Source organism: Rattus norvegicus, chromosome 7, assembly GCF_036323735.1.
Source record: "Rattus norvegicus strain BN/NHsdMcwi chromosome 7, GRCr8, whole genome shotgun sequence".
Lineage (NCBI taxonomy): Eukaryota > Metazoa > Chordata > Mammalia > Rodentia > Muridae > Rattus > Rattus norvegicus.
This window is the reverse complement of record NC_086025.1, coordinates 134,915,595-134,984,601: the sequence shown is the minus strand read 5'-3', so window position 1 is coordinate 134,984,601 and position 69,007 is coordinate 134,915,595. Positions and strand designations below refer to the sequence as shown.

General features: G+C 51.2%; 3 protein-coding genes across 7 annotated transcripts; all 3 read left to right on the top strand.

Annotated features, from left to right (window-relative positions):
• Positions 1 to 23,874: 23,874 nt before the first annotated feature.
• On the top strand, positions 23,875 to 31,725 carry Krt78 (keratin 78). Its single transcript, XM_017595335.3, has 9 exons — positions 23,875 to 24,747; positions 25,137 to 25,351; positions 26,237 to 26,297; positions 26,599 to 26,694; positions 27,410 to 27,574; positions 27,926 to 28,051; positions 29,260 to 29,480; positions 29,686 to 29,720; positions 29,803 to 31,725. Exons 1-9 carry the CDS (start codon positions 24,382 to 24,384, stop codon positions 31,557 to 31,559), a joined length of 3,042 nt encoding a protein of 1,013 aa, XP_017450824.1. The 5' UTR covers positions 23,875 to 24,381; the 3' UTR covers positions 31,560 to 31,725.
• A 6,429-nt stretch (positions 31,726 to 38,154) lies between these two features.
• Krt79 (keratin 79) lies at positions 38,155 to 49,207 on the top strand. Of its 3 annotated transcripts, XM_039080393.2 has the most exons (10): positions 38,155 to 38,274; positions 38,585 to 39,035; positions 40,893 to 41,110; positions 42,271 to 42,331; positions 42,433 to 42,528; positions 46,502 to 46,666; positions 46,869 to 46,994; positions 47,686 to 47,906; positions 48,381 to 48,415; positions 48,609 to 49,207. In XM_039080393.2, exons 2-10 carry the CDS (start codon positions 38,649 to 38,651, stop codon positions 48,800 to 48,802), a joined length of 1,503 nt encoding a protein of 500 aa, XP_038936321.1. In that variant the 5' UTR covers positions 38,155 to 38,274; positions 38,585 to 38,648; the 3' UTR covers positions 48,803 to 49,207. The 3 variants fall into 3 exon arrangements, with proteins under 3 accessions (XP_038936321.1, XP_003750458.1, XP_038936322.1); XM_003750410.5 differs by lacking the exon at positions 38,155 to 38,274 and having other exon boundaries at positions 38,505 to 39,035; XM_039080394.2 differs by lacking the exons at positions 38,155 to 38,274; positions 38,585 to 39,035; positions 40,893 to 41,110; positions 42,271 to 42,331 and adding an exon at positions 41,996 to 42,270.
• Positions 49,208 to 53,551: 4,344 nt separating this feature from the next.
• On the top strand, positions 53,552 to 59,849 carry Krt4 (keratin 4). Of its 3 annotated transcripts, none has more exons than XM_006242395.5 (9): positions 53,552 to 54,442; positions 55,633 to 55,847; positions 56,760 to 56,820; positions 57,217 to 57,312; positions 57,716 to 57,880; positions 58,020 to 58,145; positions 58,622 to 58,842; positions 59,057 to 59,091; positions 59,190 to 59,849. In XM_006242395.5, exons 1-9 carry the CDS (start codon positions 53,954 to 53,956, stop codon positions 59,366 to 59,368), a joined length of 1,587 nt encoding a protein of 528 aa, XP_006242457.1. In that variant the 5' UTR covers positions 53,552 to 53,953; the 3' UTR covers positions 59,369 to 59,849. The 3 variants fall into 3 exon arrangements, with proteins under 3 accessions (XP_006242457.1, NP_001008806.2, XP_038935273.1); NM_001008806.2 differs by having other exon boundaries at positions 53,889 to 54,442; positions 58,628 to 58,842; XM_039079345.2 differs by lacking the exons at positions 53,552 to 54,442; positions 55,633 to 55,847; positions 56,760 to 56,820 and adding an exon at positions 56,971 to 57,096.
• Positions 59,850 to 69,007: the final 9,158 nt, after the last annotated feature.

Here is a 69,007-nt window from a genome sequence, read left to right as displayed (position 1 = left end):
TGTGGTGTGTATGTGTTGGTGTGTGTGTATGTGTGTGTGAGGTGTGTGTATGTGAGGTGTGTGTGCATGTGAGGTGTATATGTGTGGTGTGTATGTGTGGTGTGTATGTGTTGGTATGTGTATGTGTGTGTGAGGTGTGTATGTGTTGGTGTGTGTGTATGTGTGTGTGGTGTGTATGTGTGTATGTTGGTGTGTGTTTGTGTGTGTGAGGTATGTGTGGTGTGTATGTGTGTGTGTGTTGGTCTGTGTGTGTGAGGTGTGTGTGTATGTGTGTGTGTATGAGGTGTGTGTGTGTCTGCACTCACATGCATGTGTAGTCAGAAGTTGACAACACGAATCATCCTTGATTTCTCTCCACTTTGTTGACCAAGGCGGGGTCTCTTGCTGAGCATGGAGCTTCAGTCAGGCCAGCCAGGCCCTTTGCCTCACGGATCCCCGATCTCCGCTTCCCACAGCCTGGAGGGATCCTTCCTGGGGACTGATGGAGCTGGGCTTAACATAGTCCACCAAGACTGTCCTCTTTTCTTTTTTAATGTAGGTTCTGAGGATCTAAACTCTGGACCTTAAACCTTGCAGGGGGCATTTTACTGGCTTTCCACCTCTTTTTTTTTTTTTTTTTTTTGAGGCTTCTCAGTGAACATGGTCTTGCTAATCATGCTAGGTGGGCTGTCAGGGGGCTCCAGGGAGCTGTTTGTCTCCACTTCCCCTACATACTCTTGCTACAGCCAGTTTTTATTTGTGCTCTGGGGATCTGAACTCAGGTTCTTTGCTCGGCAAGCGCTTTTCCCACCGACCTCCCCCTTCTGCTTGGTCCCTGCCTCCCATCAGGGTTTCCCTTTGTATCTTAGTCCAGAACCTAACAGCTCTTAAAACCTTTGTGTGTCATGTGGAACATGCATGTGCATATGTACTTCCACACGGCCTCTAGACACTGATGTGTGTGTGTGTGTGTGTGTGTGTGTGTGTGTGTGTGTGTGTGTGTGTATAGGCTGAGCTGAGTTGATATGTCCTCCCTAGCTGGAGATTGGGCACATCCTGTCATCTCCTCCAAAGACCGCATAAGCTGGAGGGGGCTTCTTTCTGTCCCCTACTCCATTCCCTCCATCCTCCCTGGGCATGGAAAACCAGGGTAAGGCTGAGAGTGGTGTCCCCAAGCTTGCTGTAGTGTGATGGGCTGGCTTCAGATGACCACTAGCTAGGAACCTGTGCAGCCAAGGCAGTGAAGGAGTTGTGCTATAGAGCTTTGTGGTCCTGGGTTAAAACTAGACTTCTCCTTCTCTTGTTTCGTGTGGCCTGGGACGGCCACCTTCTCCAGCTGAGTTTGTGAAGTGGGCCTGGTTCTCATTCCAGTGGGAAGATAGGATGTTTGAAATGTACCACGGGGTTTGGTGCCGAGTACCCAGGGCAGTTGTGAGTCCTTTTCCTTCTTAAGTGATCCCCTGTTGTTGTGCTTTGAGATTACATCAAGATGTTTTGGAGTCTTGCAGGACTGGCTGGCCATGAGACTGGAACGGACACCTTGACTCTAGGTTATGGTATACAATCTGGCGTGACCTACAAGCGCCCTGGCAACCCGGAGGGAGGTAGAGTCAAAGCAGAATTCCTCAGAGAATTCCTCCGAAGTAGGCAGAAAGTCGGTGTTATGGTAGAGAGTGCAAAGTGAATCTGAAAACTGAGGCCATGGAGCGGCCACAAAGGAACCATCTGTAGACTCCAGAAAGCCAGCCCGGGCCTGCAAACCTCAAGGGGGCAGACCGAATACCTACGGTACAAGCCCACCCATTTCAAAGTAACTGAAGCCCCTTTCCCCACTCCCCAGAGCCACTGAAACCCTTTACCCCTCTCAAGGGTAGGTTAAACTCTCCCCTTCCCCCAGAGGTTCGGACTCGCCACCCCCACCACCCTTGGGCGGCTCCCTGCTGACTCAGGCTGGCTCGGCTTAGCGGGCGGGCCGGAGTGGGAATATGCCGGGCATAGGGCCAGAGCGGGGTGCGGCGGCGGGTGAGTCATCCGGATCGGCGCAGTGGCGCCGCCCGGCCCCGGCGGCCGTGGGAGCGCTCGGGCACAGCCAATGGGTGACTGCCACCCGGCCCGCTCCGCCACGCCCCTCCGCGGCATGCGGTCTCTGGTTCCCAGCTCCTGAGCCCCTCGACAGACCCCCGACCCTGGGGACCTGCAGATCTTGCAGGACTCTGCCTTCCTGGGGCGGCTGCAGGGAGCAGCGTGGGGCTAGGGAGTTGAGCGGAGAGCTGCTTCTGTAGTCCTTTCTGCTACAAACCCCGCTGGTGAGGGCTACTCCAAGTCTCCAGGAGGCCCTGCACCACATGGGGGCTCTGGGTTCTTAGGTGTCCACAACATCACTGATTAGTGCAACCTCACGTCCCCAGGAGGCCCTGTCCCACTTGGGGGCTCTGAGTCCTTACTGTGCTCGAGACACCCTCTGGTTAAGGCCTGCTTCCCCAGGAGATCCTGACCTGAATGGGGGGGGGGGTGTCAGAGTCCTCACAGCACCCCTCTGGATCCTTTCCGGGTAGTGACATTGGGGTACTCATTACCTTCTCAAAGGGGACAGACTCCCTTGTTTCCCAGACTGTGCTGGTTGAACCCTGGCATAGTCTCCTTGGCTAAAGTTTTCTGTCCCCAGACAGCCACACCACCGACTACTTTCTGCTTCAGAAAATAGACACTGTACCAAGAAGTTTATGTTCCTAGAACTCTAGTGACCCCAGATGTTGGCCAGCCTTCTCTGGCCTACACTGATACACACACACAGGCTCATCAGCACAGAGTCCCAGGCAAGTGCAGACGGCAGGCCCCTATTGTCATATGCTCTATACAAGTACAGGAGGCCCATAACACAGGGAGAGACAGAAGACCTTTCTCTTTTTCCTGTAGATTCCTATGAAGGTAAAGAAAGTGTCTGGTAATTGGCAAATCTTCAAGAAATGTTAGGTATGACTCTCTCTCACACAGATACAGCCCCACAAACACAAACACCCCCCCCCACTGAGAACCTCAGACACGCACACACGCTCAGATACACATCGTTACAGACACATCTGCACAGATCTGCAGACACAACTAACCCCCCACCCCCACCCCCAAACCAGGAAAGCAGCAACCCCCACAGCAATCATAAAATCAAGTTTTACTGCCCAGGGTGTGATGGGAACCAGCAGCCAGCTGGGCGGGGGCAGGAGGCCTCAGCGTCTGGGCGGTGCCTGATCTGCCCCAGCTCCCACTCAGCCCCAGGGTCAGGACGCCTTCAGTTTTTTTTCTGACACGCCCTCCTCTGTCCCCAGAGCAAGTCACCCCATCCTTTCTCCACTGTTGCCTAAAAGCACTCCACACCCTCTTGCGACAACTGAGCCCTAGGCTATCTCCCCCCTTCCACCCTTCCCCCTGTGTGTACCTGCTAGCAGGGCTTGACAGCTTTCTGGGTAGGTTTGGGGTCTGCAGAAGTATTCTTTCCCTGACAGTCCTCTGGGCTGAGGGTTCAGCTCTGAGGACTTGGCTGCTTAGCCCTCTTCAGCTGGAAGGGAACAGAAAGGACTTCAGTCCCTGCACAGTTCCCAGGTAGCCTCTCTCCATTTTGCCTTGTAGTCCCTGCCTGTGGGGCTGCAGAAACTTGAGAGTCAGAGAGAGCTAGGAGGAAGCCCCGAGTCTGGGCCTGGATTAGCGCCTCTCTCCTGATGAACTTAGGCCACATTGGCCTAGTCTTCCATTTAGTATTTCCCCATTGCTCTCATACCCACCCCCGCCCTGCAATGGGCACCAGAGTCTGGCAGAATGGCCCCCACCTCACTGCTGGCCCCTACCTCACAGCCTGGCCTTGTGAGGAAGAGACTCACGGGTGTGTGTGTGTGTGTGTGTGTATGTGTGTGTGTGTGTGTGTCACACAGAGACTCTTTGGGAATCGGCTGGGATTAAGAGCAGGGCTCTGGTCCTTGTGATTAGTAAAGTCCTGAACGCTAGCATGTGTCTGTTCCTTCCCAGTCCCCGGCCATTTTCCCGTGAACAGATCTGTGTCCCCTGTGGTCTGACTTTGCTCGGGTCTGGCACGGGAGATGAGATCCAGAAGGACTCTGGCCTTGACTTCTGCACCTACTAAGAAATGAATGTCAGATACAGTGATAATATCAAGTGTCAGGGGACACAGGTCCTAAGAGGTTTGCTAAGAGTCACCTAGAAAAGGGTTCTGAGGGAGAGGGGACAGAGCAAAGGAATGCCTAGTCTGCATGGCCAGGGGCCTTGAAGAAGGGGACAGTAATCATTCTGCCCCCTTTATGGAGCACTCTGTGGCTTCTAGCCCTATGGGCTGGTTCTGAAGGTTGACCACAAAAGGGGCCAGGTGAACTTTTGATTAGAAAGCTGAATAAAGGTGAAAGGGCCAGGTGGAGTGCAGACGCCATTCTCACGCCTGGTCCTTGATGTTTTATCTATAGAGCAACCTCCAGGGCTGGCTGGACACTGGTCAGGGTCTGGACTCCCAGAGGTTCTGGGACTTGGAGAACATTCGACTTTGCTCTTTTGCTTCTCAGCCAAGCTCTGCCAGCCTGTGGACCCCTGTCCTGTCCTACCAAAGGGCCCCTGGGGAGCTAAGAAGGCCCCCTCCAGTATTTGGACCCTAAGCAAGCCCCCTTCTTTTTTGCCTTTAGATTTTCTGTCCCCCCCACTTTGCCCCAAAGGCTTGGATGAGCCAGAAGGGTGGGGCTCCCCTGTTGGCAAGACTCAATTTTGCTGGCTGGGAGATTTTCAGAGTGCTAATTAAAAGGAACCACCCAGAGAGAATGACTTCACTTGTTCACACACACACCCTTCTGCCCTGCCCTCTCCAGTGGCCCCATTCACACACGGGAGCTCACTGAGGTGGAGGAGCCCACGGCAAAGGCAAGATCCTTTGTGTCTGTCCATGAGCCAAGTGCAGGCTCAGAGCATTTTTAGCGTTTCCCCTCCTAGTCCAATGTTGCTGTGGCTGCATTTCCCTAGCTCGTCCCCTCCCAGGTGAACTAGACAGGCAGAAACTGACTTTAGGTGGGAAAGAAGATGGTGTCTTCCTAGGTCACACGCACCCCCCTCCCGCCCCGAACTCTCCCAAGAGATGTGCGCCTATGAGGAAATCTTCCCCTGGTTGGGATTCTGTCCAGCTCTCGGGCTTCATCCCCATGTGGAGTGGGCCTCACTGGAGAGAACTTAGTAGGGCTACCGTGTACTGTGGTGTGAGGATCTCTCTCCGAATCACCTACTCTCTTCTCTGCTCTCTAAACTCTTCCCAAAGTGTGGCCACAATTCCTTCCGCTCTGGACTGCCGGGTGGCCACAGGAGCCTAAGGTGGGCTCTAACACCCATGTTAGAATATTTAATAAAGGTTCTTAGAGCCCAATGCTCCCAAATACTCTTGCATTGCCTTTTGGGAAGACCACACTGACTCACTTGGTCTTGGTTATTTAGTGGAGGGGTGAAATGTAACTTTCTGGGCTGACTCCGGATCCGGGAGATCCTCGGTGCTAGGCAGCGTTAGAGCCACTGGGAGGCGAATAGCCGCCACGAGCAACCCTTGAGTGGGGAGAGAGGAGGAGCCAGGTTCTTTATTTCTCAGTCTTCCTGCATTCTGGGATTGCCCTGTAGGGGTCGCCCTAAGCCAGGTTTCCACAGATAGCGGACGCTCATTGCTTCTTCAGACTCTGGGTCGCATCTGCGACCCTCTGTCCCCCAATTTGAACTCTTTCTTTCCTCCGGGGTCCTCCAGCAATCAGGAGCTCAGGACAGGGCATGAAGCAGGGACGGAGAGAGCTTGTGACTTAGAGACTCTGAAGTGACAAGAGTGACAAATCGGTGGCTAGAAAGAGTACATGCAAATGACATGCAAACGAGCATCGCTGGACCGCCCTGGGTAGCACCCGCCAGTCTGGGCCCAGGCAGGCAGCCTTTTCCTAGCCCTAGGTGAGGATAGAAGCGCCTGATTCTTTCCTGACTGTGTAGACATGTGCTAAATGCTTCGTTACCCTCCTTAATTGCCACTATAACCCAGGCAGGGGCTATCGTCCTCATTTTACAGATGGCTCCTGTGAATGTTTTTGTTTTCTCCCCTTTCTCTCTCTACAAATCTGATGGCAAGTGAGTTTGGGACTAATCCAGCAAGCAACCCTTCTCTTCCAGTAGGGTCTTCCCGAGAGAGTAGGAATGAGGCTTTGCTCTCCGGGGCAGAAATACCGAGCACCCCCAAAATGCCGCAGGAAGGGGAGAACGATGTTGCAAGGGGTGCCAGCTTTAGTCTACTTGGGTCCTCTGCCCCACTGCTTGCTGACTTAGTCTCTCACAACGGTGGTCACCTGTTCAACTTCTATCCCTTTGCTGGGTCAGTTGTACCTTATTCTTTGTGTTTGTGGTGGGGTGTGGGGTTTGGAATTGTCCTATCTAACTTATCAGACTTGTCTTCAGGAGTCCCAGGGGCTGTAGGTGGCATTCCAGGGAGGGAGAAGGACCTGGTGGATTTTGGCATTGCTTTTTCCTTACACTCGGATGGGCGGGGATCTCAGCCCCCATCATAATGAACTCTGTTCTACCTTGGCCTCAGTGAGGAGTCCATCTTTGGTCCTTAACACCATTAAGGTCTCCAGCATCCTCCATTTTCTGGGCCCTGTTCTTTCTTCCCCAACAACCTACTCAGCCAGGTCCCCCTTCTCAATGCCACTCCTTTGGTTGCTGAATTCCCCTGAGTGTTTTTTCTCTCCCTAGGATTTACTGTTCCTGGGGACAGGAAACCTGAGGTGCATGACGTCTGAATGTTACCAGAGCTTGGGCCTCTATAGGCCCTAGACTCCTGCTCGAGCGCAGCTGTGAGGATGTAGGCTCAGGACTATTTGGGGGCAGAGATGTTGCAAGCTGGCTTGAACAGCTGCATGTGTGTGCACGCACATGTGTGTGTGTGTGTGTGTGTGTCTGCGCGTACGTGTGTGTTAGGCACACACCCGCTTTCCATTTCTACCCTGTCTGCACCCTACACAAGCCCCCATAGCCACTGTTCCCACAGACCTTGCCTCCTCAACCGTCTCCTTCATTCACACACCTCCGTCCCTCCTGAGGTCATTCCGTACACCTTTGTCTCTGCGTCACCTAATTCTCCCCCAGGTATTCCATCTGGTCTGAGCATGGCTCTTTCTTTGGGCTTCCCCCAGCTCCCCAGAGAGGGGAGCATCAGTGCCAGTCAGAGGGCAGACAGACGTAGGATTTGGAGAGGAATTACAGGCAACTGCAAACTCCAGCTCAGCCCCCTTTGGTTGTGGGGATCTAGGACAAGACCTTTAGGTTTGCAGAGCCTTAGTTTTCTCAGTTACCATACCAGGCTAGCCAGAGGTGTCCTATGCAAAGCGCCTGGCAGAAGCTAGCTTCACATCCAATGGTGATCTTCATGCATGGTATCAATCCCAAAAGTGACTTCCTGGAAGAGAGGCCATGAAGACTGCCCCCCCACCCATGTCCTCTTAGTGCCCTTTCCTCCTTGATGGTGCCTCCCTTAGCTCTTTTCTTACTTTGCTTCTGGAGATGTGGGTGGAGCAGAACCTGCCCCTGGAAGGGGATGGTGGTGGGCTCTGAAGGTCCCTGCCAGTTGCCCGTAGCAGGAAGTGGTCCTGCCTGAGTAGATGGTCTGAGAGGTTTTCACAGCCTGGAGGGGGCCTGAAACTCTCAGCCAGTCCTTCACAGAAGCAAGGGTGGAGAAAGGGCACCAGCCTACGGGGCTTACCCACAGAGAGCATCCCATGCAGGCTGGCTCTGGTCTCCTTCCAGTTTCGATCAGAGGGCGGTGTGAGGCTGGGAGGGGTGGAGTTGGAGGCTTTTCTTTGGAAACCCTCAAAGCTTAGGAGGAGAACAAAGTCAGGTCAGAGATTGTCTTACAGCATGGGACCTTGCTGTCAATGACAAAGCCCTCATGCCAAGTGCTATGTGTCTAGGATGTGTGTGGGGAGCCTGGACCTCCACACACAACCTAAGATACCAGCCCTCGCACAGTCATAACGTCTGACCCTGACATGACCCTCCCACATGCCCTCCATCCCGCATGCCCCTCTCACACTCTTTACACTCCCAATATGCAACTGAATGCTGCATACACTCAGGCCACGCCTTTATATATTTTCTCTATTTTATTTTATTTTATTTTTTTTCTGGAGGCAGCTGGGTGTGTAGCCCAGGTTGGCCTCAAACACCTCATCTTCCTGTTTTAGCCTCCTGGGTGTTGGGATCTCAGGTGTGATCCCACCATGCCTGGCTACCCATTCACTTACACTCTCATGAGTGCACACACACACACAGTTCCACACACACACAACCGATATCTTGGCATGTTCCCGTTCATGCTTCTCACAAGCTCCCTCAGAGCCAGAGGAGTCCCGGGATGGCTGGTATCAGATAGGGCAGGCCTGGTAGGTGAGTGAGGGGTAAGGACTTGAAGTTAATGACCAAAGCAAACAGCTCAGTGTCATTCTGAGGGCTCTGCAGGTGTCATATACACTGTGTTCACAGGAGAATTGTTATTCCCCTGGTCACAGACGGGGAAGAACAGGGAGGCCAAGCCTTTGGCCGCAGGCCCCACTGTCATTGCTCTGTGGAGACAGTACCTGACCCTCATCCTCGGACCACGGAAACCCGTTCTGTTGACACTCAGCCTTACTTAGCTCCTTGCTTGAAACGCTACTAGAATCCCTGGCTTCAGCTTCCTGAGAATCTAAGTCTTGTGTCTTTACCCAGGATCAGCTGTGACAGTTACGTCCTGAGGAGAGTTACCTCTCTCTTAGGCTCCTTTGTATCAGTGATTGGTTCTGGTATCAGGCATTCAGGAGCCGGTGGGGAAAAGGGTTCTCTGGAAGACCTTGCTTCATTCAGGCTCCCAGGATCGGTTGGGTTGCAGGAGCCTAGGCTACCTGCAGGGGGAGTCGAGTGTGGGAGAACCCTGCCCTAGCTTGGAATTCTGGGAATGAGTGCGGCCTGGATAAGCCTGCTAGGACCAGGATGGGACTGGGACTGTGCTGCACCGCCCCCACAGGCTCCCGTCTGCGTGCATGTCTGCGTGCGTGTCTGTGTGCGTGTCTGTGTGTGCGTGTCTGCGTGCGTGTCTCTGTGTGTGAGAGAACACTCAGCCATGCGCTGCGATTTACACGACACAGCTAGGGAAGCCTGCGGAAGTCTTCATGTGTGATCTCACTATTCATGATGGTCCCACTGCATGAGAGGTGGTACCACTCTAGACATATATGCACATACTTAAGCACAGGTCATAGGCGTGGTTATAACACGTAAGACCCGTGCCAGCTCTCTTTCCTTCTCTCTACTTTTTCTTATTTATATCCAAGGTCTGGTGCATGCTGGGAAAACACTACTCCCTGAGCTGTGGCCTCAGACCAGGCCTGGCTTTACAGCTGTACCTCCAGCTCAGGTAACATCCGGCTCGGAGTAAGTTTATAAAATAAACGTGTGTCAATGGTAGGACGTCGACAGTTTGCCTTTGTGAGTTCCTGCAAGGCTACCTTCAGGGGAATCTAATCTTTGGAAGAGTTTTGTTTTATTTTTTCTAATTTTACTCTTAATTATTAAAAGTGTATGACAGTTATTTATGTTGTTTTTATGCATGACTTGTTGAGTGTATGTGTGTGGGCATCCACAGATGGAGGTCAGAAGACAGTTTATTATCTTTCCTTCTACCTCGGAGTTCCTGGGATTGAACGCAGGTTCTCAGGATTGGCAACAAGCTCTCTTTTGCCCACTGAGTCACCTCTCCTGCACCCCCATTTTTTCAAATGTTATTTTATTGTCTGTTTTTTTTTTTTTAGAATGTGAACAATGGGCTTGTGTTATTTGTATCCAGGACAGGAAACACAGGCTTAGTCCCGGGTCCCCTATCCACATTTAAAACGATACGACTATACTTAAGGAGTCAGGCATTGGGGTTGGGGATTTAGCTCAGTGGTAGAGCGCTTGCCTAGCAAGTGCAAGGCCCTGGGTTCGGTCCCCAGCTCCGAAAAAAAGAAAAAAAAAGAAGTCAGGCATTTCGGGGGAACTGTTTGTCCCTTCAGCCCCTCCACCAACTTCATCCTTTGCCAGTTCCTTCCAGGCTCCTGCCCACAAGCTGAAGCTGGTTCACCTCCTGGAACCCTAGCAGGCCATACAACAATGGGTTAGCTGAGTCAGGAGTTGGGAGAGGGCCCGGGGTAGCATAGGCTGGGCCAGCAAGAAAGCAACTAGTTCTTGGACTGAGAGGAATCAGGCTGATGTTGCAGCAGGAAGGATTAAGGTTAGATAGGAGAACTTCCTGACTGGAGAGGAGGCTGTGCAAGCTAGTGAGGTCACAGAGCTGTCCCCACTGCTGGAGGCAGCAGGTCCATTCTACCTCAGTCACTGGAACTGAAGGACCCACAGTGCTTAGCTTCCAGATGGTGATGACAGTGAATTTGTCCGAAATAGCGGCGCTGAGGTCCCCCTCTGTGGACCCCACCTCAGGTTCCTCCAAACGGCAGGATGAAGCAGACCTGGTCTATCAAGTGCTTGTTTGATTCTTGCTATGGGACCTTAGCAGGCAGCTGATTCCCTCTCGGGGCCTCATTTTCTTCTGCAGTGAAACAAGGGCACTGCCCAAAGTCATTTGTTGGGTCTCTCTGCTCTGTTGCTTGGCCACTGGCACACGTCAGGTTCTCTGGGACAGATTTGCTGCCAGGTGGGCTCCAGTTATATGATGTGTTAGACCGGATTTCCTAAGGTTAGACATCGTGCCTGCCAAGATTTTAGGTAGCCACAATAGACCCTTGGTTTAGGGTGCCGCTGTCTGCTGCCCCAGTGCAGAGTCTTCCCTGGTCGTGCCAGTGACCTGACTACAGGCGTGATTCAGCTGGGGAAGGAGGGTGACTGGATGAAGAGCTCATGTTTGCCCTTTGAGGGAGTGAGTGGGTTAGGGGTTACTTAAGAAATTCGGCGGGTTATTTCCTAACGTCAGAGCAGTTTGGAAGCAGTGCCTCAGCAAACTGTTCCTTCAAGCCTGTTTCTCTCTGTCTCTGTCTCTCTATCTCTCTGTCTCTCTGTCTCTCTGTCTCTCTCTCTCCCCCTCTCTGTGTCTCTCTTTCTCTGTTTCTCTCTCATATTAATAAATAACAATAACAATATAATCATAATAATCATAATAAATTTGAGACTGAGTCTCAATATGTAGTCCTAACTGACTTAGAACTCTCCTTATAGACCATCAGGCTGGTTTTTAATTCCCAGAGATCTGCCTGCCTCTGTCTCCTAAGTTCTGGGATCAAAGGCATGAACTACCACACCAGGCCTTCTTATCTCTCTATGAAGCCTGCTTTTAAACTTTTTCTTTTCTTTTTTTTCCTTCCTTCCTTCCTTCCTTCCTTCCTTCCTTCCTTCCTTCCTTTTTCTTTTTCTTTTTCTTTTTGAGATAGGTTCTTGTAGCCCAGGCTGCCCTCAAAATATGTAGCTGAGGATGACCTTGAACACCTGATCTTCCTGCGCCTGCTTCCACCTGGGATTCCCGTGTGTAGTGCTAGGGACTGAACCCCAGACATGCGTTGTACCAATTTTACTATCCCTTAGGCCTTTGCCCCAGGCCTGTCACCGAATACTGCTTTTATGTAGCCCAAGCTAGACCCAGGGTCTATCTATACCTGTTTGCTGAGTGTTAGGGTCACACTTGGTCCAGTTCTTATTTTCTAGGGTTTATGTGTGTCAGGGGTACGTCCCTTCACCTCTATCAGAGTTTCCCAAGCTTTTATGGGACAGTGACACCAGTAATAAAGTTATTTACATCACAATTGTAGGCTTACTTTTACAGACGCACCCCAGTGTGCCGTAGTGTGGCGTCATCCTTCGCTGGCTTCATCCTTTGGACACTTGACTGTGTCCGTTAGTGAGCTGTGGGTTGCTCTTGTAGTTTGAGTTTCATGCCATGACAAGACGGGGCCCTTTGTGTGGCTTAGGGGGATGTTTGGAGAGCTGTTGGGGGGGTCTATCCCGTGGTGCCTCAGCTCTCTCCTAACCATTTTGGTCATTCCTATGTACAGGAAGATTAGGGACATTTCCCCAGACGCAGCCAGGCTGCCTCTGGGTAATTGGAGGCTGTCCTTGGTAACTTGCCTCACAATATTTACTGGGCCAGGGCTGTTGCTAGCAGTAGGGCACTCAACCGGCAGAACCTGATTGGGTCACCGGGGCAGCACTGGGGGCTGGGCCCACATGGGCAAGTCTGGGCCCTCAACTTAAGTCTTGTGGTCTGTGGTCTGAACATGCTTCCCTCTTCCCTCTCAGGGGCCTCCAAGTTTTTTCTAAGAACATATGTGATGTCCCAGCCTCCCAGTCTGTCTGGGACAGCCATCCCGCCCTTCTTTCTCTCTCTGAGTGTGTGTGTGTATGTGTGTGTGTGTGTGTATGTGTGTGTGTGTGTATGTGTGTGTGTATGTGTGTGTGTGTATGTGTGTGTGTATGTGTGTGTGTATGTGTGTGTGTATGTGTGTGTGTGTATGTGTGTGTGTGTATGTGTGTGTGTGTATGTGTGTGTGTATGTGTGTGTGTGTATGTGTGTGTATGTGTGTGTGTATGTGTATGTGTGTATGTGTGTATGTGTGTGTGTGTGTATGTGTGTGTGTATGTGTGTGTATGTGTGTGTGTATGTGTGTGTGTGTGTATGTGTGTGTGTGTATGTGTGTGTGTGTGTGTGTGTGTGTATGAGTGTGTCTGTGTTTGGTGTAAGGAACAAGCAGAAGAGGGAACTGTGGCCTTACTTCCCACCTCTGCCTTCAGTGGCATCAAAATATTCCACAGTCAGCCACAGTGGACACATTCACGGCAAACGGACGTTGTGCTTCCCGCTGTCTGGCAGGCTGAGCCAGGAGGATTGGGAAGTTAATGCTAGCCTGGGTTTCAGAGTGAGCTCAAAAGCAAGTCTGGGCAATTTGGGTAGACCTTGACCCAAAATAGAAAGAGGAAAGAGGGCTGAGGGCACAGCTCAGTGATACAGCATATCACAGCACTCGAGTGGCTTTAGCTTGGAACTCCAGCACTGCAAAAATCAAAAAGGAAAGGAAGAGAGAAAATGGCAAGTTCTGGGAATGCCTCAGGATGCCTCACAGACCAAGAATGAGGAGAGCTAGCTGTTGGACTGGAGTCTGCCCCTGCCATGCTGCTGGGCACTATAGGGCAGAGGACAACACTGTATTCTCCCTGGGCCTTCTTTCCCAGAAAGCACAGGGGCAGCCAACTGCCTCAGGAGGCACTGGGGCTCTGGGGAGGCTTCCCAGACTGAGTTTGGAAGACCCTTATCTTAGGTCTCTTGGGCAATTGTTCTGATTTCTGTGTAGAGTGGCTCGTCCTGCTTCCTCGGGAGAGGGATGAGGATGTGGAGGAGCATTGCTGTGAGGCAGCCTGTAAATGTGTGATTATCACCCCAAAGTTGGGTATCAGCCCTCAATCCCACTGTCCCTCAGGACGCAAGTCACGGGCTTACTCTCAGTTTTGCAAATCTCTTCTTGAAGCGTCCATCTTGGGAATGCTCTCCTTGGTTTGGGGCCTTGCTCTGGTGAGGGATGGCACAGACCTCAGAGGGGCTCCCTGAAGTACACCTGTTCCTAGTTGCAATGAATCCATCCCCTAGGGATTGCTGCCATTTTCCTGAGGTGAGGACAACATGGCTTCCTGTCCCTGGTGAGGCAGGAGAGGAACCAGGGCAGCCAATGGGAGCTTTGCTGTCCTGCCTAGGTGGGTGAGCTGTACCAAGAGGACATCAGTACCAGGCTAGAAATGGGGAAGTAGTGTCAAGGGTCAGAGCCTGGATGGCATCCACCATAAGCCAGCTTTAGTCACCCGTCCTAAGGCAATTTAACAAACCAGTCTTTTCCTGCTCGTTGACTGTGGGCCATGCTGGGAATGTGGGCAATGATCCCCTGGGAATGTGGACAACCATCCCCTAACTTCGTCTTTGGGTCCTGGCATAGGTTTAAGTTTAAGCAGGGTCTATGCATCACTAGTCCGTCCTGGCTAGTGTGTGGTCCCATCCCTGAACCAACATTGTCTAGAAGCCATAGCTCTTAGGGAAAAAGACTCCTCCCTTCCACTCCACACCTTGTGGCTGGCCCAGGTTTTAACCCTTTCTTCTCCCAGCATGAGACTCCTGGGAATTCTAATTTCTTGGAATTCAAGAGTCTGATAGCCAGATAGGCTGGTTATAGGTAATAACATCTTGCCTGGGCGGGCCTTACCGCCTTGGGGAGTCTTGGAGCCTTCTGGTACCTGTGTAGCTATATTAACAACATAAGTGTGTGTTTCCCCACAGGAGACCAAGGTGGCCATAGACAGACCTGTTACATATTAACAATCAAACTCTGTTGGCATATTCATTAAATATTAGAATGAACTCCTTGATGTGCAGCTTGTGGGGTATAATTGTTTATAGTCTGGCCAGGAGAGCAAACTGGCTTGAATTCCATTCAGTACTTGGGAAGCAGGAGAACTGGGGAGGGAGGTCTCTCGGGGTAGCTTGGCTGTCCTAGGACTTGACATGTAGACTATGCTGGCTTCAAACTCACAGAGATCTGCAGGCCTCTGCCCCAGAAGGAGTGTCTTGAGTTGAAGACTGGGCTACATAGGATACCCTGCCTCAAGACAATGATGATGTTGTTGTTGTCGTTGTTGTTGATGATGGTGGTGGTGGTGGTGGTGATGGTGGTGATGGTGGTGGTATTGGTGTTGGTGGTGATGATGATGGTGGTGGTGGTGATGGTGGTGTTGGTATTGGTGATGGTGTTGTTGGTGGTAGTGATGATGATGGTGATGAAGAGTGCCTGTAAGAACTCCTGGGAAGTCCTCAATGACTGATCAAACCTGGGGCATTCTGGTACCGGGCAGATGCAAATGATGGATGTTCGGGAGAGTCAGGATAGCAAAGATTAGAGTCTGGCTCGTTTCTCAGCTGCAAAAGTCAAAGTCCAGACCATGGTGAGCAGCGAGCAGAAGTCACAGCACCGTCCATGGTGGATGGGAGGAGATGGCCAGGGAGAGGCAGGATGGGGGTGGGTCCCTCAAACAATAACCAGCCAGGGAGGGGAAGGGAGCCTAAGTGAGTGGTCTAGCCTCTAACCAGGCCCAGCTCCATTTTCACTGTCTCTGCTCACAGGATCTGAGGCTCTACCCTTGAGAAGACCTGGGTCTCCTGGATGTGGCCAGGAGCAGCACCCTCTGCTGGTGTTGCTTTAGGAAGACCCTGGCTCCTGCCTGCTGGCCTGCTCTTGCTCCAGTGACACTCCTGTAACTTATTTAAGCACTTGTTCTATGTTGGGTCTCCACTCCCTCTTCTTTTTCATCAGAGACTGTCACTAATCTGCCCTTGACCTGGTCTGGCATGGTGTCTTGAATGTGCTATGTGCTTCATAAATGTTGCCAGAATGAATATATGTTGAGATGGGATTTCAGTTTTGGATCTGCTGTGTGGTCTTAGGTTAAGTTGACCTGCCTCTCTGGGCCTTTCCTGGCTAAAGTATCCTCCTTCAACACTGATATTCCTGGGTTCCTGGGAGCAGCACTGTGTGGTGTTAGGAGCAAAGACTTGGGGACCCAGCGACACAGAAGAAATTCTGTCTGTGATTTATAAGCTGTGCAGTCTTCTGCAAACCAATTGTTCCCATAGTGTGCCTCTATTCTGTAGGTTTCTCTTCTGTGAGATGGTGCTAGGAATAGAAGCTTCTTCCAGGGAGCAGGGACCAAAGAGTTGTTGGCATGTTAGCCCACATGTGAATGCTTAATATATGTGAAGTGCTATGTAGGCTCATTAAGTTTTAGTTGTTGGAGTCAATAGCTCATTGATATTCTCCTTCTCCCCCTTCTCCTTCTTTGCAAGTAGTCAGTGGAGGTTTCCTTCCTACAGTTTGGGAGGCTGGAAGTCTGAGAACGGGTTGCTAAGGTGCAACTCCCCCATGTTGCAGAGCATGGCCTTCTCATGCAGAGAGCAGTCTTCTCATGTAGAACACAGTCTTCTTATGAAGAATGTGACCTTCTCATACAGAGCCCGGCCTTCTCAGTGAAGCTGCACATGGTGGAGGGAAAGCAAGGTTGCTCCTTTACTGGCCCTGAAGAGCCAGGACAAACAGATGGGCTAAACAGCACAGGAAGCAAGTGTGGGCCAGCAGGCAGGAGCTGGGATCTTCCTGAAGCAACACCAGCAGAGGGTGCTTCTTCTGGCCCCATCCAGGAGACCTAGGTCCTCTCAAGGAGGTAGAGCCTCAGAGCCGGTGAGCAGAGACAGTGAAGATGGAGCTGGCCCGGGTTGGAGGTTGGACCACACTCACTCAGACTCCCTTTATGCCTTTAATTCTTCTATTTTAAAATCCTGATACCAAATGTTTTATGCATACACCTGTAATTCTGATACATGGGTACAGGAGGCAGGAGGATGATGAATTTGACTCCAGACTGGTTGACTTTAATTTTTCCTTTCTGCAGCATTGGCTTTTCTCTGTCTGTAAGATCAGCCCTCTTCTACTCAGCACATTGGAAGACTCATTTGCTTTTATATAATGAATGCTTGTCTACTTAGTCCAGGGGATACAGTCCAGCATGGGTGAGGAGGAAGGGCATGGTGGCCTACTGTGAGGCACCTAGTCAGGAAGTAGAGTGACAGAGGTAGCTCAGACAAGGGTTCCCTAGGATCCAAGAAGCCAGTGACTAGATGTTGTCTTCTAGGCGAGTTAGGACAGCATGGCTGAGTAAGACCATAGCTGGGTGAATCCCGGGGGGGGGGTACCTAGTGATGTGGTGCCACAGGGCCCTGTTCCCATGTTCAAGATTGTGTTAGTAGACTAACCCCTCCCCCTCTCCCTTCTTCCTCCCCATGCCCCTTCCCCCTCCTCTCTCTTCTTCCTCCCTCTCCCCCTCCCCATCTCACCTTACAAACAAAGCAGTTCCACCCATGCCCTTTCCACTTTTGATATTTTATGCTCATGAGTGTATCTTCTGTGGGGTCAGATATTCTCTGGTTGCAAAGAGGCCCTATCTATCATGCACCCATGCACAAACGCACACACATGCACACACATGCAGATGCACATTTGTCCACACACATACACAGGCACATACATGTATATATATGTACATATGCACATACACTCATGCATGGGCACACATATGCACACATGTATGAATGCAAGTGCAGGCGCCCACGAATGCACACACACAGACATGTATGCAAGGGCTCATGCTCAATCACATGTCTCATGTTGGGGTTGCTTCTCTGCTCAAGAGGGTCGGTGGGGTCTGGGAACAAAGTTAGGCCCTCAGAGAAGAACGCTGAGACCCTACAGGTTGGCAGAGGCTAAAAGATACATGGAAGTCACAAAACGAGACTGGGTTGGGATTTCTTCAGTCATCAAATTTTTACTGAGCCCTTGCTAAACATCAGCTGCTGCTCTAGGTGCAGCTACAGAAGGGAGCTACAGGCAAATCCCTGCCCCTGTGGAGCTCAGGGCCTCACATCAGGATGTTGAGAAACAGATGGAGTCAGTTTGACACAGGATGTGGTAGGGAGCAGGGAGGACACAGGAAGTGGGCGAGGGTGGATGGGCACAATGCTACCATTTTGCTTCAGGCTGTGCAGCCAAGTAGGGAATTCCTTGAACACAGGACTGAAGGCAGCAAGGGAGCAACCGGTGTGGCCATCTTGGGAGGGGCCATCCAGGAAGGGGAATAGAAGGTTCTGAGACACAGTGATCCTGGCATATTCCAGAGTAAACGAGGGGACGACCTGGCTCAGAGCTTTTATATGTTCTGTTCTTTCCTATTCATATCATAACTGTACTCGAAGACTTGTTTAATTACCTATTTAATGTCTGTTTCTTCATTTTGGGGTTTCAGTCTCAGCTAAATTCTCAGCACAGGGCTTGGCGCACAGTAGGTGCCCAGCCATGTTTGCTGAATGAATCCAACTGGGAAAAATAAAACAACGACGACGACGACGACAACAACAACAACAACAACAGCAACATCCCTACAATTGCATCAAACCAACGCCACCCCAGTGTCTGGCCTGGAGCAAGGGAGGCAGAGGACAGATGTCACACCACCTACGTGTGGCTGCACTGCTGGGCTGAGCTGAGCACCAAGGTTCAGTTTGGTGATTCCAGCCAGCTTCTATTTTGCTGCTGGTGACCCAGGAGCTTCTGCTGCATCTTGCCCCTCCTCCAAACTTTGTGATTTTATTTTCTCCTTCCGACCCAATACCCTCTCTTGTTCCCTTCTCACACCGACGGATCTCTTTTCTCTTTCAACTGGTCTCCTTCCTTTCATGTCTGTTTGGTGGTGTTTCTACCCACCCCCTAACTTGTCCTACCACCGTGTACCATGGACAGTGCCTGGTCTTTAAACAAAAGTTAATTATGTGTGTATGTGCGCATGTGTGTATGTGTTATGTGTGTGTACATGTGTGTATATGTGTATATGTGTGTGCATCTGTGTATGTATTATATGATGCACATGTGTATATATGTATGTATGTGTTCATATGTGTATATGTGTACATGCGCATACATGGGCATGTGTGTGGGCACATGTGTATATGTTTATATGATGTATCTGTATCTATATCTGTATCTGATGCATGCATGTGTGTATATGTGCATGTGTGTATGTGTGCACTGGTGGAGGTGGGAAATTAGCTTGTGGGAGTCAGTTCTCTCCTATCCAAATGGGTTTCAAGAACAGATCTCAAATTTTCAGACTTTTGGGCAAACCTGTATATAAAGATCTGTCTAATAACTTATTTAATGTCTGCTTCTCTGCCAGATTCTGCCTGCTGAGCCATCTTGGTGGGCTTGTATTATCTTATAAATGCCTTCCCATTTGTCACCGGGGGATTCTAGAAGGTCCCCAGTGTGATTGTCAAAGATCAACATTTTCTAGGCCTGGCAGTGTAGGCTGGTAATCCAGGCTACTCCAGACACGGAGGGAGGATGATTGCCAAGTTCAAAGCCTGCATCTGGGCTACAGAATTCGTTCAAGGTAACTTAGGCAACTGAAGGAGACTCTGTCTCGAGATAAAATAAAAAAAGAGGGATCAGGCTGTAACCCAGAGGTTGAATGCTTGCCTCACATTTAAAAAAGTCATGTGTTCTTGGTATGAAACACACACACACACACACACACACACACACACACACACACACACACACACACACACTTCAACTCTTCAAACTAATACTGTCGGATGCCTAGTGAATGCTACCCCTCATCTGGCTGGAGGGCAGGCTGGCAAACATGGTGGAGTGGTAGGGCCTTTGAGGGTTTGGTTTGCTTCATGAGGCAAAGGCAGAGGCTCACTTGAGCAGTTTGGAGGCTCCTGGAATGAGGTGAGGAGGTGCGCTGGCTTCGTTCCCTGTTCTCGCAGTGTGGGTGTTGTTGGTTAAATCCCTTAGATCCTAGAGTGAGTCCTAGAGCAGACATCATATGAGTTCAGCTGGTGCAATCTCTCTGGTTACTAAGGAAGCATGGCCTATGCCTGCCCCACACCCTCAGGAATGTGGGCTCAAGCGCAAAACAAAGGTATTAGATTCTGTGACCTCAAAGCTTCTCGAGGACTTCATGTTGCATAGCATAACAGGCACGGGAAATATCACAGACATGGATTTGACCCCACACTTGGTGTGACATTCATCCTTCTTTAACATAAAGTGAGAAAAGGATGTTTGATCCCAGTCCCTGTGGGACCCCAGAGGTGTACTTAAGCAAGGCCCACTGAGGAGCCAGGCAGGGAGGCCCCAATTCTTTTTTTCTCTTTAAAACAATTTAATGTCATTGGGCATGGAGACACACACCTTTATTCCCAGCACTCAGGAGGCAGAGGCAGGTGGATCTCTGAGTTTGAGGCCAGCCTGGTCTACAGAGTGAGTTCCAGGACAGCCAGGGGTACACAGAGAGTCCCTGTCTTGAAAAACTAGAAAAAGGTTGTTTTGTGGTTTTTAGTTTTTTCTTTTAAATTCATACAAGAACATCATATCTTCGTCACTTTCGCCCCCTCCGCTCCCCCTCCAACTCCTCCCATGTCAACTCCACATTCATCGTTCCTTCTTTAGTCATTATTGTTAAATTGAATTGATTTAGCTCTGTTCATGTGTACAGGTGTTCAGTGCCAACCCCTGGGGACTGGACAAACTATGTGGGGCTCACTTTTGGAGGGGCATGAGTCCCCCCTTTTAGCAGGCATTGACAACCCGTAGCTCTTCATCTAGAGGTGAGACCGCATAGAATTTTCTTTTTTCTTTTCTTTTTTTTCGGAGCTGGGGACCGAACCCAGGGCCTTGTGCTTGCTAGGCAAGCGCTCTACCACTGAGCTAAATCCCCAACCCCAAGACCGTGTAGAATTTTTCCTGTCTGCACTGCCCACACTGCCAACTGATGTTGTCATGGTGCTGTCTTGTTCAGGCAACTGGGTGGTCGAGAGTTACCGTGCAATGTCCTTATCACATAGAGAAGATGCTACCTCATGGCAGATGACCTGGTCCCCTGGCTCTTACAATATTTCTGCCCCTTTCATGGCTTTCCCCAAGCCTTAGGGATTGTGTTGCAGACATATCTGTTAGGGTTGGGCACCCCACTGTTTCTTTTTCTCTGCACTTAGACCTCTGGTGTACCCCTGTAATAGTTTTCACCTCTTGCAAAAAAGAAAGCTACTTTGACGAGGGATGAAGGCTACATCCCTCTTTGTATATAAGCATATGTATTTAGAATACAGTTAGAATTAAATGGGCTTAGGAACTGGCAATGTGGCCTTTCCAGCTATGGGTTACAATTCCAGGTATACGTTCCCTCCTGTTGAGTGGACTTTATGCCCAATTAGACAGCGTTGGTCACCCTAAGATAAAGGTGTCCCTATTGCACCATCACGGAGATCTTTCTGGTCCAGTCATTGTGATCGGAGGCTTTACAGCTGGGTAGGCCTGGAGATTGCTTTCCCCTTGGTGGCACGTGTAGCATTCTGCTGACACACGAACTTTCAGAAAGTTCCTCCAGGTCCCGTGCCCTGAGTGTGCGAGCGTGTGACATCTTCCTCAACAGGGTCTTACCTCATTTATTGCCTTCTGTGAGGCGACAAGGGGCAATGCCGACAGCCAGTGCTGTTTTGAGAGTCTCTTGAAGTGCCCTGAACAAAAACTCAGAGGGAGGTTTCCCGAGCTTGGCACCATCTTTTTTTCTCTAGATGGTCTACGACTCTCAAACAGAGCCACAGTGTCCCCATCAGCGTCATAATTCTGTTTAGTTACTTATGTATGCGTACAATGCACTGATGCATCTTTAAATAAACGTAAAATAGTGCTTCCCTAAGCCTTTTCAACCATCCTTGGTGTTTTCTCTCCGTCTTCTCCCCGCCTCACTGTTTTCTTCCCTCTCTCAGATGAAGTTCCCCACCCCATTTTCCCACTTCGTGGAACTGATATCCTACTATCTCCCTCGCTATAGCCTCCCCTACCCCCATCCCGGCACAGACCCTTTTTATTTTCCTGACTCCTGCGGTTACTCCAGGTTCTATACATGTAAAGATTCAGAGCTAGATTCCACAATGAGAGGGAATGTGGCATTTGTCTTACTGGGTCTGGGTTACCTCGGTCGGTTGAAAGTGATCCAGTTCATCTGTTTCCTCGGAAAGTTCGTGGCCTCAGTTTTCTTTACAGCTGTGTAGTATTCCACTGTGTCTATGCATCACCCACCCACCCATTTGTTGTCTGCTGTCTCCTCGATTTTTCACATCTTATCTGTCTGTCTATCCATCTATCATCTATCAGTGTCTGTCTGTGTATCTATCTATCTATCTATCTATCTATCTATCTATCTATCTATCATCTATCTACTTACCTATTCATCCATCCATCTATCCATCTATATACCTGTCTATCCATCTATCCATCACATATCTATCCATCCATCCTCTCCCTCTCTCTTTCTCTCTCTCATCTACCCATCTATCCATCTATCCATCTATCCATCCATCCATCCATCCATGCATCTATCTATCTATCTATCTATCTATCTATCTATCTATCTATCCATCCATCATCTATTTGTGTATGTATGAATGTGTGTGTGTATGTATGTGTATGTGTGTGTATGTATGTGTGTGTGTATGTATGTATGAGTGTATGTATGTGTGAGTGTGTGTGTGTTTGTGTCTGTGTGTGCATGTGTAGCATGCATATACAGAGGGAGAGGGCAACCTGTGCGATTTGGTTCTCCTTGCTGCCATGTAGGTCCCAGCAATTGAACTCAGGTCCCAGAGCTTGGCAGGACCACCTGCTGAGCCATCTCACTAGCCCCTCAAAATGGTTTAATTTGCATTTCTCTAATTGCTAAAGGTGTTGAACACTTTGGGATATTTAGTAAGCATTTTATCTCTTCTTTTGAGACCCCTCTGCAAGGAACCATAGCTGACTTTAAATTTTTTTTTTCTTTTCTTTTTTTCGGAACTGGGGACTGAACCCAGGGCCTTGCACTTGCTAGACAAGCGCTCTACCACTGAGCTAAATTCCCAACTCCTTAAATTTTTTTTAATGGGCTCATTTGTTTTCTCAGCTCTGCTTCTTTAGGTCTTTATTTTATACATTCTGGGTATTAGCCCTCGCTTGGATGTATGGCTGGGAAAGATTCTCCCCCACTCTGTGGGCTCCCTCTTCATTCAGTTGATTCTTTCCTCTGCTGGGCAGAGGCTTTTCAGTTTGGTGAGGTCATATTTGTCAACTGTTGGCCTTAATTCCTGAATGGAAAAGTCTTATTTAGAAAGGCCTTTTCTACACCCGTATCCTATAGGGTGGCATTTCTGTTTCCTTCTAGCTGTTCAGAGTTTCAAGTTTCACACTGAAGTCTACTCGGGGCTGATTTCTGTGCAGGGCGATAGACATGGATCCTGTTTCACTCCCCTACACGAGGGCAAAGCTTTCTTTTACAGTGCCTCTCACCGTGGTGGGGATATTTTGGAGATGAGGTTTTAGTGGGATCCAAGTAGATTCCAGGCAGCCTCCCCTTCCTGCAGCACAAGCAGCCTTTTCTGGGGTCTTTTCTCTCCACATCCCTGGCTTACCTGACCCCTTATATCTTGCTTAAACGTCTTTGCTACCTTGGCCTCCTCAAAGACTTCTTTATATCCCTTGAGGTGATGCCAGTGGCTGGGGGGAAGGAGGAAGGGGCTTTTTACTCCTGGAGGGAGCAGAAACGTGCTTGTGCATGGTTGTCTGGCCTGGGTGGAGAGCCTGTGTGGCTGTGCTAATTGCCAAGAATGACTTCCTCATAGCATCTCTCGGGTGTTTGGTGAGTTTCTGTTTGTTCTTGTTTGGAGTAGCATCCTCAAAGACCCCAAATATCCCACCTTCAGAATTCACCAGGTGCTAGGAGAGGAAGTGAAACAGGACCACTGCTGTCTCACTAGACACAACCCCATGAATCAGAGATGAGAGGCCCAGCGATCTCCAGGGAGGGTGAGGAGACCCTGCCTTCAGACTGAAGGTTGGACCACAGTATTAGGTAAACACTAACATTAGGCAAACGTCCCTGCTAGACCAGAGATGGGATCCATCGTGGGTGACTCCCAGAGCCCCTGTTTCTGCTCTCCACCTCCCAGGCACAGTTTCCTAGATGCACAGTTTATTTTGGAGTGGGCGCCATTCATTTATCCGCTGGAGGGGCTTCGGCTGGCCCCAGCTGGAGGGGTCTGGCGTGGTGTGTTGGGAGGAATAGGGCCACAGGATTGGCTGCTGCTCTGCAGATCCTGGCTAAAGATACCTGCTCGGCGTGGGGCAGGTGCTGACTCTCGCATGATTTCTGGGTTGGGCTGAAGGAGGGACTGGGTGCCCTGCTTTTCTATGTATTTCCACACTGTGGAGCGTCCCGGATGCATCACCTCTGCCAGCCTGGTTGCTCAGGGTCTGTGCTGCCTCTGTGAGGTTGGATCTCACTTTGGGAGCTGCAGTCTTTCCTGACCTGCTGTCCCCAGCGCGCGCGCCCCTTCCCCGCTACCCTCTCCTCGGCACAAACTCTTCTCACTCTTTCCTTGAACACCCTCAGTGATGTCGATACCTAGAACCGTGGCTCAGGTCTCGAGACGCTTCCTTGTCTTTGGCTTCTAGGGCAGGGACTGGGTCTCCTACCTCAAGCTTTGCACGTGCCACACACCTATTCTCCAGGTGTGTCAGAGCAGGTCAGCCGCAACAAGCGGCAGACACAGTCAGACTGAGAACATCTTGCTATCCGAGGCCCAGCCCAAGGACGGGAGGGGATAAAAGTCTCGTGCCAGGGCCCCAGGGCAGAAGCACACACACCGTGACCATCTCCAGTCTGTCTGAAGCTGCGGGCCTGCTTGTCTCTGCCATGTCTCTCTCTCCATGCCGGGCCCAGAGGGGCTTCAGCGCTCGCTCAGCCTGCTCTGATTTTTCGGGGGCTCGAGGCAGGACCAGCTTCAGTAGCAGGAGCCTTAGCTCCTCCAGGAGATGCAGAGGAAGCTCTTGTGGGAGGGCCTGGGGGGCAGAGACCAGGCAAGGAGTACGGTTTGGACAGGGTAAGGGAGGGCCTGGGCTTTCTCAGTGCCCTCCAGGGGGCATCCAAGCAGTGACCATCGACCAGAGTCTGCTGACCCCACTGAAGATCGAGGTTGACCCCCAGTTCCAGGTGGTGAAGACGCAGGAGACTCAAGAGATCAGAACCCTCAACAACCAGTTCGCCTCCTTCATTGACAAGGTGAGGGTAAACGGCCTTGCCCCTGCCTCTGGGCCTCCCACAGACAACTGCTCTAGTGAAGAAGTCCAATTTTCCTGCCACTTTTCCTAATCACCTCAGTGGCAAGGATGTCCTCCCGGGGTCTAGCTAGAGGCTTTCTGGCTTGCTGATGCCCTGCGATTCCACAGCTGGGGCCCAGGGACACAGAGCCGCTGGCTAGTGATGAGAAGTCTGACCTCTTATTTCAGCCAATCAAGGATATGCCCAGGTTCTTGAGGGAGGGCTTGGGGTTCCTTTGTATGTGCAGGGGTGGGAGGCAAGTGGCCCATAAGAGGGTCTCTGAGGCTTCCCTCTCCACAGAGAGTGCCAGGGGAGTCCCAGGAGTCTCAGGACCCTGTGTCTGGCTATAGGTACGCTTCCTGGAGCAGCAGAACAAGGTTCTGGAGACCAAGTGGGAGCTGCTGCAGCAGCTGCAGGGGAATCGTAGCCCTCAGGGCCTGGAATGTGTCTTCGAAGCCTGCCTGGCCCGGCTCAGGCAGCAGCTGGAAGAGCTGCAGAGAGAGCGGAGGGCTCTTGACTCTGAGCTGAAGACCTACCAGGACCAGGAGGATGAATACAAGACCAAGTAGGGCAGATGTTTCTGTGTGGTATCTAGGGGGTGGTGCGTGATGTGCTCTGTCAGGCTGAGGGTTTCCTGAATGTCCATCACCCAGTACTGCACGGCTGACCTCCCTTCTAGCTCTTGACTTCCTCTCTCCTCATTCACAGTGGTTACTTGTAATATGTACAGGAGACCCCTCCCTCTCCAGGCCCAGAGAGACCTGGGAAAAATGTTGAGGGCTCTCTCCAGAGAGCCGAGGCCTAGCCTCAAGGGTCCATGGGTCTGGTCAGGACTGGGAAGGGCTTATTTGAACAGCATCTTGATAGCTTTCTCGAGAAATTCCTGTTTAGCAGGCTGTGGGGCCGATGTGACTCAGACACGCTCCAATCTTGGGCGGAGGAGAGTCACTTTAGTACATCCATCTCCAGATCCATGGTGCGATTCACAGCCAGACTGTGGTTCTAGGCTCTCTACCTTTGCAGCTTGGTGGGGCAGACAGCTCTGGGCTGAGGGGTGGTGAGGGCTGGAGAGCAAGGGCAGGCCTCCTGCTTCTTTCTCCCAGCCATGGTGGTTTCTACTGTTAACATTCAGGGAAAAGGTCATCTTCTTTTGTGGTTTTCAGTGTTAGTAGGGAAGCAACAGGGCGGGGGCTAGGGCATAGAGGAGGAGGTGCCTGAAATTCCAGATCAGCTGTGAATTATCCTATTCCCATGATTAAATGTCCCTTTTCCTGCTCAGAGGCCTCCAAGTGCTTGGGAAACCGGGGTATAGATAGGGCATACAAACCCTCTGACAGAAAATGGGAGAAAGGTCAATGGTGGCTCCTGACTTGAGGCCTCTGAAGACAAGGACACTCAGGGTATGGGGGTGGGCTCTGACCTGTGCCTGACTCCCCTCTTCCATTCGCAGGTATGACCAGGAAGCATACAAGCACGCCTCGGTGCAGAATGACTTTGTGGTCCTTAAGAAGGTGGGAGGGGCTCAAACACTCAGGAAACCCCATACTATGCCCTAAACCTGGTCCTAGGCTGGGAGGCCAGAGGGTGGAGGTGTGACCGCGGACACGTTCACACTCTGCATGTAGTCAGCAAGAGGTTATGAGGCCGGGATGGAAGTGGAGGCAACACAGAGGGTTGGGGTTAGCCAGGGATAGTGTCCTGCAGATAGTGCTGAGCAGGGTGGATGGGCAGAAGAAAGGGGTCTTCAGACACAGCAGCACGGGTGTCATGAGAGGAAGTGGGGGATGCATGGTTTCTGTCTCTTGTCCTCAGGACGTGGATGAGGTTTTCCAGAGCAAGATGGATTTGGAAGGCAACCTGGAGTCTCTGAGAGAGCACGTCTGTTTCTTGACACGTCTGTATGAGGAAGTAAGGACTCATGAAGAACAGGGAGAAATAAGAAAGGGGTCAGGATGGACAGCTCCCTGTGTCCAGGAGGGGAGCCACTAGGAGGGGGAGACCTACTGGAATAGCTTTGGTTTGTGGTCACCACCTGACAATCAGCTAACCAATACCAGCATGAGAAGTCATCAACTAAGAACCGGATGAAACCCTCATGGCGCTTCTATCGGAAGTCAGACAGAAGCAGCAGTCTCAGGAAAATAGAAATCCTGTCCTGTGCTAGAAGGTGGTAGACATTACGGAGGACAGGGAGGGTTGGAAATACAGACAGGTGGCCATTGCAAAGATGCTGGATGTGAAAGGCAAAATCAGGCTGAAGTGTGGAGGGAGGCGCTCTTCAGGCAGGTAGTTTCTGGGACTCTGGCAGAGGTGGTGTCCTCAACCAGAGGAAATGTGAGGTGGCCAGTGTAAGGGTGGCCAGTGGTGGGAAGACTGTGTGGGAAGGGAACTGATGAGGGGTGAGAGGGCTTTAGGGACAGGTGACCTGAGGCCTTGTTGGTATTTTTCCTTTACTATCTACATTTCAAAGGTCACCAGAGACTAACTCAGTGGTCCTTACTCTGCAAATCTGGACCACCCCTGGGTGATGGGCAAATGGATGGACATTGAGGTACCCTTCTCCCTCAGGGAGACAGAGGTCAGGGAGCCATGGTGGTAGACACTGAGCTTGTCTCTCTCATAGGAACTGGGACAGCTGCAGACACAGGCAAACGATATGTCCGTGGTGCTGTCCATGGATAACAGCCGTTGCTTAGACTTCAGTGACATCATCGCTGAGGTCCGCGCCCGTTATGAGGAGATCACGCGGACTAGCAAGGCCGAGGCTGAGGCTGTGTTCCAGACCAAGGTGCTGTGGCCCTAAGAGCAAGCTGGGAAGGGTCGGGTGGTCCTATTCACACACCAGGGAGGTCACCAACTCTGGTCCTATTGGGGCAGCTCTGATAACAACCATGACGTTTGGGACTTAGAGGGCAGGGCTGTGTCCACAGTGCAGGAGGGGGACAATGGTCAGAAACAAGGAGACAGGCTTGGATCTCTACCAGGCATATCTACCATGTCCGGAGCTCAGGCAGTTGACTGGCACTGGGAAAATGCAGACATCGGGAGGCATCTATCAGGGTGGGAAGACGGCATGTCCCCAATTCTTGGGTCAGAAGTAGCTGTGACTCAGCCAGTGGTGTTACCTTTGTGCCCTCAGTACCAGGAACTCCAGGAATCAGCCCAGCTTCAAGGGAACAGCATGAAGGAAGTGCAGGTGCAGATCTCCCAGCTCCGGCAGGTCATACAGAAGCTGCAGAGTCAGATTGGGAGCCTCAGGAAGCAGGTATGCTGTCAGTCTCTACTGCTGCTTCGTGTCTTGTCCCTCCACCAACTGTCTGCTTCTTAGTTGGGTTTAGATGCACAAGTGTGTGTGTGCATGTGTGTGTACATGTGTGTGTGCATGTGTGCACGTGTGTATGTGTGAGTGTGCATATGCATGTGTGAGTATGTGTGTGTACATGTGTGTGTGCATGTGCGTGTATGTGTGACTGTGCATGTGCATGTGTGTGCATGTGCATGTGTGTGTACATGTGTGTGCATGTGTGCACGTGTGTATGTGTGAGTGTGCGTGTGTGCATGTGTGTGCATGTGTGTGAGTATGTGTGTGTACATATGTGTGTATGTGTGTGTATGTGTGCATGTATGTGTGCGTGTGCATGTGTGAGTATGTGTGTACATGTGTGTGTGTATGTGTGCGTGTGTGTATGTGTGACTGTGCATGTGCATGTGTGTGCGTGTGCATGTGTGTGTGCATGTGTGTGCACATGTGTGTGTGCATGTGCGTGTGCATGTGTGTGAGTATGTGTGTACATGTGTGTGTATGTGTGTGTGTATGTGTGCGTGTGCATGTGTGAGTATGTGTGTGTACATGTGTTTGCACGTGCATGTGCATGTTGTGCATGCATGCATATGTGTGTGTCTGGATAAACAGGGCTCCAGATCATTTCATGGCAAGGCGGAGGGGTTGGAGACAGATCTTCAAGTCATTTCTGAACTGCTCATTCTCTGTGAACTCCAGTCCCTGTGCTGTTCACTGCAAGGAGGACCATCATTTACAGTCCACACGCAGGCGAACATCTTGCTTTTGCCTTTCTTGGGGAGAGAGTTACTTTAACTCTCATCTCATCTCTTCTTTTCCTCCACAAGCACACAGGGACTGGATTTAGGACTCACACTAAGTACCATGTGCTATCACGAGAAGTTTAATTGAGTATTTCAGTCAAGACCTGCTTCTAAAAAGATCATGTCCTGAGGTTCTGGGTAGACACAAAGATGCTGGGTGTTCTTACTGAGCCCTCTGCCACAGGAAAAGAGACTGTTAGGCAATGTTTTCCCTTAGGATGGGGGGGGGGCAGGCATGGGTATCATGTGTAACTTTGAGTGCATGAAATTAGGGTCTATCTGGGTCTTCAAATTATATCCATGGTGGGTGTTTTGAGAGACCCTGTTATGTTTGCAACCGCTCTCTCCCTCATTTCTACTCCCCTCCAGAATGACAGTCTGCAATCAGCCATTGCTGATGCCGAGCAGCAAGGGGAGATGGCTCTGAGGGATGCTCAGGCCAAGCTGGATGAGCTGGAGGGTGCTCTGAGAGCAGCCAAGCAGGACATGGCACAGATGCTCCGTGACTACCAGGAACTGATGGGCACAAAGTTGTCCCTAGATGTGGAGATTGCCATGTACCGGAGACTGCTGGAGAGCGAGGAGTGCAGGTGGGGGAAGTGGGGAGTACCTGGGGATGGGAGGCGGGGTTTGGGGAGGACGGAAGGCTAGTGTAGGCTTCTAGGGGATTGTGAGAGATTTCCTGACCATGTCGGTCACTAAGGACAACCAACTCTGCTGGGAGGGGTTTAAAATGGGAAATTATAGTCTTCACAGCCTTTCTTAGCATCTCCTGTCTCGTTCCTCTTCTTCCAGGATATCCAAGGAGCACACCAGCCAGGTCACTGTCTGTGAGTATGAGGGGATTTGAGAGTAGGGGTTCCCTTGTAGTGCTGAAGACCCTGCTATGACACCAGTGCATTTTCTTGGCAGCCATAGAAGAAGGCAGCATTGTACCTGGAAGAAGTTGTGGAGGCCAAGTGGTCATCCCTGGAAGAAGTTGTGGAGGCCAAGTGGTCATCCCTGGAGGAGTTTGTAGTGGCCAAGTAGTCATACCTGGAAGAAATTGTGGTGGCCAAGTGGTTATCCCTGGAAGAACTTGTGGAGGCCAAGTGGTCATCCCTGGAAGAACTTGTGGAGGCCAAGTGACCATGCCTGGAAGAGAATGTGGGGGCCAAGTGACAGTGCCTGGAAGAGAACATGGAGGCCAAGTGATCGTGCCTGGAAGAGAACATGGCGGTCAAGTGACGGTGCCTGGAAGAGAACATGGCGGTCAAGTGACGGTGCCTGGAAGAGAACATGGTGGTCAAGTGACGGTGCCTGGAAGAGAACATGGTGGTCAAGTGATGGTGCCTGGAAGAGAACATGGAGGCCAAGTGACCATTCCTGGAAGAGAATGTGGGGGCCAAGTGACCATTCCTGGAAGAGAATATGGGGGCCAAGTGACGGTGCCTGGAAGAGAACATGGTGGTCAAGTGACGGTGCCTGGAAGAGAATATGGGGGCCAAGTGACCGTGCCTGGAAGAGAACATGGAGGCCAAGTGACCATTCCTGGAAGAGAATGTGGGGGTCAAGTGACCATTCCTGGAAGAGAATATGGGGGCCAAGTGACGGTGCCTGGAAGAGAATATGGGGGCCAAGTGACCGTGTCTGGAAGAGAATATGGGGGCCAAGTGACCGTGCCTGGAAGAGAATATGGGGGCCAAGTGACCGTGCCTGGAAGAGAATGTGGGGGCCAAGTGACCGTGCCTGGAAGAGAATATGGGGGTCAAGTGACCGTGCCTGGAAGAGAATATGGGGGTCAAGTGACCGTGCCTGGAAGAGAATGTGGGGGTCAAGTGACCGTGCCTGGAAGAGAATATGGGGGTCAAGTGACCGTGCCTGGAAGAGAATATGGGGGTCAAGTGACCGTGCCTGGAAGAGAATATGGGGGCCAAGTGACCGTGCCTGGAAGAGAATGTGGGGGTCAAGTGACCGTGCCTGGAAGAGAATGTGGGGGTCAAGTGACGGTGCCTGGAAGAGAATATGGGGGTCAAGTGACGGTGCCTGGAAGAGAATATGGGGGTCAAGTGACCATGCCTGGAAGAGAATGTGGGGGTCAAGTGATCGTGCCTGGAAGAGAATGTGGGGGCCAAGTGACGATGCCTGGAAGAGAATGTGGGGGTCAAGTGACCGTGCCTGGAAGAGAATATGGGGGCCAAGTGACCATGCCTGGAAGAGAATGTGGGGGCCAAGTGACCGTGTCTGGAAGAGAATATGGGGGCCAAGTGATGCTGCCTGGAAGAGAGTGTGGGGGCCAAGTGACCGTGCCTGGAAGAGAATGTGGGGGCCAAGTGACCATGCCTGGAAGAGAATGTGGGGGCCAAGTGACCATGCCTGGAAGAGAACATGGTGGTCAAGTGACCGTGCCTGGAAGAGAATGTGGGGGCCAAGTGATGCTGCCTGGAAGAGAGTGTGGGGGCCAAGTGGGCACTTGTGACCACAGAGGCTGGAAAGGTAGCTTTGGGTCTGGAGGCTGCTCTAGCATTGTAACCGGTGGCTTTGATGTCCCCCAGGGGTCTGGGTACAGCCCCATCATGGGTTCCTGTTCTGTATCTGGCTCAGGCTTCAGCTCTGGCTCTGGCTCCAGCTGCCGCACCATCCTGAAGAAGACAATGGAATCAAGCCGGAAGACGTCTGTCATTTATTGAGTGACCAGGCAGTCACATCCCTTCTGAGCCCAGTAGCCTTGCTCTGAGCCCATCCCCCATGTTTAGTACCCACAGCCCAAGGCAGCTCACTGGGCACTGGAGAAAGTCAATAAAGTCAGGCCTGCCTGCTGTTCTGAGTGCTCAGGGGCAGGTCCTGTTCTGCACACTCATTTGCATCTCATTTGTGTGTGTGTGTGTGTGTGTGTGTGTGTGTGTCCCCTACATGGTGCATAGGCTCTGCCCTCCAGCCAGAGTTTCTACTCCCTGGTCCATGGTCCTCAGGCTGGCCTGGAAGACTAGGCTTTGGCAAGACTCAATCTCTAGTTCAAATACGCTTCAGTAGGAGGGAGTGTCTAAATGGAAGGTGGAGACCAGGACTCGGGAGCCTGCTTGGTCCCATCCCCTACCGTCCTGCCTTCTGTTTCTGTCTTGTGAAGTGTCACAGCACCCAGTCCCTGTCATCTCCTTCCCCTCTTCCCAAACTATGTTCAGAGCCACAGTCTGATGCTCCTCTGACAAGTAGTGGGCCTGCCATTCTCCACGTCTCTCCTGCTCTGTCCACTCTGGCCGCCCCCAGCACAGTCCCTCCCACCTGTGACGCTGGGCTTCTTTCCGGCCACAAGTTCAGATGTCCTGTGTTGCGAATGGGGGTTTGTGGGAGGTTGCTTTTTGTCCTGTCTCCCTTTCTATGGCTCAGTGATACCTAGGGCAGCCAGCCTGCTTCCTGCTACCCCTCCCACTACCACCTCAGAGCCATGGCCTGGCTGTGGCACTCCTGGCTAGGAACATCCCAGCAGGTGCAGTCCAGCCCAGATGCTTGGCAACAGCTTTGAAATGGGTTCCAAGGGCGTTTAGAGGCGAGGTTGAAGGGCAGAGACCAAGGTTCCCCACAGCAAGTGTAGATTCTATGCCATGCCTACCTGCCATTCAACTCTGCCCCCCTAACCAGAAGACCACAGGCTGTGCTTCTCTCCAGCCCATTCTCCTCGGAAGGAAGCCTGTGACTATGGACAGTGTCAAGTCTGTCTGATGGCATCTCCCTGGCTTCACAGCTATCTTATCAGGGAAGCTCCTTAGGGCTCTGGTGTGTTCTCAAGGTGCCCCTTGAACATACTACTCCATCTCCCATGCCCCAGGATGTCTGGTGGCTCCCACAGCTTGTTCCCCAGTTAAGGCTGTCTGCTTAACCTTGCTCTGGTTCTGACTTTAGGCAGTTCTCTGCTTCTTCTTCTTCCCATGTCTGTATCAAGTTTTCCCTCCTTCTAGAAACCTTTCTTACAGTCCCAGGTCTGAGCTGTTGGACCCTTTCTGTGCCCTGCACATTCTGGTGGCCCTGTTGTAGTCCCTGGTTATATATTTGGTTCTGATGGGGGACCCCATGTCTCTATGAGCCTGGCACCACTTGGCCATTTTTTGTCCCCGTGTGCACAGGAAAGGGATCCCATGGGGATTTGGAATGATATCCCTAACCCCAGTGGATCCCTGAACCTATCTGGATTTGAGCCTAGAAATGTCTTCTCTTTCAGGAAGCTCTGAGGGAAGCTACTCGTACGGGAGTCAGGGTTGGGGCTAGGAGGTTCTGGGAGGATTGACTTCTCCACCCACTCTGCATGCTGTATGAGTCTCTTTAATGTTTCTTCCCTGTTCCTTCCCTGTCTTGGGCCCTGGAGAGAGGCAGCTTGGCTATGCTGCCAGCTCTGTGGCCAGGCTTGAAGTTCTGCTGCTGTACCAGGGAGAGGGCAGCTGCAGGATTCCTCATTACTTATCTGGGAAGAAGCCATGCATGCCTACCTGTGTGCAGCAGACATGGGAGGGTGCTTGGGTCCAAGCGCTAACACTCCTGGTGATGCAACCTTGACTCCAAGAACCCAGAGTGGTGGTGGTCTGTAATCTCAGAGGCCCAGAAAGGAGGATTGCCATGAGCTCAAGGACAGCCTAGGCTACATGAGCTCCAGAAGCCTGAGCTAGACCCCATCTCAGGAAAGACAGACAGACAACCACAACAACAGCAGCAGCAGCAGCGGCAACAGCAACAACAACCACTACCACAACCACCTCTCACTGCCCCGCACTACCCCACAGTAATTCAACTGAGCCCTAGTGATGATGTATACATTCACTCTCCCTCTCCACTCCAGGGCAATTTTCTTTACCACAAAGGACTCAGCTTCTTACTCCTGCTTTGGTGAGGGTCTTGGTGAGGGACCCACAGTCTAAAACAGCCTGGGGTGTTTGGGAGGTGAGTTCTGAATGCACTGTGAGAAGCATAGGTATCACAGAAGCCAGTTTGGAAGTGTCCGTGAGTGCTGGGGCATCCATCGTACTTCCAATGTTCAAAGGTTTCTTTAATTAAATAATTAAACTTGAGCATACAGGGTGTTACTCTGAAGGCTGGCTTGGAACTACGTACACCAGGCTATTCTCAAACTCACGGTCAACCCACCTTAGCCTTCCAAAATCTGTGATTACAGATACGAGCCACCACACCAACCGAATGGAGACGTTTTTACTTTATTATTATCAGTGTGTGTGTGTGTGTGTGTGTGTGTGTGTGTGTGTGTGTGTGTGTGTATGCTAGGTCGGGTGACAACCTTTAGGACTTGAGGACTCGATTTTCTCCTTCTCAGGTGTGAGGGAAGGGAATGAAACTTTGAACTCTGGGTTTATGCAGTAAAGTGCTTTTGTTCACTGAGCCATTTCCCTGTCCCCAGATGAAGAACTTCTTTATGGCCTTGTCCTGGAGCACATGGTGGGTCCAGCCCATGCAGTGAACCATGCTCAACCTTTCATCTCTTTTCCCAACCCTGATTCCTTTATGTGTTGAGAGATGAAGTGACCTTACAGGAAGGATTACTTCCCGAGGTTTACCAAGGACCAGCAGGCCAGGCGAGCTGGAAAGCAGCCACCAACCCCTCTAGCGAATGGGTTAACTGTTTCAATTTACCTGAGACCAAGGAGACTTTCAGTGTCAAACTACACAGGTCAAGGAGGAGCAGGGTATCAGTTGTCCTGCCTGGAGTTGAGGAGACTTAAAAACTTGGTACAAGCAGAGAATGGTTTCTGGAACAGTTTGAGGGACCCCAGGGAGAAGGGTGATGCTGCAGGGTGAGGGTTAGCAAGAATCTGCATTTCTCTCCCTTCTGAGCTCCTCTTTGGTTATCCTCATCGGAAGAAGGAAACAAGAGAGCAGTGCCAGCTGTGAGGAAGGTGGGGGTGGCTCTGAGGTAGCATGGAGACAAGGGAGAACGACCAGAGCTGGGGGAAGGCATCCAACCCTACGTGTAAGGTGTTCAGGGCACACGGGGTCACACAGCTGGCTCTTGGTATGTGCCGATATAACATGGGGTCTTACTAGACTGGAAAGTCCTACTTCTCTTGGGAGGCCCCTTTCCCTGTGTTCTCCGTGTAGTTCAGCATCCAAGCTGTTAGGTATTGAGGGATACAAGCTACCATTATCCGCCATTCTGACCCATGCTTTTGGAGGCAGCAGCATTAAATCTCCCAAGCTCTTATCTCCTGCTAGGGGAATGCGAGCAAGTGAGTCTCCATTTGGAGGCCCTTGGTAGCTGGCAGTGGAAGAAGCAGTAGGCTGTAGTTCTTCCTTTGGAAACCCCCTCCCTGGACCTTTCTCCACAATGTCTGTGGGAGGCCGCAGATGTGGATCAAGCTTAGGCACTCACTGCCCATGGATCAAACCTTGGCAGGAGGCTTACCTCCTAATTAATACACGGTAGCCATTAAATCACTTCTTAACTACTCTTCTGTTTCCCAGAGTTGCTGTGGCATCCTGGTATCAGCAGGAGAGATTCCCCCTGGTTGCTTGATTCATGGATCTTTATTTTCTTTACTCCTGTTCTGTTTGCAATCATTCCTATAAACTCCGCTAGTTAACAAAGGCACGGGGGTTTCTTCCTGAAAGATTCAAAAAGCCAGGTGTTGGTGGCACACAGGGGTCACTTCAGAGCGTGGGGGATCAGGAGTTTAATGCTATCCTCGGCTACACAGAGAGTTTAAGGTTAGCTCGGTCTACGCAAGGTCAGGGTATGTGTGTGATCTGCATAAAGACTTCCAAAGAACGATCGAGTTTGATGCCTGAAAACAGCCACAGAGGCAGAGGAGGCCAAGCGACCTCACAGGACCCTGCCTGAGGTGATCCGTCTGGCTGGGAAGGGAAGGCTGCCTGTGAGTAACAACTGTGTCTCCCAAGAGTGCGTCTGGGCTGCATAGGCATCTGCCACAGGCTCCCTAGCTCCTACTGCGAAGCCTGGCACAGAGAGTGTGCTAGGAGACACACACACACACACACACCACACACATACACACACACCACACACACATATACACCACACACACACACACACACACACCACACACCACACACACACACCACACACACACACCACACACACACACCACACACACACACCACACACACACACCACACACACACACACCACACACACACATACACACCACACACACACACTACACACACACACCACACACACATACCACACACACACACATACACACACACCACACACACACATACACACACACACACCACACACACACACACCACACACACACCACACACACACACATACCACACACACCACACACACACACACACACACCACACACACATACCACATACACACACATACACACCACACACATACACACACACACCACACACACATACACACACACACCACACACACATACCACACACCACACACACACCACACACACACCACACACACACACCACACACACACATACACACACACACCACACACACATACCACACACACCACACACACACACACACCACACACACACACACCACACACACACATACCACACACACCACACACACACCACACACACACACACCACACACACACACCACACACACACATACCACACACACACACATACACACCACACACACACATACACACACACCACACACACATACACACACACATACACACACACCACACACACACATACACACACACACACCACACACACACGTACACACACACACACCACACACACACACACACACACACACACGAATCGCATGTCTGAATGCTAGCCTTTGAGTGAGGTGGGGTATGTTTATATTTACAGCTCGACTCCCACTCCCACCAGCCCAGCTACACAGTGACTCATAGTTGCTGCCTGACATCACCTTCCTGCCCAGAGGACCATGGCAGCAGCCTGGAGGCTAGGCCTCACTCACAGCTATCTCTTCTCCCACGCCGTCAGGCAGAGATAAGGGAGCCTGAGAAAGTGTTCTCAGCCCGGGGAAAGGAGAGGAGGTTGGTTGGTGGGAGACGATGGCTCATCCCAAGGGCAGTGTTTTCCCAAAGCACTTCTACAGTGGGTCATGCTTAGATGAGGTTCAGAGAGGTGGAGAGTTGTCCCAAAGGCACACAGCTTGGCGAGAACTGGCCTTTCAGCCAGTTGGTGTCCAAACTCCAATCAGGGAAGGCAGTCTTGTTGGTGGCATTAAGGGGCTAGTTCTGTGGCTCTTCATGACTGGTAGGAGCTGGGTCCAATGCTTCAAGTGAATGGGGGCTACTAGAATATCCCAGTGGCCCTAGGGAAATACTCCCAGCTTCCTTTGGAGCCTAGAAGCCACCATCGTCACCGGGGTCCTCTGCATCTCTGTTGAGATCCCAGCTCTAGCCTGGCAGAGTTGACATTGCTCTATCTTTGCCTTGACTCTGCTTGTTGAGTGGCAGAGAGATGAGGAGAGCCAGCCTCAAGGTCTGCTCCCACTGTTTGCAATCCTGTATCTGAAGTTTCTAAGGCTCTGCTCGGGCTGTGTTTAGTTCTAGAAGCCTGGCTGGGAAGAGAGCGATGATCGGTGTGAAGTACTTCTGAACTGAGCCTGGTGGACAGGGAAGGAGAAGGTTGAAGCAGGTATAGGATGGGCCATTTGGGGCTTCTTGGATGTGTGTGCATCTCCAGTTATTCTAAAATGGCTGGGCTCCACTGGGAAGGCCCCACCAAGGAAGAACTTAGGGATGGTCACTGTTCCTTGCCTCCCTCCAGCCCCAGGAAAGGCAGTTGGGATCCTAAGTCTCAATACCCTGCCTGTGGAGACTGGGCATCTCTTGTTTTTTTTTTTTTTTTTTTTGTTTGTTGTTTTTATTTTTTGGTTTTGAGACTGGGTGGTCTTGAACTTTTGACCCTCCGCCCTTCAGCTCCAGAGTGCTGGGATATAGGTGTGCACAGCCATGTCTGGTTAGAGCCAAAGCCATCCAATCCATGTTGTGTGCCCAGCCAGGCCTATGGCTGGGCCGGGACCCTCCTCTCGTCCTTGGATTCTCTTTGCCCCACGCAGGGTTCCCACCCAGCAGACACCTGCCGGTGTAGATAGAAGAGCAACTACCCCACCCCTGCCCTGTCACCTGTGCCCCCCACGCTGGACCTGCCAAGAGACAGGAGGCTGTGGGCTGGGAGGGTGGGACTGGAGCAGGCCTGGGCACCCTCTCTACAACCCATTTCCCAATGCACCTTCCCTTGCCACCTGCACAGCACTGGGCCCTGGGGCCTTGGCTTACCACAAGGCCCTGGGACAAACCCCACAAAACAGAGCTCCATTGACAGCAGGCCATCAGGGCTGCGTAGGAGGAGACCAAGCCAGCCACTGGGTGGTGAGGGTAACTGTAGGAGCCCTATCATCCTGTTCCAAGTGAGGAGAGCTTACAGGGTGGGGTGGGAGTGGGGGTGGGGGAGTGGGGGGGTGGGGTGCTTCCCACCTCAAGTAGTCTCTGGCTGGGCGATGCCCTCCCACATTGGGGGGGGAGGGGTTCCCCCCCAGGGCCCCTCCCTCTCACCTGTGGTAATCACAGCAGGAGCGTGTGGAACCCATGGCCAGCCCAGCGGGGGGGGGGGGGGGAAAGATAAAAAGGCCTTTGGTGGCTCAGCAGCTCACAACGGCCCTGCTTCCTCTCGCTCTCAGCTGACTTCTCTCTGACAATCATGCGGTCCTCCTTGTCCAGGCAGACGTTCTCCACTAAAGGAGGCTTCAGCTCTAACTCAGCCAGCGGAGGTGGTGGGAGTCGGATGCGAACCAGCTACAGCTCAGTGACTATGTCCAGGAGCAGCGGCGGCAGTGGCGGTGGCGTCCGCTCCGGGTCCAGCTCCGGGGGCTTTGGCAGCCGGAGCCTCTACAACTTGGGAGGCAAGAATATCTCCATCAGTGTGGCTGGTGGGTCCTCCTCTGGCCGGGCGCTAGGAGGCTTTGGCAGTGGGGCCTACGTTGGCCTAGGGGCTGGCAGGCAGACATTTGGACCAGTCTGTCCTCCTGGGGGAATCCAGGAAGTCACTGTCAACCAGAGCCTGCTGACACCTCTCAATGTGGAGATTGACCCCGAGATCCAGCGGGTGCGCACTCAGGAGCGCGAGCAGATCAAGACCCTCAACAACAAGTTTGCCTCCTTTATTGATAAGGTGGGTGGGCAAAACCGGAGTGGGGTCAGGGGGAAGCTGAACTTTTTTTTTTTTTTTTTTTTTTGGTTTTTTGTTTTTTCGGAGCTGGGGACCGAACCCAGGGCCTTGCGCTTCCTAGGTAAGCGCTCTACCACTGAGCTAAATCCCCAGCCCCGGAAGCTGAACTTTTAATGGGGGGGGGGATCATCTGGGCAAAGGCAAGTTTTTACTATATGCACTAGGTGGGCAGGGCGGGGTGACCGTTGCTTCTGTCTACCTGAGGTTGGGGCTACAACCTGGTGGCTGGGGTTTCTTCTGTGAATGAGGGGCCCAGCCCAACTGTGTTGGAGCCTTTCCTGTGGTGTCATTAATACCGTTAAGAAGCAGCAGCCTTACTTAATAGATGTGCTGTCCCTGGTGTTTCTGTTAGGGAGTTGGCCTTTAACGACTTGAGTCATTTTATAGCTGTGGGTAATCATGCATGGCTCAGGAATTCTACAAATCACCCATGCTTGGAGCCTTGGAATCCTGTCTGTCCTCTCAAGCTGAAGAAGCCTCGGGTCAGACACAGTGAGAACATGGAGGGCAAGAGGAAGCCCTTTGCTTTCCCTTGCCTGGCTCCCTGGTCCAGCCAAGACGCTCAGTCTGGGGTGGACCAAGAGGAGGGTGGCCACCATACAGTTCGAATGTCACACTCTGGAAGTGTTCTAAACCCTGTCTCACCTCCGGGGTGACTGGGTCACTCTGGCGTCATCTCTATCACGGCTTTCTCCATCCCCTCAGCACTGTGTACCTTGGCTCCGAGCCTAGGCGGCGGGGTCAGGCTGAGGGATGATGATTTGAACTTTTAACACAGAAGGGCCCTACCCCCTTTCTCGAGTGTCACCCTCAGGGTTCCATGAGGCTCCAGGGCAGGTGATGCTCCGCCCGTTTTTACAGTATGAAAACCGAGGCTTAGCGTGGTCCTGAGACTTGCCCAGGGTCACACAGGTTGGTGAGGCAGGGGCATAATGTTGAAGAAGGCTGTAGAGCTCCACAGTCCTGGGCACCAAGGTGTACCTGCTACAGGGCTCCGGGCCAAGTGACTAGGCCTGGGGTGCTGTGGAGGTGGGATCTGGAGGGACTAGGAAACAGTGTAAGGGAAGTCGTGCCACCCACTTCTCGGCCTTTCCCCTGGTGACTTTTGGTTCTTTCATGAGCTGCTGTGTGGGTGCTGGAAATCAAATCTGGATCCTGTGGAAGAGCAACAGTTACTTTTAACCTGGGACCCATCTACAGCTCTGTTTCTCTGATACTGTTGATTCGTTTTATTTTTATTTTATTTACGTGTGTGTGTGTATGACTGTGCGAGGGGGTCGAATCCTCTCAGAGTTAGACAGTTGTGAACTGCTCTTTGGGCAGTTGGATTTGAGCCATATATATCATGATTTTCTTTTTTTGAAAGCCGGGTTTCTCTGTGTAGCCTTGGCTTTCCTGGAACTTGCTCTGTAGACCAGGCTGGCTTCAGAGACTAGCCTGCCTCTGCCTGCCTCTGCCTCCTGAGTGCTGGGATTAGAGGCTACCGCGGGGCCTCTGTGATATTTTAAACAGTTAACTGATGCAGAATTGGTCTCATAAACACCGGCCTCATCCAGTTTCAACCGGGACAAGTGGGAAAGTGAGACAGAGAACAGAATGTGTAGCTCAGCTGACCAGATGACCAGTCCACATGTTTGTTAACTCTTCAGAGTTCTTTCAGTCTGTCTGGACTGTCATTTGAGCAGGATCACTTCCTCCCAGTGAGAAGCAGGATGCTACCCTACCTCAGCAATGCTGGCCTGTGGTGTCCTGGGCTCTGCTCCCCAGGTGACTTCCATCCACCTTTTCTTCCCTGGTCAGGTACGCTTCCTGGAACAGCAGAACAAGGTGCTGGAGACGAAGTGGGCGCTGCTGCAGGAGCAGAGCCAGAACACAGGGGTCGCCAGGAGCCTGGAGCCTTTCTTTGAGGGTTACTTGAACACCCTGAGGAGGCAGCTGGATACCAAACAGAGCGAGCGGGGGCGGCTGGACATGGAGCTGAGGAACGTGCAGGATAATCTGGAGGACTTCAAGAACAAGTGAGGGACACGCATCCTGCCCTATGAGACAGAGCATGACACTGTGGAAAAGACCGCCCTCACCCAGGCAGAGCTGCTCCTACTGGGGGCTGGAGCTTGGGGGCCGTGTGTGTGTGTGTGTGTGCATGCGTGCATGTGTGCGTGCGTGCGTGCATGTGTGTTCATTTGTTTATTGGTTGATTTTTGTTGTCGTTGTTGTTATTATTGTTTTCAGACAGACTCTCAGTGCTCTTCTTGCTCACCTCAGGGACTATGTGTGTGGTAACCCACCGAGCTTAGTAATTTTAAGATGTCCTTTTTAAAAGGTGGGGAGGATTGTGTACTGAACCTCATGTTCTAGCCCTCCACACCCAGCTCAGCCAATCTCACTCTGTCCCTCTCTTTTTCTACCACCTCCCTTCATGTTTCCAAGCCAGTCTAGTCGTCTTGTCTCTTTCTTCATGAATGTGTGTACTGGGTAGGTGTGTGTGAGAGGTTGGCCCTCCTGAGTAGGGGAACCTAGAGGAACGGGGTGGCCAATTGTGAGGCTCGTTTGCCTAACTTGTGTCGACAAAACTTAAGCAAAATAATAAAATGTTCAACGTAGTAATTCCTCGGCCTCATGGGATACCTAGTATGGAATTTTCAACTGCCCCATAAATATAAATTTAGAAAAACGAGTGTTTGTTTGAATTGAGATCCAAATGACCTTCCCACCACATGGTTGACAGTACACATATTTATGACATGAAAGTGTAATTTTAAAATAACTTTTCCTGTAACTTGACACTGGCAGTTTCTAAACCTTAGCTTTAGCAGAAGTGGTTGGGAAGGGATTGATTGTTTCAAATGCCAGTGTGTTGTTGAAAGTGGAGACAGAGGTCAGCCATTGTTGGCACACTTGTTCTGTCTGGGACAGCCTTCAAGGGCTCTGAGCCAAAGAGGTGGCTTACTATGGTAGTGTCTGAATTTGGTAGCTCTTTCTTCCAAAAGAGGAAGGAAGTATTTAAACAATGGCACTCTCCCCCCAAACGTCTTCACTGTTGACTGCATTAAAGAACTGTTCTGCAGACATTTCCGAGTGGTGGCAGAGTTCATCCAGGCTTCCTGGGAGCCAGGTGAGCCCACCACCTAAAAGACAGAACTGGCCTGAGCTGGCCTGAACCTTCCTTGTATTACAGGTATGAGGATGAGATCAACAAACGCACTGCCTTGGAGAATGAATTTGTGTTGCTTAAGAAGGTTCGTGGGGTGGCTAGACTGGGGGAGGGGGTCCTTTGGCTGCACAGGGTCTGGATGGATCTGGGGTGTGAGCACTCTGCTTGCTCTCCCCCTCTTCTCAGGATGTAGATGCTGCATACATGGGCAGAATGGATCTGCAAAGCAAAGTGGAGAGCCTGATCCAAGAGATTGACTTCCTGCAACAGCTCCATGAGATGGTAAGGAGACAGATGGACAGACATGATCTGCACACGTTTAAGTATCGCTGGAGAGTTACTCATGGAGGTGTGAACCCATTAGTGTTACGTAGTTGGGAAAAGTTTGGAGCCTACAGGATGGGGCGGGGTGCGGTAGCGCATATCTTTAATCCTAACATTTGGAGGCAGAGGCAGGTAGTGTGAATTTGAGGTTCTAGGCCAACCATGGTGAGACACTTTCAAAGAAAAAAATGTGGCCCCACCTTTTTCATGAGTAGCACTGAGGCCCTGAGCCAGCTTAGTGCTCTCAAAAGCTCCACAATGTAGGTGCTATCTTGCCAATTTGAGAACCAATGGTACTGTGGGTCAGAGTAATTAGTCCTTGGTCACAAAACTAGTCAGAGGCAATGCCCCCCTTGATTGCTCAGTTTGAAATGGGGCAGCAGAGACTGTGAAGTTGGTGAGGTAGAGTAGTGGGTGGTTCAGAAATTCCAGGACAGGTCTCAGGAGACAGGGAATCTTGCAGACTGGGACATTAGGGCTGAGCTTAGGGGGATTTGCTAGAGAAGCAGATATTCCCAGTATATCCCCAGCAGGGTTCTCCCAGCTAATCCCTCTGTGCCAACCAGACAGGGGCTCATGCAACCTCTACTTGGTACCCCAGGTGCAGGGTGCACAGCTGTTGTTGTGCGAAGGGCTCTGTTAAAAGGTGACTTGAATCTTGTGACAACGAACAAAGGAGGCATTGAGAAGTCAGGAAATAGGACTCTCAGTGCTCAGAAGACAGATGGGTGGGGAAGGCAAGGGACATTTATTCACGCACCTCAGCATTCCTTTAGTTCATGTACACTTTTAGGTAACACCTTATCCTGGCACTTAGACAGTCTCTGGAGTTTTTCCACATGAATGCTTTCAAGAGAGGTGTGGACATGCTTTTCTCCAGTACTTAGTTGAAAAAAAAAGTGTGTGTGTGTGTGTGTGTGTGTGTGTGTACATGCATGCTTGCATATATGTATATGTGTGCATACATGTATATATGTGTATATGTGTGTATGTGGTACATGTATGCATGTACGTGCATGTGTGCCTGTGCATGTATGTGTGCTTGTCTCATTTTTGGGATTTCTGAACAGGAGTGGTCAGATAATGTCCATGGCCATCCAGCAATACGCTCGGATGTGAAAACGAAACCTATTTGGTTTCGTGTTTCCTCAGGTGACTCTTGGCAGCTCTGTGCCTCCTCCCAGGTTTTATAATTAATTCCTTAGCCTTCAGGACCTTGATTCCTTCCCTCAGAGGAGCAGGGCTTTGCTTTTGGGCTCTGGACTCCTCATCCTTGTTTCTTTGGGATGGTTCAATGTTCATCCCCTTCCTCTTCCCTGGGCCTCCTAGGATCAGTCCCTCTGGGCTAGACTCTGAAGTTGCCTGGGTCAAGGCCCCCTTTGGGCCTATTTTCCATATTTCCCGTTTGAAGACTGCTCTCTGTGAAGGATCCATGGCAGATGACACAGCCATTAGTTGTTGGCTCCTGGGTCTTCTGCAGGCACTAGCCCAGTGTCTCTTCTGTTTTCTTGTGTTCTCAGCTCTTTTGCTCTCTTCTGTCTGCTTAGCCAGAAGAGATTCTTACCCTAAAGGATTCTGGGTGTTTCCTGTTTCTCTTTGCTGGGATTCGTGGTGGTCTCTCAAGAGTTAGGACTTCCCTGTCCACCCTCATGCTCTCGTGTTTCAGGTTTGGCTCTGCTCTACCCAAAGCACAGAGCAGGCTCACCCAGCATCCCTTTCTTTCATTCTACCTCACTTACTTAACAAGCATTTATGGGGTTCCTCCCACATAAAGTTCCTGCCCTTAAGGTCAGGTTCTTAAGTAAGGAAAGCCCTGTTGGGACAGGTTCAAGGTGCCAAGGCACACAGGGAGGCTGTGGTGGGGTTCTTTTGGAGGACAGGGGAGGGGAGGCCCTCTGAGGACACACCTGCCATGGATCTTAAGGAGGAGCTGGCACTCAGAAGCAGGCAAAGGAAGGGCTCAGCTTAGCAGGGCCTTGGCATCAAAGGGCACAGTGTCTGTGGTGGCAGGAAGTTGGCAAGTTGGGCATTGAGTAGGTGGGAGATTTAGGTGAAGATGTGGAAAGGAAAGGTAACTGTGGACCATGCTGGGGGATTACTTCCTGTCAAAGGGCTTCCTCATCCATCAGAGTCTACTCTCAGGGAAAGAGGGGCAACAGTTCTTTCCCCATTCATGATGGCCAAACTGGCATTCAGGAGTCAATTCCATGCTCTGGGTTTGGCCAGGACACCTCTGGAGGGTGACCTTAGGACCCTTGTCCTCTTGTCCTTCTGCCCTTCAGTGACCCATTTCTTCCCACCCTTATGCTTAGAACATAGTCAACATCCCAAGCTGTCAGATAGGGTTTTGGACTTCATATCCATCTGTCTGTCTGTCTGTCTGTCTGTCTGTCTGTCTGTCTGTCTGTCTGTCTGTCTCCCTTTACTCTTTTCGATCTGAATCATTTCAGGTTCTGAAATCAAGTTTCCAAGGCTTAAAAAGGGCTCTCCTTACTGCTTTTTTGATTTGGTACAAGTGACTTAATCTCTCTGTGGAACTAGTAAAGGAGGGTCCTGAAGTCTAATACGTCATGCTTGCTGAGTGGTCAAGCTGGTGCCTGAACCATAGTAGCTACTTAGAAAGTGAAGGGTGTTGATGTCTCTTTTCCTGTCAGCCATATTCTACTGGGCTCTGTGTGTGTGTGTGTGTGTGTGTGTGTGTGTATGTGTGTGGTGTGTGTGTGTGTGTATGTGTGTGGTGTATGTGTCTGTGGTGTGTGTGTGTGTATGTGTGTGGTGTATGTGTCTGTGTGGTGTGTGTGTGTGTTTGTGTGTGTGTGTGGTGTATGTGTCTGTGTGGTGTGTGTGTGTTTGTGTGTGTGTGGTGTATGTGTCTGTGTGGTGTGTGTGTGTGTTTGTGTGTGTGTGTGGTGTATGTGTCTGTGTGGTGTGTGTGTGTGTTTGTGTGTGTGTGGTGTATGTGTGTGTGTGGTGTGTGTGTGTGTTTGTGTGTGTGTGGTGTATGTGTCTGTGTGGTGTGTATGTGTGTGTGTATGTGTGTGGTGTATGTGTCTGTGGTGTGTGTGTTTGTGTGTGTGTGTGGTGTATGTGTCTGTGTGGTGTGTGTGTATGTGTGTGTGCTGTGTGTGTGTCTGTGGTGTGTGTGTGTGTGTGTGTGTGCGCCAGCGTGTGACATGCTAGGGTCACAGTGAGAATATTGAAGGTGACTTGACAGTTAGAGTTGAGGGCAGTGTGGTAGGAGCTCAGGGAGTCAAGGGATGGCATCGGCAGAGCCCTTTGGGAGCCAATGTCGCAAGTCAGTGAGCAGATCACAGACCCTCAACTTCCTGTTACCTTTACATCACCTTCCTGGTCACTAATACATCTTTAAAAAGGGCAGTAGCCATAGAAACGCAAGGAGGACTTGAGGACACTGTGTCTAGTGCATTGACCGGTTTTGGTGCCATCCCCTTTCCCTTGTACCTGCCTGGTACTCTGGTAGGTACTCTTTCCTGCCAAGCCTCTCTCCTCTTTTGTCATCAGGGTCACAAGAGATGGTGGAACAGTTAGGTTCCTGAACATGCCACCTTCCCTGAGGGCACAGAAGTAGCCTTCATGCTAGCTGGGGAGTGCCTGTCTCCAGGGAATGTGATGATTACAGAAAACAGTGAATGTGCTCGTGCAGAGCCAGGGTGGCACGGAGCAGGGAGGCACAACCCCCTTGTTCCCTTGACCTCTCAGCAGAGGACCGGAGGATCAACAGGGAAGATGTATGCCTGCCTCACAATGGGGAGATGGAGATTCTGTTCCCAGTGGTAGATTCTTTCTAGGATGGATCCCGAGGAAGCCTAGGATGTCCCTCTGAGGCCATGCGAAGGTCCTGTTCTGCACACTTTGCTTCTGCCCGAGGCATAGGGCAGGACTCTGGTAGCAGCTGCTCTTATGCCTACAGGAGCTGAGCCAAGTGCAGACCAGTGTGTCTGACACCAACGTGATCCTCTCCATGGACAACAACCGCAGCCTGGATCTGGACAGCATCATCGCTGAGGTCAAGGCCCAGTATGAGCTGATCGCCCAGAAGAGCCGGGCGGAGGCTGAGTCCTGGTACCAGACCAAAGTGAGTGGATGACCAGCTTGGGTGTACAGGCTGGGGGTGGACCTTCTCCCCTGGAGAGGCCTGGCTCACCCGACCATCAGAGCTCTAGGACTTGGTGCACTCAGCTCTCATGGGGTTTCCAGCAGAGGGTGGGCTCTGAGACCAACAGTTATCAAGCAGGTGAGGGTTCTCAATATTCATTGGCACCCTTTTTGGCCTCCAGTATGAAGAACTGCAGGTGACAGCTGGGAAGCATGGGGACAGCCTCCGAGACACTAAAAATGAGATTTCAGAACTCACTCGCACCATTCAGCGGCTGCAGGGAGAGGTGGACGCAGTCAAGAAGCAGGTGGGTCATGGGGTTAGCCTGGAAAACTCAAAGTCTGGCTAAGCAAGATCAACCTTTTCCTTTTTGGGAAGGAGCTCCCAGGAGAAGCGAGAGGGGGGAAGACTTGTCGCAGGTCACACAGTGGTATGTGTGGCAGAGCATGTGTTATGACTTCTTTCAAAGGGACAAGTCTATGACATCCTACTCCAAGATGGCAGTGTAGGGGAAGGGCGGAGGGTAGAGGACGCTGATTCTATGTATGTATGACCAAACCATGTGGCTTCTTTAAAGATTGATTTATTTTACATATGAGTACATGTTGCTGTCGTCAGACACACCAGAAGAGGGCATCAGATCCCATTACAGATGGTTGTGAACCACCATGTGGTTGCTGGGAATTGAACTCAGGACCTCTGGAAGAGCAGTCAGTGCTCTTAACCACTAAGCCATCTCTCCAGCCCCAGAACAAGGCTTTTGCTGTCCTGGTTGTATTATTTGTTTTATTTCGTCCAAAGCCCTGGGCGATCTGCGGGAAGAACTGAGATTTATGTTTTTGTGTTTCCTCACTGCTTCTATTAAATTCCCTTTCAGTTCCGTTGTCTCTTTTTCCCCAGATTGTTTGGGTAGGGCGTGGGGCTCCCGGCTTGGGAGCAAAGGGGTGAGAATGGGTTGATCCTGGAAAATATTCCCAATACTATTTTCCTGTGGGCAGTGCCAGCAGCTGCAGACAGCCATCGCAGAGTCGGAGCAAAATGGGGAGATGGCGCTCAAGGATGCTAAGAAGAAGCTTGGAGATCTAGACACGGCCCTGCACCAGGCCAAGGAGGACCTGGCCCGGATGCTGCGCGAGTACCAGGATCTCGTGAGCGTTAAGCTGGCCCTGGACATGGAGATCGCCACCTACCGCAAGCTGCTGGAGAGCGAGGAGAGCAGGTGGTAGCCCCTGTGCACACCCTTCGGAGACCTGGGATCTGTTTGTGGGGCAGATGGCGGTGGTAGTAGTCTAGACTGTCTCTCCTAGCTCTCCCTGTTTCTGCTGCTCAATTCCTGGATGGATTGGCCATCCCTTGGGGTGTCCCAGCTGGCTCAGAAGCAAGATTTGCTTGGCCTGGTCAGATTCAACTCCTTCCTTTGAGAAAGGCTCTGTCCTTAGCGATACCAGAGTCTGTCATTGGTCCCACAGGAAGCAGGGAGAGATGGGGAGGCTTTAAAGCCTCCGGCAGAACGGCCTTTATTTTGGAAGGCCTTGAGTTCCGGATTGCCCCATACTCCTACTACTTATAACTCTGGGTCTTGCCCTCTGGCCTTAGTAAGGAACTGAATGAACATAGAGGCAAGGGGCTGGGAGGGAAGATTTTCACATGGGTTTCCAGATCGCTGAATTCTCTGGACCCTTGTTTCCCCTAGGATGTCTGGAGATTGTCCCAGTGCAATCAGCATCTGTAAGTATCCACCATCTGTGCCCCACACTTCCCGCTTTTTCCCCCGCTCCGCCCCGCTCCGCCCCATCCCGCCCCGCCCCGCCCCGTCCCGCCCCGCTCCGCCCTGCCCCGCTCCGTCCCAGGGTTTCTGGGCTCCCCTAACCCTTCCTAACTCGACAGTTCCACTAGTCCTGAGCCTTTACTTTGTTTGCAGCGGTGACCGGCAACTCTACCTCGGTGTGCTCCGGCGGCGCAGCTGGCTTCTCTTTGGGCGGGGCTGGCGGGGCCAGCAAGGGAGGCTACAGTACCAGTGCGATTCATGGCTCTGCTAAGGGCGGTCAGGTCTCTGGGGGAACCTCCATCTTGCGGAAGACCACCACGGTCAAGACCTCTAGCCGGCGATACTAGCAGCAAGGCTTTGCGAGTTGGGCCTTGGTCCTCACGTTGGCCGTGGCTTCTCAGGACCACAGAGGCTGAGTATTTTTAGTGCACAATTTACATATAATTTGCATTTGGGAAAGGGCTCAAATTTACCCAGGTTTTTCTCCTTGGTTGTGCAGTGGAATGGGAGGGAAGTCAGGATCACCAGCTGGTTGATTTGGGGGTGACTTGACCATTTAGAGGGGGTAGGATGTCCAGTTCTGCTTTGTCACCTCAGCAGATTTGCTCTGAGTTCAGGGCAAGCTGGAGGAGGGAGAAGGGGTTGCCAGAGATCTGCAGCTCTTCTCTCTCTCACCAGAACAGCCTTGTCACCTCATGTCCAAGTCCCTGTCTGTGCCTGTGATGTGTCTCAATAAACAGTAACTGCAGCAAGCTGTGTGTGGCTCCAGTCTGTTCTCCCCCCTCCGCCCCGCCCCCCCCCGCCCCCGCACCCTGGGGAACAGGAACGTGACAGCTGGACAGCACTCACCTCTGGGGTGCTGACCTAGCTCACTCAGCAGACTCCTGCACAGCCGCCTCAGAACCAGGCGGACTTTGGGTAGATCTCACCTTTTGCCGCTATTGACTGTGTGAACTTGGGCTGAGTCCTGTTCATCTCCAAGCCTAGTTTCTTCCTTGTAGAAAAGGGTGGCTGTGAGGCGGACATGAGAAGCTCGTGAGTCCTCCCTCCCCTCCCCTTCCCTAGACTTCAGGATTCTCTGCACAGACTTCAGGTGATTTCTCCTCAGAGCCCCCCACATCTAGCCACCAATATGAACACACATTTAATTGGATTGTGTATTTTATAGATACATTGATTTGCCCCAGAATTCAACAGGGACACAGGGTTCTCTCTCCACTTTCCAACTTAGAAAAATGGAGGCTTCTAGGCGTTAGCTTGCAGTAACCCTGTAGGACAGATGATGTGGTGGCTAGGGCTTTGATTTCAAGCCCTGTCCCTTTCCTGCTGAAGTTCCCTCCACTCTCCCTGCTTCCTGTGTCCTAGAAGACTTCCTTTCCTCAGCTGCCTGCATCTCCTCCCCAACCTGTACTCCATTTCTCACTGACGTACAAAAGGCTGAGGTCCAGCTATTTCTACTCTACTCCATCTTGCCTACAGCGCAGTCAGAGCCTCTCCGCCTGCCTTAACACCGTTGGGCACTCCAGGCAGAAGCTTAGGCTCTCAATTTTGCTCCCCAGAGGACTCAGGAAGGTGGGTACAAAGGTTGGAGGAATACAAGCAGAGATTCTGAAACAAATCCTGTCTGGGGACATGGGGCTTTGACTTGGCAAACAATGCTCCCTGAACCCCCCCCCCCCAATGCACCCCTGAGCATTTTCTCCAGGGGCCTCACCAGCACTTGTAGACCTTTAGGGTTGAGATCTCAGGTCCTTGGATTCTCTGACATGTCTCTTCAACAGCCTGTGATCCAAACATTGTTAACCCCATTTCCGCTTATTATATTGTGTATACTAAAGCACAGAGCAGTTAGGTAACCTCTTAGGAACACAGAGCACTTTATGTAGAATCAAAAAAAAATGTTGCCCCAAAGTTCAAGCCTGTCACTGGGTTATGCTACCTACGGAGAAAAAGAAATCAGCAGGCAGTCTAAACTGTTACTTCATAGGATCGAAACCAGGCTGCTGGTGGTAGCGGGAGACTGGAGGGAGCTGCATGCTTGAAAACCACAACACATTAACAGCAGAGTCAAAAACACCTTCTGGGATGGTAAACCAGGGCTTGGAAACTGAGCGACATGGTTTGTCCAAGCTCAGAAGTGACTTTACCGACCCAGAACCTTCCCACAAGGCACTCCCAGTTGAGGGATTCAGGGGGTGGGGGGTGGAAGGCCACCTGCAAGGGTGGGGCTGGTGTGCTATGGCCTGTTTTCTCTCTCTGTTGCACCAAAAGCTTCATCGAATGTGCTTTGGCAGTCGGAAGTGTTGAAAGCCCCTGCTGGCACACACCAGGGGCAGGAGATGGAGCAACTGATCCATGGACTTTTCTGGCTTTCCTTCCTCCCAGCTCCCTGGGTCTCCTGAGCATCTCTGAACCCTTGGTTGGCTCTGGTTCCCTCAGAGTGACTCAGGCCATGGGGCAATTGGGGTTAGGTGACCCAGTGGAGCAGGGGCACCCACCTGACCAGGGAGAGCAAGGCATTTTCCCACACTGTTCCCCAGGTTAGGGCTGACAGTGTTGGAGGCCTCAGCATCCGTAATCCCTAGTTGAATGGGAAGGCTTCGCCTCCTGCACTCGGAAAGCTCCGAGCGAACACACCCTCCCACTCCTATTCCATGCCTGACAGCAACCGGCTTACTCCTCAGAGCCTGGCTTGGGCAGGTGGCCAAAGGACTCTGGGTCACCAAGGACAGCAGCAAAAGCAAGAGCTGTGTGTGCACAGGGCTGCAGTGGGAGTGTGGGACTGACTTTCAGCTGTCACCTCCTGGTGGACAGTTGTCTTTGCCCCTCTTCCCACGGGGCCTAAAGATGGTCTCACTTGGGAAGTTCTTGCTTGCATCTACCTGCAGTTTCTTATCTCCAGGGTGAGGATTCTGTAAAGCATTGGCAATTCTGATTTAATAAACTCACAGGATGTGGATTGAGGCCAGAACATTTTTTGAGCTGGATTTAGCATAAGATTCGTGACTATATCAATTTGGAATTAGCTGATTGGAGGGCACAAGACCAGCCATTGAGGACCATATTGTGACTTATTGAGGACCTCTTAGGACAAGGTCACACACAAACGAAGTCAGTGATTGTAGGGACAGAAGGGAGCTGAACTGGAACATTCTGTGTTCCCCCCAAGACTCTGCTACTGTTCTGGTGGGACATCGACTGTGCGTGGCTGAGAATTCTGCATGGTGTAGACATCCGTACAAAACAATGTCTACTCAAAGGTTAAGGTCATGAACTTTGAGGTGACGCCTTCAGCACTGGCTTCCTAAAATCCATTATTTTTGAGCTGTTGTATCTCAGGCTAGTAACAGGACCTTTCTGAGCCGTTTTGAGTTAGAACTGCAAAGAATAAAACTGTCCCAAGGAAAAGCCACCATTGTCCAGCATGTGGCAGGCATTCTAAGAGGCTTGCTTCTACCCAGAATGCACTGGGCTTCCCCCCTCCTGCTTTTGTCTGAAGGGATGGGGCACATGCTTCACGTAACCGCCAGGGAGGTCTTTGGTCATGACTTTGTCATTTGGATGACCCCAGGCACAAAATGAGACTGCTCTTGCCATTTCTCTGAAGATGTCCACCTCCCTCTAGTCCTGGAGTCCTTTTTGTTCAGTACTTGACATGACCATTGATTGTGTCAGTTCTCCCAAACTTGGAGTATTACAGTCTGAGATACACGACTTAGTGATATGGCGTGAGTCCCCCCCAGGCTTCATCTGTCAAATCCCCGTCAGAGCCTTAGCACCCATGGAGGACAGAGATGTGGGGATGTGTGCAGAGAGAAGCTCTCAGAACACCCCTCAGGGGGCCCTTGACATCTCCAGTTGTTGTTACCTTCCTGATAGGGCATGCCTACTCCCAGACTTGGGGTGGACACACAAAAGCCTGATTGCTATTGTCCCACAGTCCCCATGCCCTTTGAATCACCGAGATTGACTCAAAACTGGTGCCCAGCAGACACTGGGGGTGGTGGTGGAGGGGCAGCACCTCCTCACTCTGCCGTGCTTGCCCATATGCAGCTTTTTTCTGCATATGCCGTGGGTCTCGGCTCTAGCCTCCCCAGCCCTCGCGCAGGTTTACAGTGGGCAGCTGGACAGTGACAGGGCAGAGGTGGAGGGGAGACCTGGAAGGACTGTTGGTTGGGTTCCTGGACTGTCTGGCCTTCCCTGTGTCTCCATCCCTATGGCCTGACCTGTGCTCACCCTCACCCTAAGTTCTCTGTATATCAAGGAAGCTTTTGGGGGACATGGGTGTGGTTCAGGCCAGTGGGGTTATCCATGTGCTGGTGGTTGCTCTTTCTCACATCTGGGTCATTTTCTCAATGATGGACTTCCTAGTCCCTGGACAGGAGAGAACAGGTGACTTTGGTCTCCTATGTGTTAGACACCTTGGATATACTGTCTTATCAACTATGCACAGGGACAGGTCTTGTTTTATCTATAAGGTCTCAGAGGGGTCAAGTGACCCACCCCAGACTGCAGAGTTAGTTAGGGAGAGATGAATAGACTCTGTCTAGGCCAGTCGCCCTCAGCTAGGAGGAACCCAAGTACTAGGAGCAGAACTACGATTTTGCATCTCACACATGGCCCTGAATTACCTACCATCAGTCTGCCAAAGCAGTCCCCAGCATCAAGGATGTTAGGAACCTCTTTCTAGAATTCTGGGGCCACATCAGTAAAACCAGACGTGCTGTGTTTTGGGGAAGCCCCAGGGTGGCTATGGGCCACATAGTGGAATCCAACCAGGGGCTCCTCTGGGTCTTGGTTGGAAAGGCTACGTAGGTGGATCTGTAAGAGAAGGGCCTTGTTTCATAGGTGAACAAAGGGTTAGGAACACCCGGTGGATAAGGATGACAGATAGAGGCCCAAGAGCTGATTCTGACAGCTTATCAAGTGCCCATCCACGATCACAATCTCTCTTGCCTTGAGAGGAAAGGTAAACATTTGCATTCTTTCCAATTTATGAGTACTGATCTCAGGGAGCAGTTTGCACAGGCCAGGGTGTGTAACCAGGCAATGCTAGGCCTGGAACCCAGGTTCTTAGGTTCCAGCATCCCCGGCCTAAAGTAGGGGTGATCAGACTAGGTGTCTGTAGCAGGAGCCCCATGAGGCTGGGAAGGAAGGAGGAAGGGCAGTGGGGCTTTGCAAGGCTGAGTCAGGTGGGCTGTGGTACAAGAGGCCCTGGGGCACTGGCTCAGGGAGGGATGAGACCGTAAGCTGTGCCCTCTCAGTGACTTTTCTAGGTGTGCTTAGTGACATGTTCAGCAGGTGCGAGAGAGATGGGCCGTTGCCAAAGGCCCAGCCCAGAGATACTTCGGATTTTTCCCTTTATGCCCCTGCAACCAAGCCCTGCCTCTCCAGCGCATATAAGCTGCAAGGGCCACGGGTTCTGGCATTGACATTCAGGACCTAGCTCTTGCTTCGCTTCGGTTCTACGCTCGTCGCAGCTGCCTCATCTCTCAGCCATGATCTCCAGACAGTCAAGCGTCCGCGGAGTCTCCCGGGGCTTTAGCAGTGGCTCAGCTGTTGCCGGTGGAGTCAAGCGGGTGGCCTTCAGCTCAGCCTCCATGTCTGGGGGTGCCGGGCGCTGCTCCTCTGGGGGTTTCGGCAGCAGGAGTCTTTACAACCTCGGGGGTCACAAGAGTATCTCCATGAGCGTGGCTGGGTCCTGCCAAGGCGGTGGCTACGGCGGTGCCGGAGGCTTCGGTGTTGGAGGATACGGTGCTGGGTTTGGTGCCGGTGGTTTTGGCGGTGGCTTTGGAGGCTCCTTCAACGGCCGAGGCGGTCCTGGTTTCCCTGTCTGTCCTGCTGGAGGTATTCAGGAAGTCACCATCAACCAGAGCCTGCTGACACCTCTTCAGGTGGAAATTGACCCAGAGATCCAGAAAATCCGCACAGCAGAGCGCGAGCAGATCAAGACCCTCAACAACAAATTTGCTTCCTTCATCGACAAGGCGAGTGAGCCCGACTTTTGCAGAGGGTGGTGGGGTGAGGGTTTCTAAGCCCCCGGCCCTGGGTCTTAGGCAGGAGGTCACCTCATACCTACTTCTGACTCCGGGCGAAACTCCTTGTCTCTGAGGCTCCTTGAAGAGCAGAGGAGATGTTCTTTGCCGTTTTTAGCCCAGCTTCCATTTTTTTTTTAGGCAAGACCTGGAGATCTTCCTATGTAGTTCAATTGTAGCCCTGCATCAAGGGGTCTGGTTATTCAGAGTTCTATGGCTAGGGCCCAATGCAGGGCTCTAGCCCAGGCTGTTCTGGGTTGCTGGGCATCAAAGTTTTGGTTTCTTTAGGTGTTTGAGGCAAGAGTGAACCCCTTGGAGGAGATGAGTGGGTACACTGGCTTGAACAGGCCTGTAGTAGCTCGTGGAGGCTTTACCGCTACCTTGAGAGCAGACTTGAGCTCCAGACTAAGAGTTCTCTGTGCTCGCTGGCTGCATCTCATTTCATCTCAGCCTTTAGGTTCAGAAGGCAGGTGTCTTGTCGATTGCACGTAACATGGAGATGCTCTGCCAGACCACTCCTTTGGCTGGCCTGGCTAGGTGCATTAGAGGGTGAAGGCTCCAGGAAGTCCTTGGCAGGATGGATTCTAGCTGAGTCTTAGAACATGTCTGGGCTATTTGCAGTTAGACTTAATTGTATACAGATTCAGGGGACAAGGCTTTCCTATGTAGCTCATATTGGTTTCAAACATATCATCCTCCTGCCTCAGCCTCCCGAGTGCTGGACCACATGTGGGCATCACCGTGCCTTAGCTTACTTTGAAAGTCTTTAGTGAACTTGTCTGTCCTTCACCGTGGGTCTGTATCCTTTGAATGCAAACACCTGCCAACTGTGTGTGTACCTTGTGTCTTATTTGATTTGATTATTTCCCAGATGCTCTGTTCTTTAGCCCTGCATCTGGGCCCTTGGTCTGCTGTGGTTAGAAATGTTATGTTATGTTCTCCAAGCTCTGTGTCCCACAGACCACTATAGTCCCAGAAACATGCTTGTCATGATGGTGCTCTGGGTTTGCTATGAGGTGGTCCAAGCTGTGTGACACTTAGATGGTCTGGATGCCTGGCCTGCCTAGGCTGATGCTGGTCTCAGACACCCTTCTGCCAAAGCATATGGGTCTTACGAGGGACCTGTGTCTTTTTCAACACAGGTGCGGTTTTTAGAGCAACAGAACAAAGTCCTGGAGACCAAATGGAACCTCCTCCAGCAGCAGACAACCACCACATCCCCCAGAAACCTGGATCCTTTCTTTGAGACGTACATCAACGCCTTAAGGAAGAACCTGGACACTTTGAGCAATGACAAAGGTCGCCTACAGTCAGAGCTGAAGCTCATGCAGGACAGTGTGGAGGACTTCAAGACCAAGTACGTGGAGAGAGGGAGGGCTGGCCCACACCCAGGCCTCTCTCCAGCATCTTGGGACCTCAGGCTCTGAGGAATCCAAAGCTGGGGTAGAAAGCTCCTCTAAGCTGGCTTCCATATTCAAATGGCCACATTTTTATAGGTGGAGGCCAAGTGACCACCAGTTGCCTGAATTAGTGTTAGTTTTAGGTTCCTGGGTTTGCTGTGCACAGAGAGGTTCAGAAATACAATGGATCAATAGTAGCATTAGCCTGCTCATGGGTTGGAATTTAGTCTGGTAAATATCTTGGAAAGAGCTAACTGAATGTTGGTTAGTGTGTGGCTTTCATAGTATTTAATAGGGGTAGTATTCTTACCTTATGTTTGTGAGAATTGAGTGGAATGAGAATTATGTAGGACACACAGGGGACATACAGGGACACACAGGGGACACACAGGGACACACAGGGGTCATTCAGGGACACACAGGGACACCCAGGGACACACAGGGAACACACAGGGGACACACAGGAGACACACACTATGCAATAGCTTTTCTTTTGTCCTCTGTAGGATGAGGCTGAGGAAATGACCACACTCATACACCAAGGAAAGGGAACTGACCCAGAATTTAAAACCAGGACATTTAATCTGCCACAACCCGAAGGACAGTCTTTCCAATGATGTAATCTGATCACTGTGATGAGGTTTTTCCTTTACAACTTATCCCCTCCAAACAGTCTTTTCTATTTCATGTCTCCGAATGAACAGGGCTGAGGCTGTTAGGCTCATGGGTCGTATGTTAGGTGAATATCTACGAACACTTGATGTTGTTCATGATCTGGGCATTCCCACTCTTAGAGCTTGAGACGTAGTAGTGGACCAGGGAGAAATATCTCACGGTGGCCTTCTGTCTTCCTGTCCCCCACCCCCCAGGTATGAGGAAGAGATCAACAAGCGCACAGCTGCAGAGAACGACTTTGTGGTCCTCAAGAAAGTAAGCCAGGAAGGATATCAGGAAGAACTTACAGCAACCCCCCCTTCCTGTTGGAAGTGGTCTTGGCTTAAGCCATGTGTTTGGTCTATCTCTCTGCCTGTCTTTGCCTGCCTTGTCCTTATTTGAAATTGTGTTATCAAAGGAAGTGGGGGGGGGGAGGTGTGAGATCTAAAAGAAGTAACTGTGTGAGGAGAACCCATCTGGACTGTGCTATTCTGATGGCTCTAGAGGCAGAACAAGACAAGTGTGCATAGTGACCTTGCACAGCCTTTAAAAGTGTGTAAGGGAACTTAGAGGTGTTGGTTGACATTTCTGCTCCCGCTGTGATCCTACCTCCCTGTTTCTTCTCCTGCATCCCTTCACCCTCCTCCCCTTTCTTCTCCTCTACCTCTGTAGGATGTGGATGCTGCTTACATGATCAAGGTGGAGTTAGAGGCCAAAATGGAAAGCCTTAAGGATGAGATCAACTTCATGAGAGTCCTCTATGAAGCGGTGAGGCCTCCATTTTCCGTGTAGAGGAAGACAACCCCTATCTGTTGGGCTGTGGGTTGGAAGTCATGGTTCTTAATAGATTCCAGCAACTTAGGTCAAGGCAGTGGGTTCTTGGCAAGGTCTTGGCAAGGTCATGGGGAGAAAGAACGAGGGATTCCATGGAGAGTTTCTCAGAACCAGATTTCCTAGAGGAGAGGCTTAGAGCTGGAGGTTGCATGGGGGAGAGCTCTTTGTTGTCCTAAATGTTTCCGTTCCATTGCCTTCCACCCAATACATAGAGAGAGTGTCTGGCCCATTACATAGAACATTTATGGTCTTGGGAGACTCATCAGCCTCATTTCCCAGTCAGAGGTCAGGAGAAAATGACTCTACTGGGGTCTGATGTGAGACGCGTGCTTTGTAGGAGCTGTCCCAGATGCAGACACATGTCTCAGACACATCTGTGGTGCTGTCCATGGATAATAACCGGAACCTGGACCTGGACGGCATCATCGCTGAGGTCCGAGCCCAGTATGAGGAGATTGCTCGGAAGAGCAAGGCTGAGGTTGAGTCCTGGTACCAGATCAAGGTAGGCGCATGAGACGAGTCCATCCTGCAGGTGCCACCGACCCTCACTTCACCGGGGATTTCGTGGCTATCCTTTCATCTCTGTCTACCCTCACTGGCTCTGGTGTGCAACCTTAGAGTCCTGTTTGCTTGGGTATCAGGTCCAGCAGCTCCAGATGTCAGCTGACCAGCACGGAGATAGCCTGAAGAGCACCAAGAATGAGATCTCAGAACTCAACAGGATGATCCAGAGGATACGGTCCGAGATTGAGAACATCAAGAAGCAGGTGGGTGTGGGTGCCTTTGTGGTGGATAAGCACTGGAAGACTCTAGGCTTGGCTGTGGGGCCTCCGTGCATCATGACACCGATTACACAGCATACCCAAACACAGGGCTCCTGGCTAGTCTTCCCTGGCTTTTGTTTATCTTTATCTTGTTGATCTGTGAGGTTGTGGGTAGGCTCGGCAGTCTTGCGGGGACATGGATGGGACTTCCCCCGAACCCCTAGACATGGTTTCTCTGTGTAGCCCTGGCTGTCCTGGATTTCACTGTAGACCAGACTGGCCTCTCACGGAGATCCACCTGCCTCTGCATCCTGAGTGCTGGAATTAAAGGAGTGTACCACCAATAAAGGCAGGCTAGGAATGGGATGCTCAGGTCACAAAACGACGGGAAGAACAGACAGGATCCTAACATCTTAACCAAAGGAAGCTGGCCCAGGGGTGAAGTCCTCTAAAGTACCCATTAATGTCCCTGTCCACAGTCCCAGACTCTGCAGGCATCTGTGGCTGATGCAGAGCAACGTGGAGAGCTGGCCCTCAAAGATGCCTACACCAAACGCGCAGACCTGGAGACTGCACTGCAGAAGGCCAAGGAGGACCTGGCCCGGCTGATGAGGGACTACCAGGAGCTCATGAATGTCAAGCTGGCCCTGGATGTGGAGATCGCCACCTACCGCAAGCTACTGGAGGGCGAGGAGTGCAGGTGAGGGAGGTTTGAGTATTAGAAGCCAGACTCTGCTAGGCGTCTCACTTCAGGCTTCAGTGCTGGGCTGGTACGTTCTGACCAGGGCCATCAGGTTGACAGTCAGCTGTTATGGTGTGGCTGCTCAAGGCTGAGATAGCATCACATAATATCTGCAAGTCGAAGGAGGAGGGGGTTCTGTTCTGAATGGCTCATGGCTCTCTCTTCCCCACAGGATGTCTGGAGAATGCAAGAGTGCTGTGAGCATCTGTAAGTACCTTCCCCACCTGCCATCTGTCCCTCCCGATCTGGGTTGGGGACTGCTGGCACTCACTGAGAATAACTGTGGACTTTGTCTCTCCTTCCAGCCGTAGTTGGTGGCAGTGCCAGCATTGGTGGCAGCGGTGGCATCGGCCTTGGCCTGGGTAGCGGTTTTGGCTCTGGTTCCTGTTCTGGAAGTGGCTTCGGATTTGGTGGCGGTATTTATGGCAGCTCTGGTACCAAGATCACCTCTTCCGCCACCATCACCAAGAGATCCCCACGATAGACAAGACAGGATCCTGATGGCCTTCAGCCCTGATATCTCTTGTGTATCCTTCACTTCACCCCCTACCCCCAGTCTTCCTTCCTGGTGCTCATCTTGTTAGTCTCCCTCCTCTGCCTTGGTTCCTCAGTTCCAGGATGACCTTCTTGGCCATGGTGTGGCCTCTGTCCTCCTGGAGCCTCGTAGCTTCTTCTCAACTTGGGCCGAGTGACCCCCCTGCATGGGAGGGGTGTCTGATTTCACCCCAATGGACAGAGGGAATGAAGAGCAGGAACTCCTTCTGCAGAAGTACAGGGTCACTCTCGGCCCCTCCAGTCACACCAGCCCCCACCTGATCCTGGACATCCATCTGCTACAACGACACTCATTCTCCATCCCCTGACAGCAACGGGCTCTGTCCGGTTGAGACAAAGACTGCTTGGTGTCCTGTTCAGCCCTGCTCCTCTCTCTACTCATCCCCAATAAAAATGCTTTTTGTCATTCATTTCTGAGTACTTGGCTCTGTTTCCTGGGAAGAAGGCTCCAGGAGCCCATCTACTCAGATAATTTAGGTAAAGGTCTGAGGATCTGTCTGTACAGATCAAAGTCGCCTACTGTTTCCTCAGGTTCCTGTTTCTGAGGTGCAGAAAGTAAGGCTGCCAGAGATGCAGGATAGGGACCCAAAGACTGCCCAGAGGTCAGGGGAACAGATTCACGAAACCCCCAACTGTATAAAGGATGCTTGTGGTAGGGCAACCTGGGGCAGGATGTCTCAGTGCTGAACCTGGGATCAGCCTGGAGGAAGAGGCTGTTTGGATGTATACAGGGCATCTGATAGTCCAATGCCTTAATGTGTATAGACAAAGAAGCCTATAGAATATAGTGTGGCCTCGGTGTCTAGCAAGCACTCTTTAGCTCATCTTTGCTGGTGCTTGGGGTCTAACCCCAGGCCCTGTATATGTGTGCTCTTTGGGCTATATACCCCAGTCAGAGGCCTTCCTATTTTGTGCAGTTCCATGTTTTGGGCTAAATATCAATGGGCTTGAAAGGTTTTCAGAAACCTATTCTGAGAACCAACAAGGTCATAAGTGTTGGATGAAGGAGAGCAGACACTGTCTTTCAGGGCTGGGAGGCTTTGCTCACTTCTCCACTTCATTGAGCTAACCAGGCTTCAGTTTGCTGCTGTCCCTGAGAGGAGGACAGGGAAGTGGGAATCTTATTGATTGGATGGTCCCTGGAAGATTCTACTTGGGGCAGTGCTGCAGGGGAGAGGGCAGTCTGAGGAGAGTTCCCTGTTTCAGTCCTGGATCAGAACAGATGGGTGACATAGCTCCCTTCTGCAGCCTGACCCAACCCTCCTTCTGCAGGTGAAGACTTTCCCCTTGAATTCTGGCTTGATGGTACCAGTTGGGAGAAATGGAAAGATTCTGCCCAAGCCAGGAGTTGCCCATGGGGTCCTCAGGCCGACCCTGAGGTTGTATGGGGTTTCTCTCCCTCTGAGATAGAACAGAGAGCTTTAATCTGGGGTTATGTTCTTGGGAGAGGTTCCTGGCCCAGAGAGATCTGTCTTTCTGGGGCCCAGCCCTGATCTCTCCATTGTCTGTCCTGGGCTTGTTGCCCTGTGTGTCATGCGTGAGCAGGAAGCAGTTGCAGCCTTTGAGCCTGTCAAGCAGATTGCATTTCTTCTCCCACTGTACCCTGCCCCTGGGAAAAGGCCCACACAGCAGTTTTTTTGTTGTTTGTTTCTGGGGTGGGGAAGAGGAGTTAAGGGTTGACAGTGAGGACAAATCTCCTGACTCTTCAACCAGAAGACCAAAGGCTGCCCTAGTCCCTTCCCCTCATGTTTCTGTTTAAGAGGAATGTGGGAGTAACCAGTCCACGGGTGCACCGGGGTCTTCTGCCTGGCCTCTGCAGGGGCAGTTCATGATCTAGTCTACCAAGGCAGCTACGGCTGAGATGCACGCGAACGTGTCTTAGAGTCAATGTACATGAAGTGGCTGTGAGAGTCTCTGTATTTCGTTTATAGAAGATTCCTGTATTTAGTAAAAGAGGAAAACCAAGCTGGAGTAGTGTGGTACACAGGGCAATCTCTGTGCTGAGGGAGCTGAGGCAGAAGCGTTGCTGAAAGTTCCAGGCCTGTCTGGGCTTCATGGAAAGACAAACCCAGAACACACACAAACAAGCAGCAATGACAAAACCGGAGAAAGAAAAGGAAGGAGAGAAATATTCATTTGTCTGTTTCTGAGCAAACGCATAGCGGAGCCTGTCCAAGGAAAGGAGATGCTGAAGGGAGGAAGCCCCTTCAACCCAATCGGAATCTTTGGCACGTTAATACTATTTACGAAGAGGCACATTGAGGACAGCGGTGTGGCCAAGAAGCCCTGGTGGGGGCTGGAAACTGGGGACCCAGGCTCACTGCTGCCTGACTCAAAGGAGAAGTCAGATAAAGATAGGCACACTAAGCAGAAGCTCTCAAAAAAAAAAAAATGGTTTCTTTGTGTAGCCCTGGCTATCCTGGAACTTGCTCTGTCACCTGGGCTGACCTTGAACTCAAAGTTCTGCCTGCATCTGCCTCTTGACTGTTGGGATTAAGGGTGCATACTTGACTGTCACTTACTAAGTTGCCCATCAAGCATCCATCTATCCTCACATGCACTCGCCCATTCATCATTTCAACAAAGGTCCAAATTATGACTCCTTTCAGCCCAGAAGCCCTGGCTGGGTTCATCCTGATGTTCATGACCGTGTTTGCTGTTTAAGAAATGTGGATGGGGGTTGGGGATTTAGCTCAGCGGTAGAGCGCTTGCCTAGCGAGCGCAAGGCCCTGGGTTCGGTCCCCGGCTCCGGAAAAAAAAAAAAAAAAAAAAGAAATGTGGATGGAATGACCAACAAACCACTGTTGGGTGAATGCCTAGCCTGTGCTAAGCAATGGGGGTCCAATACAAACTAGTCTTTGGGGAGATTTTGAGAGCACTCCTTTCTCTGAGTGGAGCCCTGACAGGTGACAATATTTCTCTCATCTCCTAGAGTTCTGCTTCATTTGAATGCAGCACCCCTGGGCCCCAGGAACCAGGGCTTTCCTTGGTGAGGTCTGTGAATGCTCGTTCTGTGTCGGCTCTGTGGGAGGGAGGTCACAGGACATGAAGATGGGGCTGACCCGAAGGAGGGTATAGTTGAACGTGAGTATGGAGGATGACTTTGGGAATGCTGGGGGTAGACATGTTATCCCCAGACATTCCAGAATTTAAAAGGGTGTTGAGAGCAATGGCTGATGTCAGCAAGAATCTGGGACCGTCGTGGAGAAGGGATAAGGAAGGCTCCTGAAGGAAGTGACCCCTGTCTAAATACAGAAGCTAAGGAAGCAGCCAGGTGGAAGGAGTGTAGGGCAGGAGCTGGGGAAGGGCACAGGGATGAAAGGTTTCCCAGCAGCAAGAATAGCAGAGTGAAGGATTCCGGAATGTGGCTCAGGGCTGAATGTGAGCAAGCCAAAACCAGCTTAGTGTTCCTGGAGACGGAGGGCAGGGGTAGAAACCAGTTCAGAACCAGGCTGTGCAGGGCTCTAATGTGGTGTACTGTCCAATTTGCCTGGGACTTGGGTCTGTGCCCTAAGACTAAATATAAGCTCGAAACAAGGTGCTTGAGTGCCTAAGCTCAGACAGAAGGAGGAAGGGCTCTGTGCTTGACCGTGAGGCCAGGTCCTGTTTTGGGCACACGGACCCCACTTCCCTTCTCTGCAGTGGCTATCTTGAGCCTTGGGACCACTCTGCCTCCCTCTCTCTCTTGCTCACTCTCTGGGATTAAGAGGTTGCTGTCACTCCCGTGTCCCCTGACAGAAGTGTTCCCTGTCCTTCACAGTACTTCCTTAACGTTCTCGAAGCCATCTACATTCTAGGGGCCATGGATGGTTGTTTCTGTTACTGTTCGATTACTTCCAGTGGCCGTGGCCACCTCAGTCTATACCCTGCTCATACCCTCCATGATGAGTCCGACCGAATTCTCTCCAGTTCTTTAGTGGCTAGAGATCTTTGTGCTACAAAAAAATTCAAGAAAAATAAATGTAAATTTCTTCTCCAGGTTAAATGATTGCTTCAGGATCTTTCAATCCCCACTCCCCTCCCCCTTTTTTTGGTTTCAACAACATAGCTAATAAATTCCTAAGGTCTTTCTGGAACTTCTCCACAGAGTGAGGCTGTGTTTTGTGCTGTTGAGAAACTCCTCAGGGGCAAGGTCTGGTGGGATCTGGTGCTCTGCCCAAGCTGAATGCCAGGAGTCTCACCAGGGCAGTCTCCAGCTCGAACCCTCACTGCCCTGGAGTTAACAGGAAACCTCCAAGGCTTTCCAGTAGTTGTCATAGCTCATCCTTGCAGGAGGCAGTGGAAGCCAGTTTTGCAAAGATTAAGACAAAAGGAAGGAGGGCAGAGTGGCTATCACCTGTTCCCCCCTTAATCCCCACAGAAACCTGGTCTTCTCCACAGTAGCCAGAGGGAGTCAACTCCAGCTTATGCCTTACTCATGTTTCTGTGGTTTGACCTCAGTGGCTCCCCTCTCAGTGACAGAGCCTCTTCTTGTGGCTCTGTGCAATCTATCCCAGCTACTCTCATTGGTTCCCCCAGACACTCTCCACAGTCCCACCTCAGGGCACCCATGAATCTCCATGTTTTGGGGTACCTTTCTTCCTAATGCCTTGACACTCTCTTTTCACTGTTTCCTGGACAGGTGCACAACACCACCCCATGAGGTAGTTTGCTCACCATGCTTCTCCTCTTTTCTTTATTGATTGATTTCCGTGTATGAATGTTGTGCCTACACGTTTATAAGGGTACCATATGCATGCCTGGTGCCAATGAGGATCAGAAGATGGGGGTAGGATCCTCTGAACTGGAGTTACGAAGGCTACGAGGTACCATGTGGGCGCTGAATCCAGGTCCTCTGCAACCATAAGAGAGTGCTCTTAACTGGGGGTCATTTCTCCAGCAGCACCCCCTTTATTGCTACACCTCCTTCCATAACTACTTCTTCTTCTTCTTCTTCTTCTTCTTCTTCTTCTTCTTCTTCTTCTTCTTCTTCTTCTTCTTCTTCTTCTTCTTCTTCCTCTCCTCCTCATATCCTCCTCCTCCTCCTCCTCATTCTTCCTCTTTCTCACAGTCATCTTTTCCACCTCTTCATCTTCCTCTTCATCCTCTTCCTCTTCTTCCTCATCTTTCTCTTCCTCTTCTTTCTTTCACTGGTCTTCCTTCTCTTCCTTCTCTCTCACTGCCCTTTTTTCTTTTTCAGACAAAGTTTTGCTATGCACCCACACTGACCTAGAACTCACGGTCCTCTTGCTTCAGCCTCTCAAGCGTGGCTCCACGCCCTGCCCTTCCGTAACATCTCTACTTCCTCATGGACTTATCACACGTATTTCTCTACCATCTTTCCCCCACTGCTGTGTAAACTTACAAGAAGAGAGTTTTCCTGTTTTTTTTTCTTCCTGCTTTTTTGTGGTTTAATTGATGTTTCCTGCTGACACAGGGAAATGACAAATGCAGGGAACAAAGAAGGAAGGAAGCCTTGGAGGAAACCCCAAGATGAAGTCTGTAATCACATATGATTTTTCTGGGAAGTATAAAACAAATGGATGTTTGGAGTGTTGGGTTTTGCTGAGGTCTAGTCAATGCAGAGACCTGTGAATTTCACACTATTTTGTCTCCAGGAGATGGCCACAAGTCACACAGCCACTGTTTCCTGCAGGCTGAGATGAGGGAGAACCCTAGAGGCAGATGTTGCAGGCTCCTGGCTTTGACATTATGGAATGGACTCTTTTGTCTCCAAGTGCAGCACAGAGCCAAGGACACTGTGGACACGTGTTAATTAAGTTCTGTTTGGAGGAAGTGATCTCACTATTCCTGGATACCACTCTCCGAGGGTGTGAGTGAGCCTTCCCATCTCTCCCACTCAGGAAGCCAGAGCATTCACCACCCTTTCACTTCACCTTCCCAGAGCTGAGTTCTGCTATGGCAGGGCCTGGGGCCACTGGTAGGTAGACCAAAGCTGATGCCCTGGTTGCAGGTCAAGCACCTCCAGTTTCCTGTCTCATTGAACTGAGAAGTATTGTGCATGGGGGTGGGGCACTGCCAGGGTTTCTGCCAGGCAAGGCTGCCACTTGAACATTTGGCTTATCCTCAAAGTGTGCTTGATGCCTTGGAACAAAATGACTGCCCTTTGGGGGAAGCCCAACCCACAAGCTTTTGGGATTAATGATCTGTTCTTCCCTTGAGCCCTGCAGCTTGGACAAATGTGCAGAAAGGGATTCATTCTCCCCAGGCCTTCCATTCTCTGCACACTTCTGCTGACTCTCATGTGTGCGTCCCTCATTTCTGTGTCACCAAGCTTTTCACAGTGAGCAGACAGGTCTACAAGACACCCAGTGGTGGGAACCAGGGCTCCTCCAGCTGGTCAACTGTAGAGTTCAGCAGCATCAGGAAGAACGATGTAGCCCGTTCTGGGGCAGCCAGTGGAAGGGTTTATGGGATCTGGAGTGGAGCACTAGTCTTTGGCCATAGAATCCTCTACAGCCTGGGTAGCAGCGGGCCTATTTCCATCAGCACGGCAGTGGGTAGCTTTGGTGGAGTTCCAGGAAGCTATGGCACTGGCTCTGGGGACAGCTTTTCTGGTGGTAGAGGAATGGGAGGTAGCATTGGAAGAACTGGTGGCTTTGGATTGGCTGGTGTCTTTAATAGGTCTAGAGTCTTTGACCCTGGAGAAATCCAGGAAGTGAGCATCAAACAGAGCCTCCTGCACCCCCTTAGTGTGAAGACTGACCCCAGACTGAAAATGAAGGTCAAAAAGTGTGAACCGATCGAAGCCCTCAACAGCAAGCTCGTCTGTTCCCTTGACGAGGTAATGAAATGCTGGCTCCTGTTCCCACACAAGAGACTGACTTGGACATTTAGGTACTATTTAAATATGGCTACAAGGGCCAGACCATTGGGTGAGGACCTAGGTGGGGCCATGGAGTCTGGGAAGATCTTCAAGGCTGATGTTCTTGCTATTTTAGTCAGGCAGGATAATGTACATATGTGTGGAAAGACCCACACATCACCCCATACTGCCTGTCTGAATTTCTGCTCAAGGCTCTCACCAGGAGCCCTCTGTAGGTCTGGTCTTGTAGAAGTGGAGTCCAAGGCATGGCAGTGAACACTGGCTGGGAAGGAGTGTGTCCTAGAGCCAGGGCACTGGGGATAGAAGCTACTCTGAGGCTCTCATGATGTCCTTACCCTCTAGACTGCCAGGCGGGCAAAGCAGGCTGATGTTCAAGAGGATTTAGAGAGTTCTAAGTTGACCCCTAGTCTTAGGGGGTTGTGGGAAGTGGCTGCCCTTTGCACCCCTACTCAATCTAGTGTAGAAAAGAAGGGCCCTTTGTGGCTCGCTCTAGCCTGGGATAGCTTACTTGGGGCTGTTTCCCCTGTAGACTCAGGAGAGAGTTGTTCCGACAGGCATGTCACCTAGAGGCAATTCTCAATGGCTCTGCCTTGGAGGGTCGCCGTGGTTGTGGATTCTGTGATGGAAGATGTTGCTGAGTGCATTGCGTTTTGGGGAGTTGGGATTATGTTGAAGTCCCCAGGACACCAAGAGGTCCCCTTACAGATCTGGGTCTTGTGTGGGGAGACTCTTCTTCCTCCATGACTTTTAAGATGGTGTTTTATCTTCAGGGCTCTGGCTGGTGAACTTCCTGACCACATTGTGTGCAGGTACAGAAAGAGCCCCACTACACACCTGCCTTTAAGCGAGTGGACCATGAGCGAGATCCCCAGACCTTCCTGCACTGACTAAGGAAGGCCCTTCATGGCTCTGAAACATTGCCTAATGTTGCTGCCCCGTTGTCCTGTAGGTGTGCTTCCTGGAACAAGAGAACAAGGCCTTGGAGACTGCACCAGGGCCCCAATTCCATCACTAGCACCAACAGCCTTGGCTCTCATTTTGAAAGCTTCGTCAACTCTCAGCTTGGTGACTTGGATGACATAACTTTGGAGAGAAGCCAACTGGATTCAGAACTGAGGAATGTGCAGGGCAGTGTCGAGTGACAAGGGGGAGTGGGAAGATGTCATAGGCTACCCCTCCCAGAGTCTTTCTGACCACTGTGCAATGGCATTACCTATCCTGTTTCCCCTCCCTTACTTTGGGCCCCCTACTTTTGTCCCGTTGGGCTCTGTGGTATCAAGAAACTACAGAATTCTATCTCTGAACCAAGGCATTGACTCAGCATCCACTGAGTGCAATGAAATGGCCAAGAGCTGGTTAATTTACCCTTGGAGCCCTGTTGGGGAGGGCTTGTGTGACCTCACTTGCTTCTCAGAGGAAAGCTGGGTCACATAGACATACCTTTTCTGCTCTTGCTTTCATTTGTGGGAACTAGGAAGTTCTTGGAGTAAGTATTTCTTCACAGGATGCCGGTCCTCCTCGAAGTTGACATCCTGAAAGTTTGTCCCCCATAAAGGTGCATAGGGATGGACAGAAAACAGCTAAAACCCCAGGGCTGCAGATTCCGCTAGCTCAAAGCTTTGCCATGAGCATAGGCACTGGAACACTCTGTGTTAAAAGTTCCATGCCTGGGGAAGGTTCTCTCTTGGGGGAACATGCTGGAAGTCCAGAAGAGTCAGTTCTGTGACAAAGAAAACCTGCTAGCACTCCTCAGCCCAAATGCCTGCCCCAGAGTCCCTTCCTGGGACAATCCTCAGGACACCCCACAGAGAGAACCTGAGTGTGGACTGTGTGGAATCAGGGATCTGGGAGAACATGGCCATGAAGGACCATCCAGACCTCTGCTCTGTACCAAGATTCCCTGGCCAAGTATCACTTGGTTACTGAAGTGCTGTCTAGAAGGTCATGTGTACATCGGAAGGGTCTTAGGAGCAAGGATTCTAAAGCCTCCACTCTTCTCTGTTAAACTGACAGGCGGGACAGTTCACTTAGGCTGTCTGGATATCCTGAGTCCTGGCTCCCACTTCCTCACTGTCCTGGAGATTTCACTGTCTCCTTCTGGTTATGGCCTGCTGCCTGGGCATTCAGAGTACAGAGACTACAGATGGAAACACTTAGTAAAGCCAGGCCTGGGGACTGAAACTTCCTCCTTAAGAGGTAGAGAGTATCTCAGGGATGAAAAATGTCACTTAAACCAAGAAAACATGGAACTGAGTGCTGGAGGGATCAGCTTCCATTTCCATCTCTACTTCATCCACCTTCTAGAAATATGGGAGTTCTCAAAGATGGGAGTTTTTGAGTCAGGAATCCTATTTTTCCCAATGGTGTCCCTCTGTGCAAAGGGCAGGAGACAAGTGAGATACCTCAGTGTCTGACCTAGTAAAGGGCTGGCCGTGTGGGGACATACCAGGTTGGAGGTGATGACAGCTTCACAGTAGACAAAGTTATTACCTATAAACCCCTTGCTTCCTATGGCTGGTACTCATGTGTTTACTCTGTCAGGCGCTGGGAGGGATTCTCGAGCTGTGTTGGTAAGCAATGGTCAGATATAGCCTTCTCTAATTTTGGTAGTTCAGTAACAAAAAGGTAGACAGGTACGTGAGTGAGATAATTTTAGGTTGTGAAAAGGATTCGGAGAAAACGGGAACTAGGGGCCAGTTGAAGAAATGACAGGACTGATAATGGATTGAGTGAGTCAGAGGG

Coding starts and splice junctions, on each gene's coding strand:
- Krt78 (XM_017595335.3), top strand. CDS start 24,382: ATGTCTCTCTCTCCATGCCGGGCCCAGAGGGGCTTCAGCGCTCGCTCA. Junction 24,748..25,136: donor TCGCCTCCTTCATTGACAAG/GTGAGGGTAAAC, acceptor GTCTGGCTATAG/GTACGCTTCCTGGAGCAGCA. Junction 28,052..29,259: donor TTGGGAGCCTCAGGAAGCAG/GTATGCTGTCAG, acceptor ACTCCCCTCCAG/AATGACAGTCTGCAATCAGC.
- Krt79 (XM_003750410.5), top strand. CDS start 38,565: ATGCGGTCCTCCTTGTCCAGGCAGACGTTCTCCACTAAAGGAGGCTTC. Junction 46,995..47,685: donor TGGACGCAGTCAAGAAGCAG/GTGGGTCATGGG, acceptor TCCTGTGGGCAG/TGCCAGCAGCTGCAGACAGC. Junction 48,416..48,608: donor TCCCAGTGCAATCAGCATCT/GTAAGTATCCAC, acceptor CTTTGTTTGCAG/CGGTGACCGGCAACTCTACC.
- Krt4 (XM_006242395.5), top strand. CDS start 53,954: ATGATCTCCAGACAGTCAAGCGTCCGCGGAGTCTCCCGGGGCTTTAGC. Junction 55,848..56,759: donor GTGGAGGACTTCAAGACCAA/GTACGTGGAGAG, acceptor CCCACCCCCCAG/GTATGAGGAAGAGATCAACA. Junction 57,881..58,019: donor AGTCCTGGTACCAGATCAAG/GTAGGCGCATGA, acceptor CTTGGGTATCAG/GTCCAGCAGCTCCAGATGTC.